Raw genomic sequence first — 72,089 nt, 5'->3', positions numbered from 1 at the left:
CTTTGAGTAGCGTCAACATTTGCTACTCTATCTCTCCTTAAATGAAAATTGATATCTGGAGGCATTGCATTAACAAAGAAACCCTTATAGTTTTCTCCATTAGGTCTCTTGGTAGTAGGAATTTTATGAATTATTTTATTAAACTTTGCTACAATATCTCTCATGAGCTCATGTACTTTTTTTAATTGGGTTAATTGGAGCAGTAAGGTATGTTCATCATCAACATATTTAAATCTCTTTTCAAAAGCATTTCGCATATCACCCTAGTTAGTAATGGACCCTTGTGGGAGATGATGAAACCAATCAGCAACATCCTCAATTAAGGTTTACACAAATAGTCTCATAGCTATGTCCTCATGGGCAACAACAAGAACAACACATGCAGTGTTGAAAGCATTGAGATGTTCATTAGTGGATTTTTTCCCATCTCCATTAAATTTGTGTAATACTTCTTTGAAACCTTTAAGGAGAGGATTTAGGTTGGCTCCAATGGCTAAGAGACCCACTTGTGCACGCCATGGGTTAGTAGCCATTCATGGTGTGATGAAACTCAAAGGTTGAGCATTAAAATGAGAAGGTATTAATGTCCCTAGTAAGATAAGGGCATGGAGGCTTATGGTTACAAGAGTTGGTATTTTAGGAGATGTTGGTCTACTTTTTCTCTTAATAGACTTTTTGCATTTGTTAGAGAGATCAAGAGAAAAATTAAGAGTCTTCACAAATTCATAGGATTGATGAATGAACCCCTTGCTTTCTTCACTTTGAGTATACTTTTTACTAGTCAGTTTATGACAATAAACATTCAATACTCATAATGGTCTTGGAACTAGTCTTTCAACCATTGCTTCTTCATTAGCAATAGGTACTCCTCTAATGAGTTCTTCCCTTTCTTCTTCTCTCTCAAGTACCTGATTAACTTGTGTAAATTGTTCTAGACTTGTCTTGAGTTTCTAGGCTTGTGCACTTAGATCTGAAAAAAATTTCTCTTGAGTGTTATCGAATCCTAAGCTTGGTTGATGTATTGGGAAAATATTATGATGCGATAAAACCATTTCTAGTCTTCCCCAGTAGAGTCACCAAAAACTTTTAGTAAACAGTTTTTCTCAAATTTTTTTATATTCAAAATGGAGAAAAATACATACCAAAAAAATGAATTCCTATAGAATGTTAAGGAATTCTCTGCTTAAAAGTTTCCTTCAATAAAACAGCTGCAACTACCTTTATTGAAAAGAATAATTATTCGATATTTTACTCCAAAGAAAAAGGATCCTTTCAAAACACAATTTGCTAAAAATACTGAATCAACTTATTCTATTTCATCAATACAAAGTAAATCTAAATGCCAAAGAACTACTTGATCTTAACTATCAATATTATCCACATAATTGTAAGTTAAGAAAACAAGCAGGAAGATTGAACAAAATTCACCTCTAACAGCTCCTCAAATTTTTGAGTAGGAAATCTCAAAATGAACAAAAACATAGCAAAAGATTTTTATATAAATAGTATTTTCAAAAATATAGATTCAAAGAAGTAGACAATAATATCTACCTCCAAAAGCTTTTAGCAAAATCAAACTGTAGAGTTCTATTTATGTTTGCTAATAATCTAAAATGCTATCTTTGAAAACTTAAAATTAAACCTAAAACAAAAATATTTTTTCTTATCAGTCTACTAGAGATTAATCCTATGCCATACTAATTATTACATTTATATAAGGCATGGGGTTGGACAATTTCCAAAATTACCCTAGTAGGAGTAAAATAGTCTTTTAGTTAACACAACTGTGTTAACTAAAATGCATGAAAGTAAAAACTAGAAAGAACAACTAAGCAACTATCTAAAACTATGCATTTCGATCAAGTAGCACCATCAACGCTAGGCACATTCCTCACCGCTTTCCATCCTTCATAGGTAGTTGAAAATGCAAAGACAATAGATTGATGAGGTAGGCCAATATAAGCAAGTCACTATTTCTAGATTTCTTTCTCTTTTTTCAAATTTTCTATCTTTTCCTCATGTATTTCCAAGTGTTTTAGGTTGATTATCAATATGGATTCAGTGTGGGCTACATCCAAAAAGTCCTACTTAGTTGATATCTTCTTATCTTGGAACTCCTAGAATTTCTTTTGGACTTCTTTAATCACTTCCTCTGCTTGAACAACGAAGTCACCCCCTTTATCTATGAAGTTTTTGCCAAACCATTTGAGGTCTCCCTGATTTCAATTCTTGTAGCATGTCTTTGATTTCAGCCATACCTTATACCAAAGCTTCATTCCTCCATTCAATACAATCTTTGATTACATACAAGGTTTTCTCATCTAAACTAGCTACATGACACTTGGCTTGAAATTTTTGAAGTCCAAATTCTTGGATATCTTCCAACCATATTACCACCTTTTCCCAATTGCTTCTTTCTTTCTTGTACCCTTCATTGCTCAACTCTACCTTTTTAGTGATTGCAAAGATTTCCTTTGAAGCCTTATCCAAGAGGTTTATTTGTTTCACAGTGTCATTTAAGACACACTGCACCCATTCCCCTGTTGTCTTTGCAACCACTTTTCACTTCTATATATTATCAAGGGATTTTTGGTTGGTTGCAAAGGTCACATCTACAATTGCTGATATTTCACTAATGAGCTTTGCTTTTAGGTGTAGGATGCAATTGATATACTGTGCCATGTTCTTTATTGTCTCTTTCATCTCTTGTTTATCCTTTCTATCCTTCCAGACCCTGTGTGCAATTTTCTTATTAGAAGCTTCAAAAAAGTCCATATCCACTACATGGTTTCCTTTTACCAAGTCAACCTTTTTTATTTGATAATATTGAGGGGTTAGAGATTCTTGTGAGCTTCTGTCTAGTGGCATGGCTATTTTAGCTGACTAGTGCCTTGAGTTTTTATGAAACTCAATTCTTGATTTTATCTAGCTTTCTTTATCTTAGATGTTTTCCCCAAACATTTACTAACCAAATCATCAATTGGCATTGAAGGAGGCACCGTACTCCACATCCTTTCAAGAGAAGTCTCTAACCACTTGAGTGTAACTAGTTTCTTATTAGCTGTAGGGGAGAACCTAGCCAAGGTGAGGTTACCCTATTGACTATTAGTGTTTACTGGTGACTTCTAGGGATCTAGTACATTTTCTAGCATTGGTGATTCTTTTATAGGCTCAAAATCAACTATCACCATATCTTTGCCTTTGTTTGATGATGTTTTCTTTGTACTTGAACGAGTCACCCTTTTAGCCTTAGGAGTTTCTACTTGAACTTGAAGTTGAAGTGATTGTGGGATTGCTTAAGCTTCAACTTTAACTAAACCTACAACGGGACCAAGAACACCTTGATTAGTGGTATCTTTTTGCTTTTGGGAGGCTTTTTTACTTTTGGCTTTTGAAGATTTTTCTGATTGAATTGTGGTAACAACATTTTTTGATTTTATCCAATTTTTAGTCCTAGTCAGCACATCTTTAGTGTGAGAAAATAAATCATCTTGCTCTCTTCTTCCCCAATTAATCTCAGGAATAGGCATGCATTGAATTTGGTCAATATAAAATGGATCAATCACTTCTTTTGAATCTTCTTCTTTTAACCCATATGTGTCAAGATCGACATTAAACATATTAATTTGCTTAACTATTAACCTCGACCATAACCTTTTTCCTACTTCAAACTCATTAGGACAATTTGCCCAATAGTCCTCTAAATGTGGAATGTGAACAAAAGAAATTGCATTTTAAAAATTGTTCTTGACAAATCCTATGTAATCAAAAAAATTTCGAGGAAAAAAAGGCTTCAAATATAGATCAGTCAATGCTTCTCTTGTCAACATGGCTTGCTTTAGATTAGGACATCTGTATTGGTCGATTTCAATGGGAAACAAAATAGAAGAAGACCTCTTGGTAATTTCAAAAGACTCCACGACTAAGACAAATTGTCTACACATTTGAGATAAAATAATAGAGTTTAAGAAATAACAAGGCAACTTTAATGGTTCACCTAAATAACCACCCATTTTGAGGTATGTGAACCTAGGGAATTGAATATAAAAACAACCATAGAATTTTATAGCCTGTATTGCTTCTTTAGATAGTCTGTTATTTTAATGACCCTGAAGCTCAAAAACTAGCCTTCCCAGAAAGACATCATTTACTCTTATGAACCCTTTACACAAAGTAGTTTTTTGGAGATCACTATAGTATTGGTAAATAAGAATGTCATTTGTCCATGGAGAATGTGGAAGGATTTCACATTCTTTAGATGCTGCCAAGACATAGACTAAAAAGGAGGATAGGAAGAATGAACCAAAATTGTTAACAATCACTAAACCCTTGTTTATATTTTTAGCAATTAGGTTAGCCCATTCGATAATCTTATCCCCTTTCACAATCTTTTGGATGAAGAAATACATGCATGTTTCCCAATGAAATGCATGCTTGTTTCCTTTGACCCTATTCAACAAAAGCATAATGTTTGCAATTTCTTTGATGAAATATTCAATGGTTAAAGGTTTGGGTAACCTTGAACCACCTTCTACTAGTTTTAAGAGCCAAGACTGGGCTACTTTATTGTCATAATTGTTTTTCCTCTTAACATACATGCATTCCTCCTCCTCAAATGTCCATGGTTCATAGGGCTCTCCATGAGGGATCCTAAGGGATGAGAAAATACTAGTCCTATATATTTTGACAACCATTTCCTCTAAAATTTTCTTGACACATCTCATGCTAGGATCATAGTGGTTTGCACATTCAATGACTAACTCTAGGCATGTAATAGTTTTATGGAATGTGGTGGCTTCAAGAAACCTACTATTGACTAGTTTTTGATATATAGGACCTAACTGGGCATTTTTAGCTCTTTCAATTACATCGGTCAAGATTTTTTTAAACCAAAAATGTGTTACAAATCTTAGGTGAAGAGATAAGGAGACATGGTTTTTCCAATTTGGGCATTTTGGGGCAAAATAATGTCATGGATTGCTATGGGGTGACAAGGTCTAGAAGATGCAAATTAAAAAATTTCAAAACAAAAGCAAGCACAAGTAAAATTATAGAGGGAAATGGTAGTGCACTTAAAATTTGACAAAGCTTATTCTACAACATGTTCTCCCTACTAGATGATGCTGATATTTTCTTTTTGTAAATGATAGAATAAGTAGTGAAATGGCTAAGTAATGCATTTAAGAGATAGCTTATGAAGAAAATCTCCGTATAGATATGGAAAGTAAATATAATAATTACTATTTGTGTGTCATGCATCAGAAAAGACCCTCTGAGTGATTTTTTATTAATGCTAATCAAATCCATATGCCTATTAATGCTCCATGTCATCATGAAATGAAAAATTTATCTTTTCCCAAATCTTGTCATATCAAGATAGATGCCTCTTGAACATCCTTATTTATTATTTTGTGTGCCTTGGAAAATGTCATCATTGGGACCATTTTTTCCTTTTTTACTTCAAGGATTGAATGCTTGCATGAAAACATAATGTTAGTACGCAAAAATGAAATCAAAGTTGAAGTTGAAGTTTGAGATGTTTCAACTTCAACTTTAATAGGACTGACTTCGGGCAGTGAATGTGAACTTTGATAAACAAAGGACAATGGGAGGATGTGAACTTGAACTTGAAGTTAATTGAAGCTTCAAGTTCAACTTCATGATCAAGAAATGACTCATGCATGAGACACCTTATGACACAAGAAAAATATGAGTGTGGTAACACACCTAATCAAATCATTAGAGACAAGTTGGATTGTACAATGACAAGGAACAAATTGAAAGGCACATGTTTGCTTACTAAATTTGAACCTAGATAAGTTAAAGATGCTCCAGATAATGAAAATTTGGATTGAACCAATGATTGAAGAGATTGAATAGATAGAAATTAACAAGACCTTGACTCTTATTCCCAGACCCAAGGATAAAAATGTAATTGGTAAAAAGTGAGTTTTCAAAACTAAGCTAAATGAAGATGTAGAAGTTTCTAGAAACAAAGCAACGTTAGTATACAAAGGCTATTCTCAAGAAGAAGGTATTAATTATGGTGAAAATTTTAGCTCTGTTGCAATAGTAAAAGGTGTTAGGACCTTTATTTCTTATGTTTCACATACAGGATTTAAAGCTTATCAAATAGATGTGAAATCTACATTCTTGAATGTAATTCTTGAAGAGGAAGTCTACATTGAACAACCAAAAGGTTTTGTAGATCTATGAAAGAGTATATGGTTTGTAAACTACATAGAGTGTTATATGGTCTCAAGCAAGATCCTAGAGATTGATATGGAAGACTTCATAACTATTTAATGAAGATTGTTTTTCAAAGGACAAATGATAAAAATAACCTATACATCAAAGAAGGACCAGACGAAGATTGTGTTGGTAGAAATATTTGTGGATGACACATTGCTTACTATAAATAATGATTTGTGTAAAGCTTTTTCAAAGGAAATGGGTAAGGAATTTGAGATGTCCATGTTTGGAGAGATAAAATTCTTTGCCAGATTACAGATTCAATAGAAGAAAGATGGTATCTACATTACTCAATTCAAATATATCAAAGAGATACAAAAGAAGTTTGGAATGGTTTAGTCGATACTAGTCAGAACACCTATGTCTACTAGATATAAGATTTCCAAAAATGATGATTCCAAGAAAGTAAATCAGACCACATATAGATCAATGATTGAAAAATTGTAATATGTAGTTCATATAAGGCCTGATATTGCTCTTGCAGTCCATATCAGGGAAAGATTCTTAGCTAACCCTAAAGAAAATCATATGATCGAAATCAAAAGAATCATGAGGTATATAAAGGGTACTAAAGACTATGGATTATGGTATAAGAAGGAGAAAATTTGGATTTGAAAGCCTTCACTAATGTTGATTGGCCAGGAAGTGTTGATGACAAGTAATAAGTAGAATTACATTTCTTAGTCTATAGTAAAAGTAGAATATGTTGTAGTAACTATTAATTTCTCAAATATTGTTTGGTTCAAGAATGGTTGATAGGTATGAAGGTACAAATCAAGGATCCAATGATTATCTTCTATGATAACACTAGTGTAACTAATATATCAAATAATCCTATGACACAATACCAAGACCAATAGAAAATTGCAATAAAATATAATTTTTTGAGAGAATTGGTACAAGATAAAGAGGTGGGATTGGAATATATAAATAGTAAAGAATTTTTTTTAGACATATTCACCAAGCCATTACCTAAGGATGCATTCCTATATCTAAGAGGTAAGATAGGGGTTATTCCCCTATTTGAAGCTCACTAAATGAAGTTAGTGATGCATCAAATAGTACATGTTGAAGATCAATCAAATTTAGTTAGTAATAAAATAGCAGATTGCATATGAATCTATATATGAGGTACATTGTTATTCACTGAACATTGTCTTTGGAATAATATGTCAAAGAGGGAGAGAGTTTAGTCATATCATAGAAATTTTTCTTGAAAATATCAAAAAGGGAGAGTTTGTTGTCATATATCAAAAATATTCTCTTATATTAGTCAAATATGTCAAAAAATGAAGAAATTGGTCTGATAATCAAAAGGACATAATTTGTTGATACGAGGAAACTAGAGTTAGAGGGAATTCACACTACTAAAGAGAATTCTCATGGTTGAGAATTAGAATAAAACTAATGATATTATCCTTACTATTATTTTTCTACAAAATTTCATTGTATTATGACATGTTGTGTTGCCATCAATGCCAAAGAGGGAGATTGGTTAAAACAATTACTTAATTGTGTTTTGTCTTTGATGTTACACAAAATGTTATATCTTTACCAATTAGCATATGTCAATCTCACTTGGGTAATGAAGATAGTTCAGAAGATAGTGTCCACTGAGTTCACTTGGGTTTCAAATAGAAGATCACAAAACTTGAGTGTTAATTGAGTTGACTTAATTTGTGAAGAAAAGTTGGATAGAACCAATATTAATCAAGCTCACTCACTTACCAAAGGAAGTTTGTGAAGATGCAATATCAAATGAGTTCACTTGGTTAACATACGATAATTATTTTTAGTGTTAGTATATATTGCATAGGGTTGGCTAACTAAGGATTTTCTTGTTTTAGCACATTGAGCTTAATGAATTTGATTGTTGGTTATAGTTGACTATGGAGATGAATATTGATTATTCTAAGTTACATTCAAGTTGACTTGAAAATGCATAAGGTATAAATATTAGGTCAAGTTAAGGATTAAAAGTGTGCAAGTGTATGGAAGAATAGAAGATGCTAAGAGGAAGCAAGTTAGAAGGATAAGTAGAATATCCTTGAGGAGATGCAATGATATATTTGATTAGGAAGGATCAAGTATTTGAGCTAGAATTGAGATCTAAAGTTAGGAATATAGTTGCATTAGAAATTAGGTCATATCATTGTTACTCTCTAACCATTGTAGTAGTGAACTAAATCTCTTAATAGAGTTGGCTTAACATCTATTTGTAAATCCTCTAACAAGGTGGCATTTCTAGATTGAAGCATCTAAAGACCTCTAACAAGGCCACTCCTAATAGTGTGATTAAACCCTCTAATAGGATCACACCCTACACTATGTTTTGTAACCTTTAACAAGGTTGGATCTTAATAGGGCTCACTTCATAAGAGTGGAAATTAGTAAATAGTTGCAATTGGTAGTTTTTCTCAAATTGGGTTTCAAAATAAAATCTTTGTGTCTCTTGTGTTCATTAAGGACAATAGATTTCCAAAATCTATGATAATTAGATTCCTACTTTTGGGTAAGATTGTGTGAGAATTTTTGCATCAAAATTTTGGATCATACTCAATGATCCATCATCAAGATGTGCTAAGAATGTGTTCATGCTATTTCTTTTATGTTTATGCAACTAAGTTAAGTAAAGTTAATCACATATAATATCTTAAGATTTGAATGTTTAGTATTTTTCAAGTAAAAGTTGATATTACAATGCTTATTGAGTTACAAAATATTGTTAATGTTAATCGAGTGTCTATGTGTTAACCAAGTAACAATTGTTTTATTAGAGTTTATGTTTTGTACTAACATCTAAGGGATTTGGGATTTATTTTTGTGGTAACTAATTCACCTCTCCACTCTTAGTTACTCCTCCTATATTTCCAACAAAAATATAAAAAAAGAAGAATATGAAAAAGATGGATATGTGAGAAAAGGAAAAAGGCAGAGTAGGAAAGTGTGGTAAATAAGCTACAAAGAAATATTTGATCAAGAAGGATCTATAGGTTAAGCTAGAATAGAGATCTGAATTAGCAAATGAAAACTAGGTTAAATTATTTTTACTTTCTTACCATTGTAGTAGTATATAAATCGCTAAATGGAGTTGACTTAATAGTCATTTTGTAGATCCTCTAACAAGGTAACATTTCAACATTCAAGTGTTTGAAGATTTGGGTAAAAGTATAAAGCTATGTCACCTTTTAGGTTGACTTATCATAATGATTGAATTTGAGTATTTCTATCTAAAATTCATTTTTTTTTAAACATATGATCTAGATAAATTCATTCTAGCTAAGATATATATCATCTCACACTTTTCCAATTGTAAATGTCTATTAAATAAATGTTTTATACTAGTTTGTATGCAATTACTAAAGAAATAAAATTATTTTAGAAAAGTGGCATTTCAATACTCTTACTATTTTTTATAATATTTTTTTAATAATATATAAATACCATTTTAAAGAGCTCAGGGTCAAGAATATTACTTAGATATAGTATATTAAAATTAAAAAATTCCACAACCACGTATTTTAACACTCAAAAAGATGTTAGTTTTGAGAAAGAAAAAATATTAAATCATATAAAAAATATATAAAAATTATATGTTGTTCTAGAGGAGAGAGTCCTCTTCTAGAAAGTATAATTTTTCTCCTAGTTGGAATAGATTTGTTTTTAAAAATATGTTGGGAAATGGAAACAATTGATTTTGGGTTAGTTGAAATTTCAATCCTTATAAAAGAGAAAATATAGTTCTAAAGCTGATTTTTATTTTTTGATTGTTCTAGATATATATGTTATCTATAACATAGTCTGAGATCAAAGGGAAGCAAGTTTATTTGCATAAAGTTTTGTGGTGGGAACTAGACCCTTAATTTTTAGCATTATTCAACACCTAAAAAATTATCTATAAACATTAGGAAAATATATCAATTCTTATTCCAAATAATTATTAAAAATTATACTACTAAAATTTATCCATTTCTACACATTTCTTTAGTTTACTTCATTTCCAAATTCAAAATAATAATACCAATTTTATGTCATTGAAGGTGAACATTTATAATTTTGTTAACCTTTTCCTTTACAAAAGGGTGGCACAGGTTTGTGCTTTTACCCACCTCTAAACAATCCACTCCTAATAGGGTAATCTAAATCCTCTAATAGGTTCATACTTAACAGTAGGTTTTGTAACCTTTAATAGGGTTTACTCCTAATAGGACTCATTTCAGAAGAGTGAAAATTATTGTTACTAGTTTCAAGGTAGGATTTCCCAAATTGGAATTTTGCATTACATCTTGGTGTCATATGTGTTCATGTTATTTTCTTATGCTTTAAGTTTCTGCAACTAGGTTGTACTAAAGGATATAATAGATTAATAAATCTTAAGATTGCTTTGCTAATCGAGTAATAGTAAAATTTTGATGTTAATTGAGCTTTTCAATATTGTTTGATAAGTGGAAGTTTTCTATGGACATCTAAGGGAAAAGGATTTATTTTTGTCGTAACTTGATTTACCCCTCCCCTCTCAGTTATTCTTCTGACATTTCCAACAGAATTATTTGTCTTGAAGATAATTTTTTTAGATTGCATTACATAGATATACACCCAATAGTCTTAAAGGCAGAAATTCAAAATTTTGACTTGTATATAAGTTTTGGCACCACCTTTATCATTGATGGCAAAGCGAGAGTATAGTAAGAAAACTTCTCTACAAATAAAAGGGAGTTTTAAATAAGAGTATATTCAAAGGGGGAATATCCCTATGTAAGATGATATAAATAAGAAAGTGATCCACATTTTTTGTATATTTTAAATAGCCATGTAACATATATTACAAGTTTTGAAAATTTGAAATTTTGGGGTTTTTGGGACCTATCCAATTTCCCAATATGTTTCCATCAATGCAAAAGGTGGAGATTATTGGAAATTTAGCTAGGTTACTAAGTATTAGGTTTTCATTTATGGTAATATATACTCTGTATGAAGTGAGAAAAGTATAGAGATACAATTTAAGTAATTAGACTCAAAAATTTGTCTAAGTATCACAAAGGTTATCTAGTAGTACAGTTAGAGATATGTTTGGGGTAGTTCACAGAGGCAACATTGTCATGTGAACACATAGGTATAGTAAGGACATCATATAAGAATGCTATGACAAAGACCTCAAGGAAGTGCAGATAATATAGTATGGATAGAGATATCATAGTTTTTCCAATAGCAATAATAAGTCAATTGAATGTGATAGAGATAAGGGATCAACTATCTTATGTTAAGGAATTTATTTTTTTAACAAAATAATTACTTGACTAATTAGGGATAACATTCTAAATGTTAACCCTAAGTGGGCAAGGTATAATTTTGTATTTTGGCAAGCATAGAAATGTATGAAGGCTAAAAGTACATGATATTATGAAAAGTTATGGTATAAAAGAAAGATGTTTAAGTGTGAAGTAGTGTGAATGAATGTGTGGCAATTTATGATAAGTATGTAATTATTTAAATGTGATGTGAGTTTTATTTTAAAGTTGTATGTAGACAAAGTATGTTGAGTTACATAGTGGGCTACAAAGTTCATGTCACATATTGAAGATATTAGTAGTTGTAAAGAATTTTTTGTATGTACTCTTTTGTGTACTAAATATTATTGCATATTGCATGTTTGGGAAGTGGGTTCAGTTTGTATAAATTTTTGTAACTATATTAACAACTCCCAATAGGGTTCAAGCTCCTAACAAGGCCTAGCCCTCTGACAAGGACCAAGACACTATTCAGATCTGCTAGACCCCTAACTTGGTCAAAAAGTATTCACAATATACTTTTGATTAGTGGATCATTTTGTGGGTACCATTCTCACTAGGTTTTTCCCTTGGTCAAGGTTTCCCTAGTTAACAAAATATGATGTTAAGTCTTGTATTATGTTATGATTGTGCTTAATATTTGGCTTAATCAGTTTACTTGTCTACGCAAGTTATAAGATCGTTAACGATATCAAGTATGTGCACTAAGATGTGGGACCAAGAAGGGGGTATAAGTTGCCACTCTAGTTTTTAAATCAGATAAATCTCAACTTTAGCAAGAAATTGAAGATAGTTGGACTCAATTAAGGACCTCAAAAAAGGGGGAGCACATGAAGTGGTCTTATTTTTCTAATAAATTTATAACATAGTGTCAAGTGTGCTCCTCCTAAAATCTTTTTTTTATTTTAGAGTTTTGTTAATTGCTTGGGTGACGAGTTAGCTAACTCTATATTTATTTATTATGAATTTTTAAAGTGGAGTCATCTCAAAAACATGAAACTTTGTTGTGGACCCCTAGAAATCATTGAAGACTAATCAAAAATAAAAACTTCATTTTTCTAAAGTGTATAGAATGGGGTCTAGTTTCTATAAAATCAACTTGTTGCAAGAAACGATGAAAGAGAAAAAATCTATCCCCATAATACTACAAGTTTTTTTTTCACAAAAAATGGACGTACATTGAAAATAAATCAATGATGAAACACTTAACATAATCCAAATTCAAAAAAAAATTATGGTTATATATCTAACAAGGAGATGTTTAATCTTATGTAACTCAATTATATTATTATATAACCATGAGTAAACTTGATGGATGCCACACAACCAAAACTATATTTTTTTGTGTACACTTGTTGGGAATCACATCTTAGAGTTTTGTCAAATGTCCAACCCTTTGAGTTGAATATCCAAGGAAAATTCGACAATTAAAATTGGTAATATTCAAAGAATACAATAGCATGTATGTGTTATAGTGGTACTTCTATGCTATTTTCAAATAGTGTATATGCACTATAGTGAGTATACACTATGAAAAAAATATTGTGTATGTGCTATAGTTTGTACACACTATGAAAAAATATAGTGTGTATCCTCTTTAGTGCATACACATGATATTTTCCTATGTCTAAGCCTATGACTCAGGAAATACAAAGCACACTGCATACACACTATAGTGCATACACGCTATAATGTGTATGCACTATGTCTTGGATGGGGGAAAATGGAAAAATGGCAACTTTTTGGTCCCCCGTCTTTGTGCAAATACCTAATCCATAACTGAGAATTTTTTTGTAAAATACTGATTAACCCCCCTTCTTAGTATCTCCTATTTCGAACAACCTCTCTCTCTCTCTCTCTCTCTCTCTCTCTCTCTCTCTCTCTCTCTCTCTCTCTCTCTCTCTCTCTCTCTCTCTCTCTCCCTCCCTCCCTCCCTCTCTCTCTCTCTCTCCTCTCTCTCTCTCTCTCTCTCTCTCTCTCTCTCTCTCTCTATCTATTTTTATTACTATTGAGTAGAACATTTGGTTGGTATTTTTTGACACATTAAGTTTATCCATGTTATTAATTTTCAAAAAATCATCTTGAAAGGTGCTGAATTGATAGGGCTCTATCTTACTCTAACGTAGATTTTGATTATTATTTAGGTGAAGAACAACCATGTACTCCATTATATCTTTTGTTGGGTCATAACTTAGAATATTTATGGTAGATACAGGTTGCTCCCCATTAGTCATAGTAAATGCACCCCTCTTAATTAACTTCATATTTTCTTTATTCATTTTTTTCTTGCTTCACTAAAATTGTCAGTAAAAGAATTATATTAGAAATTTGGGGTTGTTGACACAATTGAATAAATGAAAGGTTATCTACCACTTGAACCAATGTATAGTCCTCCATTTATATTGATGGTTGTAACCAACAAATATATAGGATTAATAGATATTTATTTTGGGATCCTTTCTTGGGTTTGTTGGGCTTGTTCTAAAGCTAGATATAATAGATCTTAAGTGGTAATTAATCCTTCTAGAGTTGAGAAGACCATTGTAGTCATAACCTTTTTCTTCCTTATAAGGTCTTGATCACTTCTACTCTATATAGTCTATATTACCATTAGCCTATTATGAGTGAATTTTTTATGTATCCCTTATTCAAGACAACGTATTGGTCTTAACTAATACTAAGAGTGGGTGAATTAGTACATTCAAATTTACCAATCAAAACAACAATCTTACTAACTATCCTTTCTATCAAATATTTAACAATAAAAAACACTATCAAAGAAGTACATTAAAATGATAAAAGATCACATATAGAAGTATACATCAATAAAGATATTACATGGAAACCCACAATACGAAGGTGAAAACCAGGGTGGGAAAATAAAAGTACAAAGTTATGCCACCTTTCACATTGACTTATCAGAATGAATTAGTATATATTTTTACCTTAAATTCAATTTTTTTCAAGAATGTTATCTAGATAAATTCATTCTAGCTAAGTTATATAAGTTCTCATGCTTTTCCAATTTGAAATTTATATTAAATGCATGTGTTATACTAATTTGTGTCCAATTACTAAAGAAAAAAAATTGTTTCAGGAAAGTGACATTTTAATAACTCTTACCTTTTGTAATTGTTTTTCTTAATAACATATAAGCACTATTTTGTAGAGCTCAAATTCTATAATATTCTCCTATAGAGTTTATAATATTTTAATTAGATATAGTATATTGTAATTAGAAATTACTACATCTATGTATTTTAACAATCTAGAAGATGTTGATTTTGAGAAAGAATAAAATATTAAATCATGTAAAAAAATTCAAATATGATGTTGTAGAGGAGAGAGTCCTCTTAATGAATGTATAATTTTTCTATTGGTTAGAATATATTTGTTTCTAAAATTGTGATGGAGGATGAAAACCATAGATTTTAGGTTACTCTTAATTTGAATTATTATAAAAGAGAAATATAGGTCAAATAAGATTTTTTATTTTTATTTATCTAGTTATATAAGTCATCAATAACATAATTAGAGAGCAAGGGGAAGAAGGTTTGATTTTATATAGTTTTGTTGTGGGAACTAGACCCCTAATTTTTAGTAACTAAAAACTTATTCTTAAAAAATAGAAAAATATATTGATTCTTATCCCAAATAATTTTTGAAATTAATAATTCCAAACTTTATCCATTTCTATACATTTCATTAGTTTACATCATTTCCAAATTCTAAATAGAAACATAGCTTTTATGTTATTGAAGTTGAACAATTATACTTTTGTTAGCTTTTTCATTTATAAAAGGGTGACAAAGGTTTGTACTTTAACCCCCAAGTAATATACCCACTAGCCTTCCTCACAAGTAAAAGGGTAACTTGTTAAATATTTATATGTGTTCCTTCTAAGAACTCATCCTTTTAGGAATGCATATAATCTATTAGGATTACAAGAGGATTTTGATGCCTTTCTTAGACATACTTTGATATGCTTTGGCTGAATTAGTTACATATTTCATATGCGTTAAAATATAATCGAAAACACTAAAATATTGTGTGGATGCACTACAACATAATTTAAATGCACTAAAAAAAAGTGTAAAAGCACTAGAGTGATTAAAAAAAATTGGATTCTCTATTCAACAACACATAAGCTTCAAAAATCTTCAAATAGGAACAAGAAGTTGTAGAATTGTGGCTTTGATACCATGTAGAATTTGATAAGAAGATAACTTTGTAGATCTTGGAAATGACCTACAAGCAAATACCTATTACAAAGAAGATGAAACAAAGAAGGTAATATTTCTCTCAAAACAAGAATAATATATTCATGTAAAAATAAAAAGTGTTCTGATGAATTAGAAATGAGTTCTCAAGATCTGAAATACAAGCAAGATGATCTCTATATAAAGAAGATCATGCAATCTCAGAGGAGGATAAGATGATAAGGGAATCCTTTTCATTTACTCCTAAAGAGATAAGGGGGCCATGCAATCCTATCATGGATTCCATAATGACATAACCAAAGAGCTACTGAATGTCTTAACTATGCTATTACATATTTCATATGTGTTAAAATATAATCGAAAGCACTAAAACATTGTGTGGATGCACTACAAGATAACTTAAATGCACTAAAACAAAGTGTAAAAGTACTAGAATGATAAAATTTTCTAGATTCTCTATTCAACAACACATAAGCTTAAAAAATCTTCAAATAGGAACAAGAAGTTGTAGATTTGTGGCTTCGATACCATGTAGAATTTGGTAAGAAGATAACTTTGTAGATCCTAGAAATAACCTACAAGAAAATACCTATAACAAAGAAGATGAAACAAACAAGGGAATATTGCTCTCAAAACAAGAATAATATATTCATGTAAAAATGAGAAGTGTTCTCATGAATTAGAAATGAGTTCTCAAGATATGAAATACAAGAGAGATGATATCTATATAAAGGAGATCATGCAATCTTAGAGGAGGATAAGATGATAAGGGAATCCTTGTCATCCACTCCTAAAGAGATAAGGGGGGCATGCAATCCTATCATGGATTCCATAAAGACATAAATTCATTTAATAAATGAAAACATTTATTAAATGCCAACAATGCATGAAGGTGAAATATTAAGAGAGAATAAATATTTTGTAGCACATTCACATTGTAAAATAGCACATTTTCATTTTAATTTAGTAGTCAAACTTTGTAAGGCCATAACTAGGTCATCTGGAGTCCAAATCACATGCAATTATTTTTTATTTGGGGTAGGAACTCCCAATATTTCCAATGGTGAATTTGATCTTTGAAGACTACTTCAAAACAAATAATTAAATCCTTAAAAAAAGAAATCTTCTAAGTCTAGTGCACCTTCCTCCGAGACTAAGAAGTTTGCAAGTGATCCTTGTAGTTTTTTGTGGCAAGGAATTATATCTAGTTTCCAGGTTTTGGAAATGGTTAGAGGCTTTAGAGGAAGCCATGCAACAACATCATATCTCCCCACCATAGTGTCCTTCCACATAGAAAGGTCATGCTCTTCGTGCATGATCCTTTCCTTCAGGGTCTTCTTGGATCATTAATTATGGTGCTTCACACTATATGAAATATTCACAAGATTAGGTAACCTCCCTTGCCCATAGTGATACTTCACATATTGCAATTGGTGACTTAGCACAACACCCACTTCTTGGTTCAAGTTTAGTTTCATTAAATGGTGGTTCTCTTCAGGATATACTTTTTGTTCCTAACCTTTTGACAAACCTAGTTTTAGTTTATTAGGTTTAACATTCTAGCTTTAGTAAGATAGTTGAGCTCTTAGCACATGATGTGGTTATTTGAGAACTTCATGACCCTAATTCAGTTATTGCTAGTGGAAGTGTTGATGCTCAGTCTAACTTATATTGGTTTGATGGCTTTGAGAGTTCAAATAGTTTGAGTTCTTCTCTTATTGCTCATTAAAACATAGTGAACAAGCTTTGCAATAAGCATTTGGGCCATGTCAACTACAAATATTTAAGGAGGATGAGTACACATGCACTTGTTACTAGTGTACCGCATATCTTCTATACTAATGGTGTTTGTCATGGATATATTGTTGGTAAGAATCATCGAGATTCCTTTCCTATGAGAATAACCACACATGCTAAGGAACCCTTGAATTTGGTCCATAGTGATCTTATATTATTTTATACTCCTCCTTTTTCAAGGGCTTTCTATGTACTTACCTTCATTGATGACTTCTCTAGACATACATGAGTGTACTTTCTTAAATAAAAATATGATGTCTTTGATTTCTTGCAAACCTTTAAGAAATTTTTGGAGAGGCAATCTGGTTTCTCTCTCAAATGAACACACAACTAATGGGGTGAGTATGTGAATTAGGTATTTAGAGACTTTTGCATCGTGCATGGTTTACTACATCAATTTTAAGTTTCTCATACCTCTTAGAAAAATGGTGTTGTGGAGAGAAATAACATAACACTACGAGAGATGGAAAATTGTATTTAGTTCACAAGATATGCAATCTTCTCTTTGGGCTAAAGAAGTCAATTGTGCTGACAAGACTTAGAATTTTGACAAGGAATTATGCTACATGACTCATGAAGAGGTTTGGTCTCATGCCAATCCTGATGTTTCTACTTTTGGAGGTTTTGGTAGCGAGGTATGACATTTTATTCCTAATACTTATAGAAAATATATGAACAAGAAAAGTTGACCACTCATATTTTTTGGCTACTGGGAGGATATGAAAGCATATATTTTGTTTGATCTTAATTCTAAAGAGATCTTGTTTCAATGAGATATCTAGTTTAATGAGCACTTTCCTCTTCCAAATTCTCCCTCACTGTATTCCTCCTCATTACCTCCTCCTCCCTCTTCATCTCTTATAGATTTACCATATTCTAAGAATCATGTAGATGATGATCCACCCCCAACATAATTTTATCTACTTTTTCCCAAGTGAGTACATGTCATAGTTAAGGTAGCTAGTTTTTTAGTAGGTGTTCCTTTTGATACATGTCATACTCGAGCTCATAAATCTAGTTCTATTATTCTAAATCATGTTATTTTTGTAGATCCTCATAAATTTTCAAAGGTGGTGGGACACCAAGAGTGGGATTTTCATATGAATGATGATTATTCTTCCTTGATGAAGAATAATAGTTCAGATCTTTGTTCTCTTCTGAAAGGAGAAAATTAGTTCAATGCAAGTGGGTGTACCATAGCAGGTATATTTCATATGGATCTATTGATATGTATAAAACAACTCTTGTTGTAAAAGGATTCTTGTAGGTAGAGGGTATTGATTACTCCATGATCTTTGCCCCTGTTGCTAAGATGAATTCCATTCACTTTTTAATTTCATTAGCAACTTCATAGGGATGGCCAGTCTATCAGATGGATGTGAAGATTGCATTCTTACATGGGGATCTTTGTGAGGAGATCTATATGGAGAAACCTCAAGGTTTTTTGCAAGACCTTTCTTTAGTTTGCAAGATTTGACATTTATTATATGGTTCAAACAAGCCCATAGGGCTTGGTATGAGAATATGGATTTATTCTTGCTTACTTCACTCCTCACACAATGTCATTCTGATCACACAGTATACATTAAGCATCGGGGGATTGATATTGTGATACTTAAACTGTGCGTTGATAATATCATCATTATGAGTAGCTTTTCCTTCATAACTTAGAGTGTTAATAGAGAATTGATGGAGCAGTTTGAGATGACATATCTCAATCTTCTAAACTATTTCTTGGGCCTACATGTCACTCAGACTTTTGATGGTATTTCTAGCAATCAAAGAAGTATGTTCTTGATATGCTCCAAAAATTCAACATGTTTGATTCCAAGCCTTCCCATACACCATTTTAATTAGGAATTTTCTTGTCTACTACTTGTACTACAACTTTCTCACTTTATACTGACATTTGATTGGCAATTTGTTGTACTTTACACACACCTATCCCGATCTTTCCTTTGTAGTTGATCTTTTTTCTCGATTTTCCCATGATCCTGATGAGAACTATTTGTAGGAAGCCAAACATATTTTAAGGTACATTCAGGTCACCAAATAGTTTGGCATTCACTATACTATAGGATCTCCACACATTTTTGGATTCATTGACTTAGATTGAGCTGGTGATGTTAATGATAGGAAGTCTACTTCTAGTGTCATTTTATATCCTAGATCTAGTCCTATTACATGGGCTTACAAAAAGCAATCTGCTATTGTACTATCATCTACAGAGGTTGAGTATCGAGTAGTGTCAACCAAAACTAAGCATATTGAGATCCATATGCACTTCATTTGATAGTTAATCCATGGTGGTGTTCTCATCTTAGAGTGCATTCCTATAGAAGAGAAGGTTTTCAAAATCTTCACCAAATCTTTTGCATCACTATGCTATCTTGAGTTACACACCATGCTTGGGATGAGGGAAGTTGTCCTTCAGAGGTCTTAATGATGCCTTCCTTCTATTTTCATGTTTTCCAACATGTTTCTTCATCTCGTTTTAGGGTATATTTTTTCTCATATGGTTTCCTCTATTTATCCAACTCATAGAGATTTTTTTGTGATTGGGTATCTCATCAAGCCATGTTGTCAGGACCCAAGTTTCCTTCTAAATTGTCACTTGTCTCAAGGGGGGGTGTTAGAGTAAAAGAGTTGACTTTTATTGTTTTATTAAAGTTGTATTTCATCCTTTCATAAGATTTCATCTTTATGCATAGTTGGCATTTAATAAATGTTGTCAATTATTAAATGGCTTTATCTCTTTAGGTAATCCATGATAGGGTTGCATGGTCCCCTTATCTCTTTAGGAGTGGATGACAAGGATTCCCTTATGGCCTTATCCTCCTTAGAGATTGCATGATCTCCTTTATATAGAGATCATCTCTCTTGTATTTCATATCTTGAAAGCTCATTTCACATTCATGAGAACACTTCTCATTTTCATAGGGATATATTATTTATATTTTGAGAGCAACCTTCTCTTCTTTTCTTCATCATCCTTATAATAGGTATTTTCATGCAGGTTATTGGCAGGATGTGTCATCATCATCTTATCAAATTCTACATAAAGCATAGTACAAATGGTAGAATAGAGAAATATAAGTCAAGGTTTGTGGAAAAGGGGTTATCCCAAAAGGAAAGAATAGATTATGAGGAAATATTATCTCCAATTTCCAAGTATACTTCTATATGATCTATGATCTCATTTGTTGCATAGAGGGAATGGAAAATCTATCAAAATGGACGTCAAGACAACATTCCTTAATGGTGAGTTGAAGGAGGAGCTATACATAGAGAAACTAAAAGGCTTTGTACCACACAACCAAGAAAATCATGTGTGTAGATTAGAGAGAGCCTTGTACAAACTCAAGTAGGCTCCCAAAGCATGGCATAAGTGCATTGATACATACTTTCAACAAATGGGCTTTGTGAAGAGTGAAACAAGTGCTAACCTTTACTACTTGGTGGTTGGGAGTGAGGTTCTGATTCTTGTTCTTTATGTTGATGACCTATTTCTTACAACTTGAATAATCCTTATAGAGGATTACAAGAGTGATCTTGTAGAAGAGTTCAAGATGAAGAATTTGGGACTTATACACTACTTTTTATGCATGGAGGTGTCATATAAAAATGGAGAGATTTTCCCTAATCAAGAAAATTATTGCATTTAAATTTTGTAGAGATTTGGTATAGAGGATTGTAAATCCATGTCTACACCCATGATCATAAACTAGAGAAAGGTAGATACATTTGGGAAAAAATGTAGATCCCACATTATATAGGTAGTTGATTGGTTCACTTATGTATTCGGTCAACACAAGGCTAGATATAGCATTTGAAGTAAATTCTCTTAGTCAATTCATGGTTGAAACAAAGAGAATGTCTTGGGTAGTGGTAAGCATGTATTGTGTTACTTATGTGGTATAGTTAAGTATGGGATCAAATATGTTCAAGTTGAAGGTATTAGACTGATAGGCTATATAGATGCAAACTAGTTAAGTAGTACAATAGACAAAATGAGCACTTCGGGGTGTTATTTTAGTTTGGGATTAGGAGTTGTCTCTTGGTTTAGCAAGAAGTAGAAGTATGTGGCTCTAAGCTCAGGAAAAGAAAAATACATATCAACTAGGATGAGAACATGTAAAGCTATATGGCTTCAAAAGTTGTTAGTGGTGTTGTTTAGATAGAAGGTTGAGACTATTGTGATATATTACGATAATCAGAGTTACATCAAGTTCTGTGAGAATCTAGTATTTCATGATAGCTCTAAACATATAGGTATTAGATATCACTTCATTAGAGATTATGTATAATGGGGTGTTTTTCAGCTACAATATATACCTACAAAGGAGCAACTTTTAGTCATTCTAACTAAGGAATCAAGGAAGGAATATTTTATCTTCCTGTAATGCCCTGACTATCAAGGGTAGTTTGGGAGAAGTAATACCTAAAAAATAATAGTTAGAATCACAACAATAAGAAAAATAACTATACTATGTTACTATCTAATTCAACCCAAATCTTAAGGATGTTTTGAGATTGGGCTTCCTAGCTCACACCCACCATGTCATCTTCCCAAGAGTGCACCCCTTAAGCTTCTTCTTGGACGGGACATCCTCTATCCAAGGTCAATCACAAATACATATATTTTGTTGCAAATTTTTTACAATAACTGAGAGGGGAGGAGGCGGGGGTGGATCTAAATGCCCTAATAATACGTTTTCATTGATTATAGTGAGCCCATTAAACTATTCATCCATCCAAGCTTAAAACAACCATCTTAGCAAGTTATAGCAAATCAACATGCATGAATAAAACATGCAAAATCAACACATGACACAATGATTTACGTGGAAACCCAATTTGGGAAAAACCACTAGTAATATGCTACTTAGTTTTCACTCTTCTGAAGTGATGCCCTCTTAAAGGCCTACCCTATTAAAGGCTTACAACACACTGTTAAATGTGACCTTGTTAGAGGATCTCACCACATTGTTAGAAGTGGGCCTGGTTAAAGGACTTTGGAACATTCACTTGGAATGTCACCCTATTAAAAGATTTACAACATGGCTATTAAACCAACCTAAGTCCATAGGATTTATACTAACTGATACAATTGCTAGAGAGTAACAATAAGGGCTTTTGATCTGATACAACTCACAACATATCTTGTAGATTTTAGATCATACTTCAGTTCAATCCTTTGCTTGGCTTCAATCACTGTGGCTCTAACAGCTTGTCTTCCTCTCAAGCTTCATCTCCTTGAGTCTTCTTGCTCATCATACCAATGCAATCATCTCTATGGTCACCTATCGAAATAGAGTTTATGTGCTCTCTTCCTCCTTAGCACCTTCTTCAACACTTCATGCTTTCATACTTGAACAACCCTTTTGCTTCATGACCTTATAACTCCTTAAATAGAAATCTGGAATAATTTTCCTACTCAATTCTTGCTCTCCAACTTTAGTGTTTGAATAGATTAGGTAGGATACAATGTATCTATCCCATGTCTCATTTTTATCTAGAAACTTTGTCTAGAATCTAGTTGTATTTTCCCAAAAACATTTTACATAGAGTTCTATGCGACCAACTCATCATTCTTATCTTCTATCAGGTTCACGAAATTCTAGATAACAACCATGTCAGCTCAGATCTAGAAAATCTTTGACTTTTCAAATAATGCAATAGCTCGACACTTATTAGCTTTCTGATGCTTAGCATAAGAACATAACTTAGTACTTGATCTTTACTCAGCACTTGATCTTCACTCGACTCCTATTGAAAATTTGCTCAAATTGAACTAGCTTGCTCAGCTCCCTCTGATGAATTTAATAAAGCTTTGTAAATAGTCATATTATGACTTCTTCTTCTACAGTTTCTAAGTGTAGTCAACCTCTTCATCTTCAAGTATATTGTCAACACATCACTTTATCATTGTCTTAACTAATCTTTGCACTTCATTACAAAACCATAACTCAACCTTTCCCTTAGGTGCTTTTGTTGCATCTTATTGATTTTTCATCAATCAACTAAGTGATAGTGTTTGGATCTTATAAGCAATTTCCATACCAACAAATAGCAAGTTTGACATCAGTGACAAAATAATGATTGAACACATTCTATAGCAACAATATCTTTCATACAATGATTCTTTTCAATCAGATTACAACAATCTCCCTCTTTGACATTGATGGCAAACCAAACTGATCAACCAAACCAAAACTGACTGATCAACTAAGTTAACAAAATTCTAACTAGGCTAAAACAATAAGTCAAATGCCATAAAAACTTGTTGATTTTTATATCTCCCTTTGATCTCTGAGCTGCTTGTTTTGAGATCTGTCATCTTGATTTCTTTCTCTACTTCTGCTCCTCCTTTTCATATCTCCTATGCTTTTTGCTTCATGATCTGATTAGTTTCTATTATTTCTCTATTTCAGGGATTTGGCCAATTGTATCTATTTCTCCCTCTTTTCTAGATTTGATCATTTTATGCTATTTCTCCCTCTTTGACAACAATGCCAAAGACACATTATTTTAGCATATTATCAAGCAAGTATAGCATTTACAAGAACTTCCAATATCTCCCTCTGTCACCTTGCTTGTGACTTGTATAGAATGTTAGTACTTTGATTACTTTAGGCTAAACCTAAAGTAGGTACCATCTACATCAACTTATATCATCTAAACAATCAACTCATTTGATGCAGGGCAGTCTTGTTATTACTTAAGTAGCTTTGGTTAGGGGTATCACCCCTAACTTACCTCTAAGATATTCAAATGCATCTTTAGGTAATGGTTTTTTGAAGATGTTAGTATTTTGTTCTTTTGTATTGATATATTCCATCTTCACTTGTTTTTCTTCCACCAATTCTCTTACATAGTGATACTTGATTGCAATATGCTTTGTTTTGGCATGCATCACAGGGTTCTTTGATATGTTAATAGCACTTGTGTTATCACAATAAAGTATCACAGGTTCAATTACTTCTTCCTTCATTCCTTTCAATAGATTTGTGATCCACACAATATTCGTACAATTTATAATAGCAAAAACATACTCAGCTTCTGCTATGGACTATGATGTATAACTTTGCTTTTTACTAGTCCAAGTGACTAATCTTTTTCCTAAGAAAAGTGCTCCTCCACTAGTGTTTTTTCTATCATCTATGTTACCTCTCCAATCTGCATCAGTGTAGGCCTTCAAATCAAATTTTTTAGTTCTTTTGTAGTACAAATCAAAATCATCTGTACCTTTTAGATACCTCATTATTCTCTTGATAGCCATAAGATGATTTTCTCTTGGCTTTGCAAAAACTCTTGCCACTATTCCAATAGATAAAGTAATATCTGGTCTATTGTGTACAACATACTTTAGCTTTCCAATCATGGATCTATACACTATCTGGTTTACTTCAGCTGAATCATCATACTCATATAACTTATGTCCCGTCGCCATTGGTGTACTCACTGGTTTTGATTCATCTAAACCAAATGTTTTGAGTATTTCCTTGATATATTTTTATTGGGTTACAAATATACCATGTTTTATTTGATATACTTGCAATCCAACAAAAAATTTGATCTCTCCAAACATTGACATCTCAAATTCATGTTTCATCTTATCAGCAAAATTTTTGCATAGAGCATATTTTCCTCCAAATATTATATCATCAACAAACATCTCAGATATCAAAACATCTTTACCTTTCTCTTCCTTGATATAGAGATTGCTATTGTCAACTATTTTCTCAAATCCTATCTTGAGAAGATATTTTTGAAGTCTCTCATACCATTCTCTGGGTGCTTGTTTCAAACCATAGAGTGATTTATGTAGTTTACAAACCATATCCCTAGTGTTCTCATCAACAAATCCATCTGGTTGTTCAATATAGACGACCTCTTCCAATATACCATTCAGAAAAGTAGACTTTACATCCATCTAATAGACTTTAAAACCTTTATATGCAGCATATGCAAGTAAAGTTTGTACTCCTTCCATTCTAGCAGCAAGGGAAAATGTTTCCCCATAATCTAATCCTTCTTCTTGAGCATAACCCTTAAAAACGAGTCTAGCTTTGTTTCTAGTGACCTCACCATTCTCATCTAGCTTGTTTCTGAATACCCACTTGGTGCCAATCACATTCTTGTCAGCTAGTCTGGGAACTAAACTCCAAGTTTTGTTCATCTTTATTTGATCAATCTCTTCTTCCATAGCTTTATACTAGTCCCCATCTTGTAATGCATCATACACTGTCTTATGTTCAAATTTTCTTCACGGACATGATTCATTTCTTAGTCTATTTCTTGTCATTGGTCTTGCATCTTTGTCACCAATTATCTGTTCAACAGGGTGATGTCTCTTCACATATTTGGATAATCTTGGTTTTGTTGGAAATATTCAGGATATGACAAGTTACTGAGAGGGGAGGGGTGAATCAGTAACTTCTAAAATTTCAAACAATAAAACTGCATACTAATATATTCACCATTCATCCAAGTAACCTACTGTAAGCATGAAACAAAATCATTTGCAACACTTGAACACACAGATTTGGTGACCCAGAAACCTTCCAAATAGAAAGTAAAACTGGGGTGGGGATGAAACCCACAAAGCTTCGTTACTGCAGTATGAAGTTGGCCAGTTAAGGCTTACAATGACCACTTCTGGTGGTCTGCCCTGTTAGGAGCACAAAGGATTGCTAGATCCACCTTGTTAGAGGATTTACAAACATACAATAAAGTATGCACTCTGTTAGGAGATTTACAAAAGACTGTTAAGTCTACCTTGTTAAAGGATTTACAAAAACTAATTCACCTGTTAGAATGAAATAGTGGATCTGATTGCAATTGATTGTTGATAAGATCTGCTATGCTCTGATTCACCTTGATGTGATAGATAAAACTTTTCTGCTCCAAAACTTGACCTTGCTGAATACCTTCACAACTCAGCACACATACTTTCGCACGCATGTATTTCTTTCACACTTTCGCATTTTCATTCATTACCATTACTATTTTCATTATATTTGAATGATACAATACATTGCATATATATACCATCCAAATAAACAATACATGCAAGGTCAACCAAAACAACAAGTGCAAATCTCTATACAAAGTCAGCCCAAGGTAAAAACTCGGGTTCACTGAACTGACTCCGTGTCCTTCTGATACTCAGCATCCACTGCGTTACTCGGCATCGTCATGCACTCGGTAGAAGTGAAGGCACGGTCCATACTAAACACTTCGAGTAGTTCTGAACTCGGTAACCACTGGAGACTCGATAGAAGAGATGTCACTCGGTGAACACTTCTATCTGAACTGTAGCTCGGTGATCAAAGGAAACACTTGATAGAACCTTGTGACTCGGTGATAGTTAGTTTCCTTGATAACCGTCTGAGCTTGGTAAAATTAATTTCCTTGATAACCTCAGGAGCTCAGTTATCATGAAGTTCTCGATCAATACTAAGTACATCTTCACTCGGTCAAAACTGATTCCTTTCTTTACCTCGAACACTCGGTAAACACTGACTGCTCTGTTCACCTCGATCACTCAGTAAACACTGACTTCTTTGTTCACCTCGATCACTCGGTAAACACTGAGAACTAGGTAAAGCTTGGCTTACAAAGGAATGTCCAGTGAGAGCTCGGTAAGCATTCAGAATCCAATAAGTGTTGTAACTAATGACAAAAATGTATCATAATGCCAACAATCTCCCCCTTTGGCATTAGTGACAAAAACACTTATGAGACAAAATTTATCTGACATGCTGATGACTGATTCAGAATATACATAGCTTCATTATATACAACTCCCCCATAGAATGTACATATAGTATTTACATGAGCTGTATATCTCTTCCTTTGTACAATTTTTCCAAAAACACTTATTCACCCATAGTATACATATCCAACAATAATCTCCCCCTTTTTGACAATAATGCCAAAGAATAAAAGAATATATATACTTATATAGAAACACCAAAATGAGAGATGAACTCTGAATGTACCTGAAGAATAAGTTGGAGAGTCTTATCCCAATTCTCTTGCAAAATTTTGCAGGTGGAAAGAGCTGCTTGAACTTCAGCCGAAAGTTCAATCACATGGTCTGCAATGGAGAAGTTATTATCATGGATTAATGTCTTTGAATGTGCAATGTGCTTCTGTATTGAATCCATGATGGGAAGGATCATGTTTTGGATATCTATCAATGTAGATCAGATCCTTGCCTCTTCTCTCAACAGTTCTGCCTGCTTCTATGACAAAAATTTGATCCTAAGGTGATGAGATGAGCTTGAACTGGGGTCAAGCTTCAAGTTATGTGCGCTCACCTTCAGATCCTCATCAATTTTATTTAGTTTCTCTCTTATTCCCTTAGTGTACTCGGTAACATCACAAAGCTTAGCAAAAAGAGATGTTACATTATTAAAAGAATTTTCCATATCTGCCAAAACTGAGGTTAATCCTAATTTATTGCAATGTTCTGGGCAATGTGCCCCAACACCTTATTATCAAATTTTTTTGCTGCACGCTCAATCAGCTTTTCTTGTCTGGAGGCATCTTAATTGAATTTATTAACTGCCTCTTCCAATTGAATCAAAATGTGTTGAGAAGTATCAACATCAACACCTATAGCCTCAGTAATTATGTTCCAGGCGTCCTCAATTATCCTGTATTCCTTATCCCTTTCCGATCTTAACTACATCTGAGTAGCCTTTTTCTCAATAAGTTGACTAGCATACCTCATTTCTTCAATGGTAGCATTATCAAAGTCAATTTTTGGAATTACTATCTCTATTTCCAAGTCAATGTCTTCAGGAATTTCCTTTCCAGTGATCATAAGTCTTAATGGTTGCTTTTGTTTGACTTTTGAGATGACTGGTTTGACCTTTGGAATAGACACAATAGTAGAGACAGAAGGACTAGCAGTAAAAACTAGGATGCTTGAGGGTTGAGTGCCAATAGGAGTATGTACAGGGTCAAAAATTTGAGTACTGGCCAAAAATGGTGATACACTCGGTAATATAGTATCTAAGCTCACTGTGCCTGAAGTAGATGGCGACAAAATTGTAGAACAAATTGGAGTAGTCAAAATTGGAGAACTCACAGCAATACCAATTGATGATGATGGAGTTGAGGAGGCCAACTCGGTAGATGAAGAGGGGTGCAGCTCGGTAGACGAAGTGGTAGTCACTTCCACTGATGATACCTGGAGCTGAGATATGGCAGGTGTAGATGGTAAATCTGGTGTAGATGAACCTGTTGAAGCTGACTCCAACCTTGATGATGTCACAAGTTTAGCTGGGGAGTGAGGAAGGGATTCAATAACTGCTACTGCATTTTTTACCGGATCATCCTCCTTATCTTCCTCTTCAGCTTCTTCCTCTTTGTCTTCTTCCTCTTTCTCTTCCATCATTGCATGCAACTCTCCTGGTGTAACTGTGATGGATGGAGCGCTATCTGATTCATCACTGCTGCTGCTGCTTTCATCATCCTTTATTTTTGCTGGGTCTACACTGGGCTTATGTAGATGATAGATGTTTTTCCACATGTTTGTAGCATCATTTACAACATGCTCTATATCTTTGATCAAAATCAAACAAGTGTGGAATCTGATCATCATTTTACCTTCATAGGTTTTCAATTCAGATTTTACCTCTGCTCCAGTGAGACTAGGCCGAAGATTCTTCAGGGATTGCTCATATATATCTTTTACCATCTTGGTGGCTAAATCCCATCTTGACTGTACTCTCTCCAGTAGTTCTTTAGAGATATGAGGAGCAATCTGGTCTGGGGAGTATTTCCATTTTCCCGTTTTGTTAAGTACCAGCTCCTCAATCTGCATTTTCTCTGCATCAGTCCTTGTCTCAAATTTCAATGCCTTGAAATTTGTGATGCCAGCTCCTTCTTCCAATGATTTGAGCCTTTGCTCAAATGAAGGTGCAGGCTTGACCAATACAGGTTCCTGAATACCTTTTCTTGTCCTTCGATTAAATACTGCAGTAGGCTGCTTCTTGGGCTTGGTAATGATTACCTTGCCTTTCTTCTTTTCTGGTTGCTCTTCTTCTGATTCTTCTTCTCCTTCTTCTTCTTCTTCACTTTCTTTATCTTCACCTTTTCCCTCAGTGAGCATAAGAGGACCTATTGCAGTTTTCAGTTTGGCCACTTTCCTCTTACCTTTGCTGATGGCCTGTGGAATTTTGATTTCCAATTCAATTCTGGCCTTTGCTTCATCATAAGTACCAAAAATCCATTGCCTTGGGTCTACTGGCTCATTTACCAGTGCTTCAATGATATCCCTTGTTTCATCAATATTTACCTCATATGGAAGAGGTTTCACCCATGCAACTCGGGGTCTAACTGCCTGTATGTACACCTTGTCACAGTCAACCATAAAACATACGTCATCTTTATATTCTTCAACAAGCCTAAGAGGAATTCTGAATCGGTTATTCATCCTCTCCTTAAAGTCTTCAAAATAGTTATCCATGATACTATCAAAATTTTCTTCCATCTCTGCTATAAACTTATTAAACTGATACAAAATTGGAACATCTTTTCTCCATTCTACGGTTCCCTTTGATGGAAAGAATTTTTGTACATAAAATAGTAAACATATTAACAGAGATCCAAATTTACAGGGGTTATTCTTTGATGTCCTTATACTGTCCATGTTCTTGTTTAACTACTTCAACATTACTTCTGACAGATTAAACTCAAGATTCTTCTTTACAATTTTCAGGGCCAAATCCACAGCTTCACACAGTACACTATTTAACCTGCTGGAACTATATAACTTATATGCAATAATATGTATGCCAAATCTTAGTTCCGGATCTGTTACAGTGTTAACCTTCAAACCTCTACCATCCCACTCGGCTGGGGTTTGCCTCTATAACTCATCCCGTCCTAGGGTTTTGGTGGTTTTGGCTTTGCTGAGCATCGGGAGACCCGTGATTTTGTGAATCATCTTCTTGGTTATCAAAATGGGTTGTTCCAACCACAACTGACCATTATGCACTCGACTCAAGATATACCTAATCCATTTGGTTTGGAAGTTTCTAGGCATATGCGCGATGTGAGTCAAACCTTTAGTTTCCAAATGCTTGTGCTCGATTTTGAGAGAACCATTTACACATAACTCCGCTAGGGCATTATCCATGTCCAATGTCTCTATTTCTTGAATAGCACACTTAAAATGAGTGCGAGTGTCGTTCACGAGGAGTACCTTGGGTGGAATCTGTGATTGAGCTCCATTGGGATCGAGCGATTCAGTGATGGCAGGAATGAGCTTGAATGTAGGTGCCTTCCATTCTGTTCCCTTCACAAGCATTTTGGAACCCTTCTTCGCCTTGCTGCTACTGGTGCTTGCGGATGCCATTGCTGCTCGGTGAGTGAAAAGGTTTCGTAAGAATACTTCGCTGGAAAATCTCTTCAAATTGCTTGAACTCGCTTGAAAGCCTTTTTTTTTTGTGTAAATCTCGAATTCACGGTGAAAAATGAGGTTGAAATCTGCCCTTCATTAATGTTCAGTACGGAGGTAGCTGCGATCGACAGACTGTCATCCACTAGCTCGGCTTAAACTTCGCAACTTGGTGACCAAAAGAAAATAGGTTAAACCGACCTTAACTTGGTAAGAGAAGAACCAACCATGCTCGGTAAGTGCAACTTGGTGAAAGAAGCCTTATTGCACCCGACTCAGCTCGATAAGGTCATGTACCGACCATGATCCTGATGTATCTAAAATACTGATTTGATCATATTTTCATTCTAGGACTGCTTAGGATATTGCTTTGTAGATACAGTCTTGGTCTTATCCTGATGAGTCTTAATTGGAAATGGTAGAGTCACTCACTTCTTGAGTGACCATTCCATCACTTGAATTATCTGGCTTGGTAGACTTAGGAATCCATTGCTGCTTCATTTGCTTCCGAATATTGTCTACTTTGATTTTCTTCTCATCCTCGACTTTTCTTTATGTTCATGCAGTTTTTAGATATATGACCAAGTTCTGTACATGTATAACATCTTACAGTGGTATCCCTTTTTCTTAGGTGATGCCTTGCACAGTTTATGCCAGTATGACCATATTCTCCACAATAATGACATCTGCACCAAGTGTTGTAGTCCCAACCAAATATTTCTTTGACAAGTTGTTCAGCTGGATTAAATGATTTGGATTTGCATTGTGATGCCTTATGACCTTGCTTTTGGCATTTGTGACATTTACCTTCAAATTTTGGTTTCTCTTTGCATTCATTGGCTTTGTGCCCATGCTGATTGCAATTGTAGCACTTTCCATTAAATTTGCCTTTTCCATTGCTCCAACATCTGTTAGATGTATGACCTAACTTACCACAGTGGCTGCAAGTAGGTCTTTGATTCTTTTGAGTACCTTGTTTGGAGGATTCACCTTCTTCCTTGTATCCAAGGCCTGCTTTACCATTTTGTTTATGAAAGCTTTCTTCATTTTGCAGATTCAATTAATCCATGTCCTTTTGAGATTTTACCATTCTCTCATTGACTTGTTTTTCAGAGATTAGATCACTTTGTAAGCTTGCATTGATTTGCCTTTCAGTAATTAAGTCATTTCTCAAATTCTCATTCTCAGATCTTAGATTCATAATTTCTTCATTTTCATTAGATAATTGAGTTACAAGATTTTCAAGCTGAGAGGATTGATTATTCCTTACCTCTAAGTCTTCAGCTGCCTTGTTCCTTTGCTCCAAGATTTCACATAGCCTGATAGACATGATTTCTTGTTCCCTTTTGAGCTTTCTTAATTCTTCCTGCAGAGATCCATTCTTTTCTAAAAGTTCTTTGATTGCTTTGTCAGCTTCATCTGAACTACTTGATGGTGAGAGATCTTCAATCTTTTCTTCAACATACTGATGGTCATTCATTTTCCTTGCAAGTTCTTTTCTTCTTTTCAAGGATTGTGAAAGATGCTCTTTTGTTTCATTGAGTTGAGCCATGGCCATTTTCAGATCTAGCTTTTCATTCTCAATAGTTTTGTCAAGTCTAAATATCTCCATTGTCCTTGATCTTTGCTCAAGCTATGAAACTTTTGTCTTGAGAACCTTATTGCTCTGATACCAATTGTTGGAAATATTCAAGATATGACAAGTTACTGAGAGGGGAGGGGTGAATCAGTAACTTCTAAAATTTCAAACAATAAAACTGCATACTGATATATTCACCATTCATCCAAGTAACCTACTGTAAGCATGAAACAAAATCATTTGCAACACTTGAACACACAGATTTGGTGACCCAGAAACCTTCCAAATAGAAATTAAAACTGGGGTGGGGATGAAACCTACAAAGCTTCGTTACTGCAGTATAAAGTTGGCCGGTTAAGGCTTACAATGACCACTTCTGGTGATCTGCCCTGTTAGGAGCACAAAGGATTGCTAGATCCACCTTGTTAGAGGATTTACAAACATACAATAAAGTATGCACTTTGTTAGGAGATTTACAAAAGACTGTTAAGTCTACCTTGTTAAAGGATTTACAAAAACTAATTCACTTGTTAGAATGAAACAGTGGATCCGATTGCAACTGATTGCTGATAAGATCCACTATGCTCTGATTCACTTTGATGTGATAGATAAAACTTTTCTACTCCAAAACTTGACCTTGCTGAATACCTTCACAACTCAGCACACATACTTTCGCACACATGTATTTCTTTCACACTTTCGCATTTTCATTCATTACCATTACTATTTTTATTATATTTGAATGATACAATACATTGCATATATATACCATCCAAATAAACAATACATGCAAGGTCGGCCAAAACAACAAGTGCAAATCTCTATACAAAGTCGGTGAAAGGTAAAAACTCGGGTTCACTGAACTGACTCGGTGTCCTTCTAATACTCGACGTCCACTACGTTACTCAGCATCGTCATGCACTCGATAGAAGTGAAGGCACGGTCCATACTAAACACTTCGAGTAGTTCTGAACTCGGTAACCACTGGAGACTCGGAAGAAGAGATGTCACTCGGTGAACACTTCTATCTGAACTGTAGCTCGGTGATCAAAGGAAACACTTGATAGAACCTTGTGACTCTATGATAGTTAGTTTCCTTGATAACCGTCTGAGCTTGGTAAAATTAATTTCCTTGATAACCTCAGGAGCTCGGTTATCACGAAGTTCTCGGTCAATACTAAGTACATCTTCACTCGGTCAAAATTGATTCCTTTCTTTACCTCGAACACTCGGTAAACACTGACTGCTTTGTTCACCTCGATCACTCGGTAAACACTGACTTCTTTGTTCACCTCAATGAATCGGTAAACACTGAGAACTAGGTAAAGCTTGGCTTACAAAGGAATGTCCAGTGAGAGCTCGGTAAGAATTCAGAATCCAATAAGTGTTGTAACTAATGACAAAAATGTATCATAATGCCAACAGGTTTTGTCATTGTTTCCATGTTTGATCTTTTAGATTCAGGGTCACTATGCACATCGCTGTTAGGTAGTTCTACGTCTCTTTCATGTGTAGTAATTTCAGAGTTAGAATGTGCATTTTTTTCATTCTACAACTCAACTTCTGAATGCAGCTCAACATTCACTGGTTGTGACTTGGCTGAAATTGAAATTTGATGTTGAATCCCAATTTGATTGATAACATCCTCTTCAACAGGCATTCCTTCATAAGAATACACAAAGGTTTTGTATTCATCTAATCTCTTTGGTTCTTCAACTCGGACTTCTGTATGCTCATCAATGTTTACATTTGCACTTTCAACAATTTTGTTAGTGTTAGTATTTAAACACTTATATGCTTTCCTTCTAGTGGAATAACCAAGGGATATACCTTCATCACTTTTTGCATCAAATTTTTCATTTCTAGTATCTTTAAGGATAAAGCATTTGCAACCAAATACTTTGAAATGCTTTACATTGGGTGAGTGACCATACCATAATTCAAAAGGTGTTCCATTTGTACCTTTCTTGACTTGTACTCAGTTCAGTGTGTGAATAGCTACACTTACAACTTCTCTCCAATATTTCAGAGCAACAGTCTTCTCCATCATCAATGTTCTAGCATAGTTAATCATAGATCTATTTCTTCTCTCAACAATTCCATTCTATTCGGGAGTTCTAGGAGCTGATGTTTGTCTCTTGATTCCTTTGTCATTGAAAAATATCTCAAATTCATTTGATGTGAATTCTCCACCTCTATTTGATCTTCAGCATTTCAAACTCTTTCTTTTTTCCTTTTCAACTCTAGCCACATACCACTTAAACATTTGAAAAGCATCAAATTTTTTCTTTAAGAACATAACAGTCATCATCCTAGAATAGTCATCAACAAACAGCATTATATATTTATCTCCTTTGTAGCTTTGCACTTCTATTGGACCACATAAATCAGTATGGACTAACTCAAGTACTTCTTTAGATGTATAGTTTTTACTCTTGAAACCTGACTTAGTCATCTTTCCTAGCTGACATTGTTTGCACATGATGTTGTTAGGCTTTTTCTGTTTAGGTAAACCTTTGAATTTTTTCATTTTTTTGATATTGACAAAATTATCAAAGTTGACATGACATAGCCTTCTATGCCATAACCACACGTCATCAAATTTTGCAGCAAAACAAGAAGCATTTTCCATATCAAGATAAAACAAATTACTTCTTGTTTGATCTCCTTTTCCTATCAATTTACCATCAGTATCATAGATTTTTGCAGTTTTGTTTCCAAATTCTACTTTGCACCCTACATTGCCTAACTATGAGATACTTAGCAAATTGTAGTTTAGTCCTTCAACATAGTATGCATTATCACATGAAATTTTCTCTGTAAGTTTAATGGAGCCTTTTCCTTTGATTTGACATGGAGCATCATTTCCAAATCTAACACTATTTCCATCATACTGATTAAAGTTAACAAACTTACTTTTGTCTCCTATCATGTGATGTGAGTACCCACTATCTATGATCCATCTATCATTCTTGTTCATACATGTTACTAGTGTTGTAGGCTCTTCTTCATCAGACTTGTCCTTCATGGCCACATAAACAACTTCATCATCATTACCATCAGAATCCTCTTCAACAATACAACACTTCTTGCCTTTGTTTTTGTCTTATCATCTTCTCTTCTATTTTTGTACTTGCTACCTTCCATGTAATCCTTTTTCTATGTACACCTTGCAACAATATGTCCTACTTCATTGCAATTGAAAAAAATGATAGGCATCTTACCCTTGAATTTTCCTTTGCCTCTATGAAATCTTCTAGCCAATAATGCTTCCAATTGTTCCACATCTTCCTCATCAGTGCCAGTATCACTGGATACATATTTCATCTTTCTTCCCTTCTTTGATTTCACTTGTTCAGTATCTTTCAGTGATAGCTTGGCCTTGAAAGCAGATTCAACATTCTTAGGTCTATAGTTGTCAAAGTTAGATAACTCAAATGCAATGAGTCTACCCACTATACCTTCAAAACTTAGATTGTTTCCAAGTACACATCTTAGCTCTTGTATAGCTGATACTTTAATAGCATAGATAGGGAGCAAGGTTCTTAAGAACTTACTATTAATAGTATCATCATCTAATTGACCATTCAAACATCTTATTGCACTTACCACTTCCTTTATTCTAGAAGCATACTGAGTAGCATTCTCACTTTCCTCCATTTTCATGTCATCAAAATTTCCTCTAAGGCTTTTTCTTTTTGCTCTTTGGATATCATCAAATTTAGCGTAGTTGAGTGCAGAAGTAATCTCCAACATTGTCTGATTGTGTTCTTGTTTGTTCTTCAAATCTTCTACAGTAAGAGTACCAATTGGATCAACATGTTCAGTAACAATCGAATTTTGGGCATAATCACCTTTGGATCCAAGATACAGCTTAATCAAAAATTTTCATGCAACAAAGTTGTCTTTGTTGAGCTTGGAAACTTCTCTCGTAGGCATTTTGATATTTTCTACTTCTAGTTCCTTTAAACTAAATCAGTAGCAAGGCTCTGATACCAATTGTTGGAAATGTTTTAAAATAATTGAGAGGGGGGGAGGGGGGGGGGGGGGGGGGGGGGGGGTGAATTAGTTATCCAAGGTCTAAATGCCCTAATAAGACTTTTTCAATAATTATAGTGAGCCCATTAAACTATTCATCCATCCAAGCTTAAAACAACCATCTTAGCAAGTTATAGCAAGTCAACATGTAGGAATAAAACATGCAAGATCAACACATGACAAAATGATTTGCTTGGAAACCCAATTTGGGAAAAACCACCAGTAACATGCTACTCAGTTTTCACTCTTTTGAAGTGATACCCTATTAAAGGCCTGCCCTGTTAAAGGCTTACAACACATTGTTAAATGTGACCTTGTTAGAGGATTTCACCACACTGTTAGGAGTGGGCCTGGTCAAAGGACTTTGGAACATTCACTTGGAATGTCACCCTGTTAAAGGATATACAACATGGCTATTAAACCAACCTAATTCCATAGGATTTATACTAACTATTACAATTGCTAGAGAGTAACAATAAGGGCTTTTGAACTGATACAACTCACAACATATCTTGCAAATTTTTTATCATACTTTAGTTCAATCCTTTGCTTGGCTTCAATCATTGCGGCTCTGATAGCTTTTCTTCCTCTCAAGCTTCATCTCCTTGAGTCTTCTTGCTCATCATACTAATGCAATCATCTCTATGGTCACCTATCGAAACAAAGTTTTTATGCTCTCTTCCTCCTTAGCACCTTCTTTAACACTTCATGCTTTCATACTAAAACTTTTTCTTCATGACCATATGATTCCTTAAATAGAAATTTAGAATAATTTTCCTACTCGATTCTCCCTCTCAAACCTTTGGGTTTCAATAGATTAGGTAAGATATAATGTATCTATTCCATATCTCATTTTTATCTAGAAACTTTGTCTAGAATCTAGTTATATTCACCCAAAAACATTTTACATAGCATTCTTATATTCTATTAGGTTCACAAACTTCAAATAGCAACCATGTCGGCTTAGATCTAGCGAATCTTTGACTTTTCAAATAATGCAGTAGCTTGGCACATGAACATAACTCAGCACTTGATCTTTACTCGGCACTTGATCTTCACTCAGCACTTGATCTTCACTCAGCTCCTATTGAAAATTTTCTCAACTTGAACTAGCTTGCTCAGCTCCCTCTAATGAATTTAATCAAGCTTTGCAGACAGTCATATTTAAACTTCTTCTTCTACAATTTCTAAGTGTAGTCAACCTCTTCATCTTCATGTATATTGTCAATACATCACTTTATCATTGTCTTAATTAATCTTTGCACTTCATTACAAAACCATAACTTAACCTTTCCCTTAGGTGCTTTTGTTACATCTTATTAATTCTTCATCAATCAACTAAGTTATAGTGGTTGGATCTTATAAGCAATTGCCATTCCAGCAAATAGCATGTTTGACATCAATGACAAAATAATGATTGAACACATTCTGTAGCAACAATATCTTTCATACAATGATCTTTTTCAATTAGATTACAACAATATTTATATCATCAGAATATTCTAGCACATGGAGATTATTCATTAATTTTCAACCATGGTGGTTAGATGGAGGTATTGACATCTTGCATACCCCATGCTTCGAGTCTCATTAATCTTGATGGTGTTAACCCCCATGAGTTGATACAATATTATCCACAAGTATGATTCATTAATATAAATAAATTAATAAACATAATTAAACAAATATAACCCATAAACATACCTTTCTTACATTCTACATTTCTTGGTCTATGTGGTTCTATCCTTAGTCAACCATTTAATGAATTATTCCTTCTAGATTATCTCAACTCTATATTTACTTTCTAAAATTCTTCTTTTTCTAATTAAAAGGAAAGAATAAAGTATACTTTTTTTGTCTCTTATTTTTCAAGAGTCAAAACCTTTCATACTACAAATCCTTTGAAAAGTCACAACACTTCATAGTTATAATCTGTTTGAAAAATCACAAAACTTCATAACTAAAATCCTTTGGATAAGTCCCAATATTTTATAATCACAATATTTTTGAAAAGTTACAACTATTCATGATTATGACCATTTAAAAGGTTCACATCCTTTCAACATCATTAATACTTTTTCAGAAAGTTACTTCCTTAATTTCTTCATATTACTTTCCTCTTCCATTTTTACTTTTTGAGCTCCTATCTCCTCTTCTTTTTCTCTCTCTAAAATAAACTATCCTCCCTTTTATATCTTAATTTTAAGGAGCCATGTCTATTTGTTAAGAATCTATTGATTTTTTATTATATTTAGTTGATTTATATTATTCTATGTTATATTATTGATTTACTTATTTATTTTTGTTTATTATTATTGGTTATTAAGTTTCATTTACAAAGTTAACATACTTTCTACAAAATTGTCTCTTGTATTTAATTTTATTTCTTTATTTACTCATTGAAATTTTATTATTTTTTAATTATTTAATATATCATACCAAATATTATTTCATTGGTAATATAGATTAAATAACTATTATTTCTTATTTGATATTTTAGTAATAGATTTAATGTACAGTTATTATCATTATTTATTTAATAAAAGTGTATTATATAATTATAATTAGTAAAATTGTATCTTAAAATGGGGATATGACTCTTCTTCGAATATAAGTTAGGTGTCATGCAACACATCTTCCTTGCTAAGAGGGATTGTTAGTTTAGTTATCTTGGACAATTACTCACCCACATGTATTATTTAGTAAATAATTTTTTTACTAACTAATTAGTTAGAGTAGGGACAATTATTTGTTAAATAATTGACCACTTTTAGAATCAACTACAAACCAACTTTGCTATCGGCTATTGGGTTGTTTTTAATCTTAATCATTGATTGTGAATAAATCTTGGTTGTTGATTTTTCAGCAAGAGAAGTATATAAGGGTGTTAGGGGGGACATCTGAGAACACAAGTTGGAGAAGCATTTGCAATGTTAACAAATGAATTTATAGTGATAGAAAATAATATTGTAGTGTTAGAAAGGGAGCAATAATAGCTTTGGAGATAGCAATGGGGAATATTAGCAAGAGAAATTGGGAGGTTGATGGAGTTCTACCAATAAGAGGCAAGGAATTTTGTATCTCTGGATTTGTTGAAGTTAATATAATTCATCATATGTAGAATTGGTTTCCCTTATGGGTTTCTTCTATGGTTTTTTCTAGGGATAATTTATTTTCATATTTTATTGGTGAAGTTGCAGTTGTGTTATTTTTTTATATTAGTTGTGAATTAATTTTTGACAATTAAATAATAATTTATGATAGGAGATCAATAATCAATGACCAAAATAGTAATTTTCACATGAGAATCATGGTACTCTTCCATGCTTTCTTCCTAAAATGGTTTACTTTCAAATATATCTTCAATGGTTGATGTAGATCAAGTTTGGACTTTTCTCTCTAATTGTAACATGAATGGGAGACAAATTTAAAGGTTATTTAAGTTATCTTCATGCATATTAAGAATTAGATGTCTAACCTATAATATATAAATTAAAAAACAAGAATGACATCAAAAAGAGATCATATGCAAGTATCTTATTGACATATATCATACATCTCATTAGTGCCTATATGCATTTCACCTTTTTTCATCCTTCTCTTTTATACTTCCTTATAACTCTCTTTATTATTCTCTAATATCCATTTATGAAATATAATAGGCTTAATCAAACTCAAATATTATCTTATTCCTCTATAACATGAAGATTGATTTAAATTAATCTTTTTAATATTATAGATAATTTTATAAAATACATTTAATTTTAAAAGTGTAAATGTTTATTAAATAAAAATTCATATAATTTGCCATATTCAAACATTTACATATTTCCTTGTTAAATTATTTTTTTAACAGTAGACATGATTAAGAATGAAAACATTATAAAATATTTACATACAAATCTCCTTTCTAAAATTTGTCAGATTTTAATAATCTATTATAAAACTAATTTACAAGAAGACATAAATTTTTCACTTAAAATATTATATTATGAAAACATAAAAAATAATACCATCCTATCAACAAATATCGCCTAAATGTATTTTAAATTGACATACATTGATAATCTTGTTAATGTTTGGTAGCTTCTGTCAGATAATTTTATGGTTATTCATATAATTATATGTCAAACATAAGCTTATATATATATATATATATATATATATATATATATATATATATATATAAAATTAAGTTTTTATTATTAATTATTTTTTTATTTAATAGACATGTCTATTCATCTACCCATGCTCAATATAAATGAGAGGATGTTGTATAAGGAAAACATATACCTTATTTATACGTAATGATTAGTACATTTGCAGCAATGATCCGAGAAACTTAACATGGTATTAGAGAAAATTTTAATCCTTGTGAAATTTAGTAAAACATAAAAGAACTTATGTTGGACTATCATTCAACACTAAAATTTATATCTACTATATTGTGAGAAACAATGACCTTAGTAGGAAAGAAAGGCACCGTCTGAGATGCTCACCTAGAGGAACCTGTGAGGAGGATTATTAGTTTTTAAAAGAACACCATGAGCATACATGAGAAGTACAAACCATTTAGTGAGCATAGAATGTGACTTGGCAAAAGAAGAAATAAATAAACACACACATGAAATATGAAGGATCGATTGACACATGTATGGAGGGTTGTGAAAATCATATTTACCACTCACATTGCATCCATGTAGCAGCAAATACAGCGAGGGTTGACACAATTAAAAGTCACCACAAGAGTCAAAGGATTAGATGCTTCCTATGGATGGTGTAGACCAATATTTACATTAATAATTGTCTACCATTATCAAGGAGTATGGAACAATTATCGGGCGCATCATAAACCATCAAATTATATGAGAGTGCACTTCACCCATCAACTGACAAAGCACATTAGAAGCCATTGAGAAAGGTGAATGTAAAGTAACCACCAAGAAAAGGGTAAAAGCCAAGGAAAGTGATTTCAGATGCCTACACACTTGAAATATATAATATATTGGATTACAAATGATTTATTGAGTAAATAAAGTAGCCCAAATCAAATTAATGTGTAATGACCAATAGTTTGGAAGAAGAACATCTACATGAAGAAAGGAACCATTGTACGGTGAGTTCATGTCCCACATCATCATCATCACCCAAGGTGTCTCCTTAATTTCTAGTGAAGAAACATTGTTTTTTAAATGGCCATGCAAAGGATGTGGAGATAATATTATAGTGGAAATCAATAATTGACATAAACAACTATTCTTAAACCGCAAGTAAAGAGGGTTCACTGAGCACCAAACTAATAAAGGTAAGTATAATGCATGTGAGTATATGTAGATATTTACATTTACTTAATATTATAAATTGATATTTTTATTATGGTGAGATAATATAATTCTATATATGTGATTTCTAGTAAGAACACATATGTCCTTCAATAGTATAATCACTTTGATATAGAAATATGTATAGATGGAAATGCAAAATATATAAGAGAATTAGACAAAATAATTTGTATTGGAATTTCTTGATAAGGGAATAAATGAAATTAATTATGTACTTATGATATTGGAGGTTGAAGCTAAAGTTGATCAAGTATTGTTTGAAGGGTATCATCCTTTGAATACATAAGAAATATTTTCTGATTATTATATGTTGCAAACTATCTTCGTTGCTCATGTAGTTAATCTCTCATTTGTATTTTTATATGTACTAGAAGAGCTATGTGCCTTTATTTTTTATTTGAGAATGTCAATGTAGGAAAATGAGGGAGTTTAAGATTCAAAGGGAGAAGACTAAGGATGCTATTTGGTTAACCTTCAGTGAACCCAATTTTATTAATTGTGAGGGAGTACACCATATTGATATGGATTCCCTAGTGATTTATAAATTGTGATAGTCATGAGGACTGTCATTCATAAATTGTGACCATGTTATTTTAATGGGCCTACCCCTATGTACATCATGAGGAAGTTGTGGGAGAATTTGTTGTAAGGTGATGATCTTACAATCAACTTTTATCATGAGATCTAATAAATTGAGTAAATGGTGAATGTTTTGTGTCTCAACATTCTATGAGGCCTTTAATCTTAGAGTACTTGGTGAATATTATTGATATTTTGGGAGGCCGATAATCTTGATATCAAATGTGATGTCTAAACATTTTGAGTAAGTGGTGAATATCATTGATATTCTCAGAGGCCAATACTCTTGATATCAAATGTGATATCTAAACATTTCAAGTAAGTGGTGAATATCATTAATATTCTAGGAGGCAAATACTCTTGATATCAAATGTGATATCAAACCTTGTTTTTGAGTACTTGATGAATATCAGATGTCGATATTCTAGGAGATCAAGAGTCTTGATATCTAATGTGATATCTTACCCTAAGTTTGAGTAATTGATGAAAATCATATGTTGATCAATACTCTTGATATCATATGCGATATTAAATTGTGGAAAACTTCTGAGATATCCTTATATTACCAATGGTGTAATATTTGTCTTGCGTTTATCCTCCCTTGCTAAGAGGGAGTGTTAAAGTTTGGTAGCTTATGTTGGATAACTTTATGGTTATTCATATAATTATACGTGAGGCATAAGCTTATTATTTGATATATATATATATATATATATATATATATATATATATATATATATATAATCTATTTATTGAATAGATATGTCTATTCATCTACCCATGCTCAATATAAATGATAGGATGTTGCATATGGAAAACATATACCTTATTTATAGGCAATGCTTAGTACATTTGCAATAATGATCTAAGAAACTTAACAAATCTCATCTAAGAAACTAAAAAATATGTAGTAACAATTAACATTCATTGATTATTGACTAAAATTTAAATAAGAAAAAACAAAACTAATCTCAAAGATCCTTTTCTTACCACGAATCTGAAAATACATTTGATAAGGAAAACATGACTTGAAAAATAATTAATCATAAAATATTTTAATATCAAAGCTTTGAAGTACATATTTAAATAAATAAATATCATCTCTAGAAAAATTAATAACTATTCATCCCAAAGGCCTTTCACGAGGTAATACTGATATTATCTTTCCTTTACAGGAATTTGATGCTACTTGTGATTGGTTAGAACAACATACCTTAATAGGGTATTTTGTGGGTAGGACTCCTCCTGAAACTATGCTTCGAGAATGGGTAAACAAGAGCTCAACTTCTCATGAGTCTGCCTTGACATTGTACATTTTTTTTTATTTTTTTTGCCAACCTATTGTAGGAAGATGTGATTTTAGCAATGGTCCTTGGTCTGTGCATTCTTCCATGATTGTTTTTTAAAGATGGCCAAGAGATTTCATTATCTCTGAAGATAAAAAGCTTAGGGTTCCTATGTGGGTCCAGTTCCTAGTTTTACCCTTGCCATGTTGGCCTTTTATTAAGTCCATTGCCAATACTCTTGGAAAAGTTAGTACAAAGGAACATAAAAAATTTTGCTCATCCTCAGAAATGCATTTGCATTGAGGTTGATCTCTCCAAGGATTTTAAGGAATCTGTGGAGATATAGATTGATTCCAAAACCTTCTCTCAGAAGGTACTTTATTTGAACCTTCCTAACACCTATTATAGGTGCTAGACAGTGGAACAAAATATTAGCGATTTCCCTTTGGTTTTGTGGCATGTCCCCTTTTCAAATATTTAAAAATAATAATCTTTGCTAACGCAGGCAGGCCCAAAAAATGTGGAGTTTTGGCAAAAGGGGCTAATCTTTGGAAACCAATGGACTAATAAATAAATATTATTATTAAAATATGTTTTATTAACCCCTCTTGGATGTGAATTAGGCTTATGCCCTCTTTTAAGGGATTTGGAGGCATTTTGGGCTCATTCCAGAACTTGATTTTTCGCTTATTGCTTTGTTGTTCTTCAGAGGATGCCAAACCTTTGGAGAAGGAGACCCAAGGGTGGGAGTTTGCAGGTTTCTAAGAAGGATAAGGATTGGATTTTGAAGCCATTCCATGTGCAAGCTCATGCAGAGTTTGCCCTTGTGCTGAACAGTGCAAATTTGTAGGTTTTTGGGTGTGTTTTTTGTAAGAGTTTGGTGTTTTCGGTTGAGTATTTCATATCAATTTGGGTTGCTGATGTATTTAAAACTTTAAGATGTTAAAATAGATCTGAATATATGTATTGGGATATGGTTAAACTTCTGAGATAGATTATTAGTGTTTTTGTGGTGTTTTCGAGCATTTTTGTGTTAATTTTGGGAGCCCGATGAGCATAGTTTTTGTCCTATGTTTGTGAGTTGTTGTGTAAATGCTAGATAGATCTAGAAATTTCATTTTTTAGGCTGTTATGCTGCTGAAATTTTTGTAAAAATATCCATTTTCAGATTTATTAATAATTTGTGAAGTTGTGAAGTTTTTGGCACTATTTCGGACATACCCGATTTGGGGTTTATTGAGAAATTGGTGGATCTTTGTAATATTGGTTGTTTGATTTTGAAAATCTAATTAGAGGCTTGAAATATCATATAAAATTAGAAAAAGGGACATTTCAATGGTATCAAAGCTATGATCTTGTCAGCCTGAGGGTTTGTAGAAGTTTGCATGCAACCAAGTGAAAGAGAAAAGAGATATTTGCAGCGAGAAAAGAATAAAGAAATTTTGATCAAACCTCCAGTTAAAAGTAAAAGTAAAAAATCCAAGGATGAAAAAAGCATGGCTGATCAAGATGAGATGGAAAAGAAAATTTTTCAAGACATCCAAAATACTCAGAAGCAAACAGTGGATAGTTTGGCAGAAACTAGAGAGGCTTTGCGGATATTGACAGAAAAATTGCAAGGAGTTAAGAAATCTGAAACCCACACCTTCTAAATCAACAAAAACTATTTTCCTACCTGCAGATGAGCCACCAGTACCAAATCTAGCCCTTGATCTTATGGAAGAGATTACAGGTAACTTGATTGCATTAAGAGCTACTTACAATGGCTTAGATGATGACTTTCGCATTTCGGTTCCTTTTAAAGAATATGTAGATATGATGAACACTTTTATGCCCAAGAAAGAGAACAAGAGGGAGCATGACATAAGTGGAAAAGAGCTCAAAAATAAAATAAGAAAGTTTACAGCACCTACTTTTGATGGAACAAATAAAATTTCAGCTAGAGCATGGCTACAAAAATTACAGACTTTCTTCACACTTAACCCCATGAAGGAGAGTGATGTTGTTCAATTTGCAAGTCTACACTTGGAAGATGTAGCCTATGATTGGCGGTATCATGGAATGACTACTCAAGGTCATGATCAGGTAACTACATTTGATGATTTCAGTCAAAGAGTGATAGATAGATTTGACCTCAAGGATGATGAAGAGTACTTTAAAGAATTGTCAAAGTTGAAGCAAACCAGATCAGTTAATGAGTATATAGAAGAGTTTCAAAAAGTGGTTGTTATGGTACCTGATATGAGTGAAAAGAGGATTGTTTATCTTTTTCTTGATGGTTTAGAAGATTTTGTTAAGGGTTTGGTTAAGGCTTTCTCACCCTCAACCTTACATGAAGCTATCAAAAGAAACTTGCAACTTGAAACTTGCATGCCTATGAAACCAATCACTAATCAGAAATCCCCAAATCTTTGGCAACATAAGGGGAATTTTCAAAAAAAGAATTTCCAAACACTACCACCAAAAGATGTGATAAATGTGGCAAAAAAGATGGTAGATGAAGAGACTAGGAGTGAATTATGAAGGAAAAAGCTTTGTTTTACTTGTAGAGAACCATGGGTTCCAGGACATAGATGTTTGGGAAAGGTCAAGTGCACTATATTGAAGTTACTTCAGAATCTGATTCAGATGAGCATGAGGAATTTCATGACACTAAGAAGGAGGTAGAAGAAGAGAAAGAAAAAGAAATAAGCAAGGATGGCACTTTAGCAGCATTATCAGGACTCCCACGATACCATCCCTTTTGAATTTGAGGGGTACTAGCAAGGCAAAGGTTGACAGTTCTTCTTGATAGTGGGGCAACTCACAATTTTATTGATGAGGGATTTTTCATGAAAAGAGGGCTTAAAGTAGAAGATTTTGAAGGATTCAATGTTATTGTAGCTGATGGATTCACTATGCCTTGCACATGAGTGGTGAAACAACTCAAGATAACCATAGGAGATTATGAGTTATGTGATGAATTCTATGTTGTTGGCATTGGGGAGACAGATCTTGTATTGGGTGTTCAATGGTTGCACTCTATTGGAGGCTATTACATGAACCATCAAACTATGGAGTTTAAATTTTATTCCAATGGGAAAGAGGTTTTATTGAGAGGCTTATCAAATGGAGCACCTAAGGTGGTCTCTGCAAAGAGGATGGAGAGGACTTTCTGAAGAGGACAAGTAGCATGGGCAACAAGAGTCATAATCCATCCAACAAGCTCTCCAAAGAATCAAGGTAATTTCCATTTTGAAATTCAAAATATTCTTAATAAGCATAGTATAGTTTTCAATGACTTGCCTCCAGGATTACCACTAGATAGAGGTTTTCAGCATGTTATAGAGTTAGAACAGTGTGCCAAACCAGTTATGACAACCCCATACTACCATCCAAGAGGTTATAAGGAAGAAATTGAAAAAACTATTAAGGAATTCCTAGACATGGGATTAATAAGGCCTAGCTCCAGTCCATTTGCATCATCTGTGGTACTTATCAAGAAAAAGGATGGTACAATGAGAATGTGTATAGACTATAGGGCTCTAAACAAGAAGACCATAAAAAATAGGTATCCCATACCATGCATAGATGAACTCATTGATGAGTTACATGGTGTTGTATACTTCTCAAAAATTGACTTAAGATCAGGGTACCATCAAATCCCAATGAGGGGTGAAGATGTGGAAAAGACTGCTTTCAAATGTCACTATGGGCACTTTGAATTTCTTGTTATGCTATTTGGCCTCACTAATACACCTGCAACATTCCAATCTTGTATGAATAAGGTATTCAGCCAGCATCTTTGAAATTTTGTTTTGGTATTTTTTGATGATATCTTGATTTACAGTAAAACATGGGAAGAGCATCTAAAGCACATAGACACTGTTTTGGGAATCTTGGAGCAGCAATCTTTCTATGCTAAGCTATCCAAATGTGAGTTTGGTTTGACAGAGATCCTATATTTGGGACATATTATAAGTTCTAAAGGAGTACAGGTTGATCAACAAAAAATTCAAGCAATTTTGGATTGGCCTCCACCCACTAATCTTACACAGTTGAGAGGTTTCTTTGGGTTGTGTAGCTATCTTTGGGTTGTGTAGCTACGATAGGAGATTTGCCAAGGGATTTTCTTAGCTTGCTGCCCCCTTGAATGATCTGACAAAGAAAGGAGCTTTTGTTTGGATAGAAGAGGCACAAAAAACATTTGATAAGCTTAAGAAGGTAATGAGTTCATGCTCTGTGCTTGCAATTCCAAATTTCTCTTTACCTTTTGTTGTTGAATGTGATGCTTCTGGAGAAGGTATAGGGGCTGTCCTAACTCAAAGGGGACATCCAATAGAATTTGAGAGTAGAAAAATAAATTAATCAGAGAAAGGTTACTCCATCTATGATAAGAAAATGTTGGCAATATGCATGCACTTCATAAGTTTAGACAATATTTGGTATGTGGGAGATTCATTGTAAAGACAAACCATAATACCCTCAGGTTCTTCTTGAACCAAAGGGATTTGAATGATCGTCAACAAAAATGGGTAAGAAAATTGCAATCTTATGATTTTGACATTGAATACATGAAAGGAAAGAATAATGTGGTTGCTGATGCTCTCTCAAGAAAGCCCACTCTATATTCCTTAACATCTATCTCTGATGATTGGAAAGTCTCCATAATTTTAGAGTATGCTAAAGATTCCTTTGCCACCAAGATTTTGGATAAGTTAGTGGATGATAATAGGTACAACATTGTTGATGAATTGATTTATTACAAGAACATGATCTTCTTAGTGCCAGGATCAAAAACTAAAGAGAGGATATTGAGGGCCTTTCATGACACACCTTTGGCTGGTCACCAGGGATACTTCAAGACATATAGGAAAATTCGAGAGTGGTTTTCATGGAAGGGTATGAAGGAGGATGTTCTTAAACACATTAAGGAATGTATGGTATGCCAACAAAGCAATAGTGAGCAAAATTTTCCTACAAGGTTGTTGCAGCCACTTCCTATTCCTGAACAAAAATGGGAAAGTATTTCCCTGGACTTCATCACCGGGTTGCCCAAGGTTCAAGGTAAGGATTGCATATATGTGGTGGTAGATAGACTAACTAAGTATGCACATTTCTTTCCTATCACATGTGATTTCAAGGAATCATAAGTGGCTGAATTGTACTTCAAGGAGATTTTTAGATTACATGGCTTGCCTAGAAACATTGTCAGTGACCAAGACAGTAGATTCCTCAGCTCTTTTTGGAAGGAACTCTTTCATTTGGCAGGAACTGAACTCACTCCCAGTACTAGCTATCACCTTCAAACAGATGGACAAACAGAGATAGTTAATAAATGGATAGAAGGATATTTGAGGAACTATGTTTTAAATCAACAACATGCTTGGGTGAAATGGTTGCACCTAGGGGAGTATTGTTACAATACATCTCATCACATGTCTATTGGTATGGCTCCTTTTCATTCTCTTTAAGGTTATGATGCCCTTTCCTTTGTTGATTTAGTACTTTTAGATAGCAGAGTACCTGCAGTAAGTGATTTCAACAAGCAAAGCCAAGACATAATAAGGTCCCTCAAGGATAATCTACAACATGCACAAAACCAACAAAAGTCATATGCTGATAGGAAAAGGACTGAAAGATCTTTTGAGGTGGGAGATTTGGTATTTTTTAGGTTGCAGCCATATAAGCAAAGCACCTTGAAGAGGAGTGGAGCAGAGAACCTCAAGCCAAGGTTCTATGGGCCTTATAAGATCACCAAGAAGGTAGGAGAGGTAGCTTATGAATTGGAGCTCCCACCAAACAGCAAAATACATAATGTTTTTCATGTATCTTGCTTGAAGAAGGTTCTAGGCTAGAAAACCATAGTATCTACAGAATTACCACATCTTGATGATGAAGGAAAATTAGTTTTGATACTAGAAGAGATTTTGGATACAAGAGAGAAAAGATTGTGAAACAAGAGCATCATAGTGCATTTGGTCAAATGAAAAGGATTACCACTGGAGGATGCAACTTGGGAAGGAGCACATATTCTTGAACATTCCAATCTTCATTGCTCAAGGAAAAGAAATATTTGGGAGGGGAGGATTTGTCATGTCCCCTTTTCAAATATTTAAAAATAATAATCTTTGCTAACGCAGGCAGGCCCAAAAAATGTGAAGTTTCGGCAAAAGGGGCTAATCTTTGGAAACCAATGGACTAATAAATAAAAATTATTATTAAAATATGTTTTATTAACCCCTCTTGGATGTGAGTTAGGGTTATGCCCTCTTTTGAGGGATTTGGAGGCATTTTGGGCTCATTCCAGAACTTGATTTTTCGCTTATTGCTTTGTTGTTCTTCAGAGGTTGCCAAACCTGTGGAGAAGGAGACCCAAGGATAGGAGTTTGTAGGTTTCCAAGAAGGCTAAGGATGGGAGTTTGAAGCCATTCCATGTGCAAGCTCATGCAGAGTTTTCCCTTGTGCTAAACAATACAAATTTGTGGGTTTTTGGGTGTGTTTTTTGTAAGAGTTTGGTGTTTTTGGTTGAGTATTTCATAGCAGTTTGGATTTCTGCTATATTTTAGACTTTAAGATGTTAAAATAGAGCTGAATATATGTATTGGTCTGTTCTTAAACTTCTGAGATAGATTATTAGTGTTTTTGTGGTGTATTCGGGCATTTTTGTGTTAATTTTGGGAGCCCGATGAGCATAGTTTTTGTCCTACGTTTGTGAGCTATTGTGTAAATGCTATACAGATCTAGAAATTTCATTTTGTAAGCCGTTATGCTGCTGAAATTTTTGTAAAAATCTCCATTTTCAGATTTATTAATAATTTGTGAAGTTGTGAAGTTTTTGGCACTATTTTGGACATACCCGATTTGGGGTTTATTGAGAAATTGGTGGATCTTTGTAATATTGGTTGTTTGATTTTGAAAATCTGATTAGAGGCTTGAAATATCATATAAAATCAGAAAAAGGGACATTTCATTGTTCCTAGTGTTAAACCCCCACCTAAAGAGGCCCTTGTCAAACTAGTAGAAGGGAAGCAAAAAAAAGAATGGACTATTGTTGGGCACAAGGACAAGGCTCCCATGGCTCCTAAATAGTCATATGTGGTTGTCATTTCAATTCCTCCTATTTCAGTAAAAACATAAACCCCAAAAAATGTTTGGAACCAAACCTTGGTGTTTCAAAAGTTTCAAACCATGTCTCATAAGGGATCAAGGTGGACGCTAGGGTTAACACCTCGGTTGTGATTCACACCCCTCTTGTTGCTTCCTCCATTGCAACATAGAATGTGTGGTGTTCTCATAGTCCTCCCAGATGTGCTAAGAAGCCAAAGGAAAAATGTTGGGCCATCATTCCAAAGGATTTTCCTTCTAACTTCAACCAAGTTTCAACTTTCTTAATCCTCTCTCAAGGATGCGAAAGATATGGAAGAATTTTTGTGAATTGTTTTATCATGGAATGTGCAAGATTTAACAAACCTCTCCAAAAAGTACTATGTTAGGGATACCCATCATAAACTTCATAATTTTGATTTTCCCTATATGCAAGAAGTTAAGATCTCTAGTTTCATGCTTCCTTTACATGTGGTATCATTTGGCAGGATGGCATTATGTTTCCCTCTTAGCATAATTCTAGCAAAGGTGGTGTAGTTACTCTTATGTCACCTTATCTTCATTTTGTTATTATTTCACATGGTTTTGATTGCATGCATAGAATCATTTGGCTTTTTCTTTCAATTAACAATTATTCTTTTGGAGTTGTTAACATTAATTCTTCCAATGATGTTGTGGAAAGATCTCAACTATGGGGTTGGATGGCAGACAACTTGCCTCCAATTACTTGGGTTATGTGTGCTGATTTCAATATGGTTGAGCTAGCCTCCAAAAAAGATGACATTTTTCCTTTTCATTGGATAGCTAGAAAAAGGGAAGCCTAGTACTACATGTGTAATAAATTAGGCCTTTTTTATCCCAATACTAACTACCACCAACATAGTGTGGTTTGGCACACTTGGTCCAACTTTCGAGTTGGCTCTAACCACATTTTAAAATGTCTTGATTGTACCATGATTATTGCACAATATTTTTTCTCCTTTTATGAGGATCAAGATTTACATATCATTCCCTTTCCATATGTGACATTATTAGACCACTATCACATTTATTTTGTTATTTCATGCCATATAGTTGTCTAGTGAGTTGTCAGGAATCAATTTTTCCTCAATATGTTAGTGTTGATGCATGCTTACACTACTGCTCATATCCTACATGTCTAGAATTTGGAGCCACATCTGCATTCTTAGATAGGATGGATTATGCGGTGGAATGATGCCATTACCAGAATTTCTCAATTTTTGTGCATCTATGGGTGATAGTTGGCAATTTTTAGAATGTAGTCTTATGAATCCACTACCACTGCTCTCAAGAAAGCTTCTGAGGCTCTCACCCTTAACCCTTTTGATGTTGATTTGCAAAATCAAATTTCCAAACTACACCATGAAAAATAGGCTATGGATAATTATGCTACTAGAGGGGCCCAAATCAATGCTCACCTCCATTGGTCGAAGGTTGGTGATAAAACTTTGAACGAGTTTTTAAGGCTCTTTGAGCATTTCATGCCAATTTCGAGATTAAAAAAATTGAACAAGGAATTTACGTTCTCTCCAATCTCCCTAACATCCTACAAGCTTTTGTTCACCTATACAAAAATGTGTTTGCTTCACAAGGAAATTTTGTTGCTCAGGAGGAAGCCCTTGGAAAGTTTATTTTTGTTACTCCAAATCACCTAGTAGTTGAACAACATGCTTTCTATGAGTAGCTTCTCACCATTTGAGACCTTAAAGAGGCAGTTTTCTCCATGGATGATGACAAGTCCACTAGGTGTGATGGGTTTCCTTATGGATTTTACAAACACCTCTAGGAGTATATTGGTCCTGACCTACAAAAATTTTATCTTGAAGCCTACCATTCTAAAAGCCTAGGAGTTATTATCAACAAAGGAAACATTAAATGCATACCTAAAGCTAGCAATCTTGAGGATATTTTTAATTGGCAACCCACTACCCTTCTTAATGTGTCCTATAAGATTATTGCTAAGGCAATTTCTCTTAAAATTTTCCATCTCCTTGCTTTAATTGTGTGGCCAGAGAAAACTAGCTTTATCAAATCTAACTATATTCTTGACAACATCATTATTGTCTGGGAAGGTATGGAGTGGGCTCAAAAGTGCAGTCAACCGTCTATTTTTTTGAAAATTGATTTTGCTAAAGCCTATGATAAGAATGAATAGCCCTTCATTTTGGCTATGCTCTAGGCTCTTGGTTTCGGTCCCAATTTTTTGTAGTCTATGGAGATGCTAATTCTTGCATTAATATCAATAACTTGCAGACTGATGCCTTTGGGCTTTCTTGTTCCATCAAGTAGGGTTTCCCTCTAGCTCTGGCATGATATGTTCTTGCTATTAAAGGGTTTGGTTACTTGTTAGCCCACTCTATCTCTTCTAGCTTGGTTTGTGGCATTTCCTTGCTAGATTCCTCTTCCTAGTTGGTCGATGGTCATTTTCTCGATGATTCTTTTCTCACTCTTTTGGAGGATGAAGAAAACATCAATAATGCTTTGAATTTTCTTGACACTTTTTGTCAAGCCTCCAACTCTACTATTCAATGGCATACAATGTTTTGTTATCACTTGTCCTTTTTGCTAGCTCTAACTTGGCTTAACCAATTTGAATGAAAATGGGTCACATACGGGGAGATTTTCCACTTTCTGGGCATTTCTTTTTCCTTTTGAGCTTTTCTTGTGGATCTATGAAATGACATGCTTGCTAAAGTTACGAAGAAGCTAGACTATTGGCATACAAAACTGCTTTCTCTTGTGGGCAAATTGTAGATTTTCTCTAAAGTTCCTACAGCTATGCATGTCTATTATTCTTTCTGTTTAGCTCCTCCAAAAGCCTCCTATCATAAATTAGATCGACTACTCTGTGATTTTTTTTGGGCCTCTAGTTCTGATCATCATGGCTTTGATAGAGTTGCTTGGGATTTTTACCATCTTCTCAAAGAGTCTGGAGGCCTTGGCCCTCTATCCACATAGAAGCAAGGCCTTGCTCTTTGTACAAAATGGATTATTCATGCCATTATTGGTGATGAAGCTTGGAAGATTTTGGTTTGGCATTGCATCTCCTCTAAATTTCCTATTAACAGACCTACATGGGAGGGGATTGGCTTTCAAACCCTTCTCGTCATGCAAGAAACCATGCACATACAAGGCTCTTTTGTTATCAAGAGCATATGGAAAGCTTGGGAAGATTTTAAGCCATGGCTTTGCTAGTCTAGTGATGAGTTCCATGATGGCCTCTCTTTGAACCAACAAAATATTTGGCGGTCTTCTTTGTTTGTCATCTAGGGTATTTTACTAGCTAAGAGTCAAGCTACTAGTGCTCTATGTTTTTTCAAACATGGCATCAGGAATCCTAAAGATCTTTTCTCTAAGGTCTCCATGAGTCTTAGATCTTGGGAAGATACGCAAGTCCAGTCCCATCTTGCCCATTCAGATCAGTAGACTTTTGAGTTATTGCTTTCTACAATTCTAGGTCACTTAATTCATAAAGTGGGTGGGTAAAGTTACAAAGCTATGTCACTTTTTAGGCTGAGTTATCAAAATGATTAAATTTGAGTATTTCTATCTAAAAATTACTTTTTTTCAAACATATGATCTAGATAAATTCATTGTAGCTAAATTATATATGGTCTCACACTTTTCCAATTGGAAATGCCAATTAAATGCATGTTTTATACTAGTTTGTATATGAATACTAAAGAAATCAAATTATTTTAGATAAGTAGCATTTCACTAACTCTTAGTATTTCTTATGATATTATTTTAATAACGTATAAACAACATTTTACAAAGCTCAAAGTCAAGAATATTCTCATATAGGGTTTATAGTGTTTTAATTAGATATAGTATATTTTAATTAATAAATTCTATGCGCACATATTTTAACACTCGAAAAGATGACAATTTTGAGAAAGAATGTAATGCCCCACCAAGGGATCCAAAGAATTTCACTAAGTTTGCCAAACAATTTTTTTTTAAAACATGAAAGATAAACCATACATAATATTAACATGATAGCAGAAGCAATAGTACCATCCAACTGAAAATAACATAACATAAGATAGCAGATTACATTCTTTAAAGATCCCTTAACGTTGAATTACTTCTAATCATAACTAATCATCTAACATCACATCTTATGAAATAACAATGATACATCCAATGTTCTTAAACAATATACAAGTGTACATTTTAAATTGCTCAATCATCCACTATATATGTTACAAGGTATGAAAAGCTTAAAAGAATGAACATCCATACAAATAAAGTACATCAACATCCAATATTAATCCATGATGCAATAACATAAATGAAACCACATGTCATACATGATACATCATCACAAAAGACATAAGCATCCATCATAAAAGATAACCATACATTACAAATATAACTAACTAAGTGCACAGTTCCTCCCAACCGTTAATAGCATCATTAGACCATCATGGATCCTAGCCATCCCTCCATGCGCAACATTCCAAAGCACTGAAGAGATCATCGGCTATAAACATAGTAGGAATGTCACTCCTAAAACATCCTACTAACATGCAAAGTAAAGCATAGGATAACATCATCTAACATATGCAAATCATCAATATAAGTAACATACCAGTAAATACATCCATCATAAAGTATATCATCTATCATAATGATCTGAGAACATAATGAAGATAAATACCAACCAATAATACTCCAGCCACGGTGTCTCAATGGATCTCAAATGATAAGAGCGATAAAACACGACCACCCGACCGCGTGGTACCTAAGTGGTCCACTCCCACCGTGCTGAGGAGATAATCTCAAGTCCCAAATAGGATATCATAACCACAAAGCATAAATCTCTTAAGTCTAGGAATCCTAAAAAGCATACTACTCAAAGGTTCCAAGCACAAAATTGACATCTAATTCCCAGAGGCACACAATGACATGTAGGAAACCTACTCTGCAAGCGGGAAAGTGTCATCGCATTTATCTCATAAAAGTTACCCTGGCAGTTAGCTAAACTCCACGGGTCCATACAGATCTCATGCAGCCACTAGTATCCTCTCATACTAACGAGGCATACTATGGAATGCAATGGTCGCAACCATGCATCTCACTACTCCCATCCTAGCCTGTACAAGCGCTCAAGGCATGCGCGAGAACCAAAACAATTATCTTTTTAGGTTCATTTAATCCCCATTTAGTGTATAAATGTTATCACTTATTAACTAAACTTACAATGAGTTATCCTGGCAGCCTCTTAGGGCCCCAGCCCCCATTGCAAGCCACTTCCTGACACTACAAGTAGATTACCTACCCTAATGCTCATGGAATCATAATCATAAAGAAAGTCCACAAAATCATCAAATATCCATAATAAGAATCAACAAATATCCATGATTAAATCATCAAATATGCATAAAAGCATCAAATCTCCATGAGCAATTTCCATAGAAAATCATGACCACATCAGTTCTCTATTGGCAACTAAAGGCATCACTGATAATCATAAGTATCCATTGGTTCTCAATAACCAAAATAAATCATCACATCCATTGGTTCTCAACAAGCAACCAATAATATCTCAAAATCATACTGATCGAAGACTCCAAAATGGTTGAGTCAAACATGTCACAACATGACATCATCAAGAATAAATCCACATCATAGTCCCATCATGGCGACTATAAAGTAATCCAAGGATAACTGATCGATGACTCAAAAATGATTAGCTCAGGTGTCTCAAATACATATACATCTCAGCTTCACACATGAAGACTGATGAACAATACCAAACATTTCATAGAGCATACAATCACATAACCATGGTTGGGCTTATAAAGATCGAGACCAAATAAAATCAACATGCCAACACATCTCATAACCCTCGAGCCTCTGGTAACAACCTAGGACTGGTCAACACTGGTCAACCCAAAAACCCAAAACAAGAAGCATATAGAATACACGATGCAAACACATGTTTTGGTTTTGCTAAAATCTCATAGTTGAATAATGTGTAGAGTTTCATTTTCCATTTTCAAGTGTAGGGGTTTCAGTTCCATTTTCAAGTGTACTCAAGTGTCTAAGTTTCATCATTGACCTACAAGTCAACCCATTTGTTCCCCGATAGCATTATCCTTCCATTATTAAGAATTACATTCTAAAAATAACTTAAGGATAAATATTCACTATATTGATCATCATTGACAATCATATAATATCTAAAGTTATAATTCAAGTCATAAGACTTGTCAACCTCAATATAGATAATTTACAATCTCGTCAAAAGATTTATATTAATTAAATTTCCATTACATAACTTACGTATTAAATCCAATTAACTCTAATTAATTGATTTAATTAATAATTTCACAACCAAACCATCAACTCAATGAGTATTAGTTGACTAACAATAGTTTGTACATCAAAGTCAACTTCAATCCAATACACAAATATTAATATTTTAATAATAATAATATTAACAAATTATTTTGGAAATCTTATCCATAATGACTACATTCATCTTTCTTAACGATTTCGTATTAATGATACTCATTTCCTAGTTAAAACTCTATCGCATTTAATTATATTGACAACTCATTAATTGATTAAAAACAATTATAATCCAAATCCAAAAATTATTGTCTTTTACAAAACTTCAATCGTTAAATAATCTCCATATTCTACATTGTAAGTAATAATAACATCTTAATGAAAACCTAAATATAGTTTGGGTCATTTAAGCTGATAATCCCGCCTTGACCTAAATCAATTCTCTAGAGGCAAGCTTCTTATTAACCCAAGTATGTACTTCCCATCAAATTACAAAACTCACAATTTCCACCCAATTCCATATTCGGCTTCAATTAAACTTGTCTAAAGGGTCAAATAGAATACACAATTATTCCTCTACAAATAACTTAATTTATTAATTATTTTACAATTAACTATATGACAACTCAAAGAATGTCTCTCAATATCATTATTTAATATTTGCTTTAACCTATCATCTCATATCCTCTGAGATTGTCTAAATCAATTGTTATAACTTATTGCTATACTTCAATTATTACAAATCTCAATTTGAGTTGAATTACTTAATACTTGTATTAGCTTTACTTATCATTCATTAATAATTTTCTAACCTTAACAATTATTAATAAATAATAATCCCATTAATAATCTCAATACTTAAATCAGATTCATCGTTTATTCAATGGATATCAAATAAACGTTAATATCTCTAGAATAATAATATATAGTTTTCTCAAATTTCCATTCAATTCTCCTATCTTTCTCATTTAAATTCTATTAAACTATTAAATTTATATCATGAGACTTAAAATATTATAAGATGATTAATTCGTTAATATTAAAATTTCATTTAAAATAAATATAATACATATATAATAATTGTTGAATATCAATATATATATATATATTACATAACACATAAATTAAGGAATGTTTAAATTTAAAAACATCCATATTAAATTTGATTGTTTCAAACCCCTTTTAAACAAAGCGATGGCAATATTAATAAACTGTCAGCACATTCTCGTGCGAGACCTGCGGGTCGCAGGTACTCTGTGGATCGCAGGTACACTACGATCGTGCAGGTACTCTGCGATCTTCGCAGTCCTGCCACGTACTGCAGTCGGGGTTAATGGGGATGGGGAGTGCAGTCGGGGTAAAGCCCGGCCACCCCAATAAATATATATTTTTTAAAAACGTTTCCAAACAATGTTTGCATTATATGCGAAATTCGAATTTTGTAAATAAAGTTTACTCATTTTGACTTACACGAATATATATACATATATATATATATATATGTGTATATATATATATATATGTATATATATATGTATATACATACATGTATGTATATATATATATATATATACACACACACACAATTTGCTATCAATTATTACTGCATATATACATATAATTATTTATATGCAGATTTATAAAGGAAAAATTTATACTCAAATCTAGAGGCTTAAACAAGAATTCTTCCCTTTAAATAATTGTTTTCTAAATATATCCATTAATTCATCCAATGGGTTTAACTATAGATTTGATATCATCTTTCTCAATTTGAATTCTAGTTCGAACCCAAACCCGATTTAGATCTAGTGTCTCCTTAATTGGATCTAGGGTTTTCTAATTTTTTCTAATTCAACCAACATAATATCTAGATACCAAATCAATTGTAGATTCTAACACAAGAGTATTCAGACACATAAAATAGACATGATGAAGACAAGAAGGAAAATAGTGCAAAGAGAATATGTGATTATCACGAGTGCACCTGGACACTGATGCTAATTTGTCATGCCTCTGAAGTCCATAGAAAATCCTTTCCTTCTCCATCATTCGCAATAGAGCATATGAATCTTCTCCAATGCATGTAAACTTTGAAGCTTGTAGTCTCCATTAAGCTTCCATAAGGCTTCCCTTAAGCTTCTCCTTCAGCTTCTAGCTTGTGGCTTGTCCAAATACACTAGGAGAGCCTCTATTTAAAGGCCTCTAAGATGCATCTAGAGTGTCTCTAGAGACAACTAGAAGATAAGCATGACAACCAAGCATGAGCCTTCTCCAACCTTCTAGATAAGTCTTAAGGTTGTAGACACCATGTGCTCAAATAAAATGCTAACTCCCAAGTGTAGACAACTAGTGCATTCTTAGAGTGCAAACTCCAGTGTTATCTACATGAAAACTCTCGAGAATTCACAAACTCCTATGTGAGCAAATATAAAAAATAATACACATTAATTAATATAATATTTAATTCACTCTTTCCAATTTAATTAATTTATTTATTAAATCTCATGCACAAACTTTAATAATTCCACTTTTCAATCTTAATATATTTATATTTTAATCACATGAAATCTAGAATCTTTTATTAATTTAAAATATATTTTCCACTTTTAAATTTCATTTTTCAAAACTTAATTGCTAAAATATTTATTAGCTTTAATAATAATATTATTTAGTCATTTATTTAAAAATGAACTCCAAATATATTATTATTAAAATAAATATTGTCACATTCCAAATTTAATATTATAACTTTTTATTTTCACATTTAATTATTTTATTTAATTAATTTCCCAATTAATTAAATAAAATAAATATTAAAATACTATATTAATTTTCCATTTAATTAAACCATTAATTAAATCTTTTAATTAGGCTTAATTAATAGAAAATACATCAAAGACTCACAAGGTAAAAATACAAAAATCCATCATAGCAAAAATACATACAAAATCAAACCAAGTGTTTAAATCATGAATTATGTCATCCGACATATTCGGAGGGTACTCAACTCAGATACTTGTCCTAATTTTCTAATTAGAACAAATGGCTTAAAGGGTTGGGATTTGGACCTGAGAATTTATCTCCCCTCTCTTATCATTGAGATAATGTGATAGGGTACGCTCATCCTGGCAATTCAGGGAAGTCGATACCTGGTACCTGCAACTTGCATAAAAACCATGCATGTACAAGCACAATATAGACTAAGCTAAACAGACAATGGCAGTAAGTGGTGCATCGTGTAGATCCCGACTAGCAGGTGACTACGACTCCCTTCCTTAACCACATCAGACACGCCATACAAAAGCAAACAAGCACACCATACACATGCAAGTATGGGGTAAGTATCCATAAGAAAACACATATGATAATAAATCATCTTATTAATCATCATTAATAACTGAAAGCAATGAAATAATCATCATCAATAATTGTGAACACTAAAAATAATCATCATGCATGCATGAAATATAAAGTCTAAGTGATCTCATCACATAATAAACTAAATCCATAGCACAATATCTATTAATCTCAAAAGAATGTTGCTAACCAACAACATGAAACTAGCTCTAAAAGAGTTCAACAATGATAACAAAATGCGAACTAGGGGCAGGCACTACAAAGAAAAAATATTAAATCATATTAAAAAAATTCAAAAATTATATGGCATTCTAAAGGAAAGAATCCTCTTATAGAATGTATAATTTTTCTTTCAGTTAGAATATATTTGTTTTGAAAAATGCGGTGGGAGATGAAAACTATCAATTTCAGGCAAGTTAAAATTTGAGTCATTATAAAAGAGAAAATATGGTCTAAAAACAATTTTTATTTTTGATCATTCTAGTTATATATGTTATCTATAACATAGTCTGAAATCAAAGGGAAATAAATTTATTCCATATAGTTTTGTGGTGAGAACTATACCCTTAATTTTTTTGCATTTTTCAAGACCTAAAAATTTATCTATAAAAATTAAGAAAATATATCAATTCTTACTCCAAATAATTATTAAAAATTATAATCATAAAATTCATCCATTTTTACACATTTAATTAATTTACTTTATTTTCAAGTTCAATATAATAATGCTAGTTCTATGCCATTGAAGGTGAATTGTCATACTTTTGTTAGCCTTTTCCTTTACAAAAGGGTGACACATGTTTTTGCTTTTACCTACTTATCCAATCTATTTGACATTGGTAGACTACTTGGAAGTCGTATCTTGCCATTCCCTTCACCACCTACGAGCCAAGTTTGGGATATCAATGGCTCTCTCCCCATTTGCCAATGGTGGATACCCTCAATCAGTGTTGGCATTTGCAATCTTCCCTTTCTTAGTAGAGAAAGTGCTTTGACACTATTTGGAGTGCTATAACAGAACCCAAGATTGCTCATTTTTCTTAGTGCCTAGCTTTTTAAGATCTTCCCCTTGCTCCTCAACTTAAGCATATTGGGGTTTCAAATCCTTGAAGCCCATTTGGTGGCCAACCAGAGTCTTTCCTGCATATTTTTTGGTTCTGTGTAAGTGCTCAAAATTATTGGCACCCGATTCATTATTTCTTTAAGCTAGTTTGACCTAAACCCTTTTCTTGGCATATGGGTATTTTGGGTGATTCCCCTAGCATCCCTAGAAAATTTACCCATATCTGGCATACTTTTAGGATGGAGATTTTGTTCACTTCATGGAAAGATAGAAATGTTGTTCTTTTCACTCATAGTTTTCTTTATATAAATATTGCTATGTACACTAAAGCGTGCATTTGTAATAATGTAATGATGTAGATACAGGTGCAAGCCAACAAGGTGGCTCTTGAGGTGGCCCATCTTCAAGAGCATCTTAATCATTGGGGCAATGCCCCTTGTACTATTTCTAGAGTACCTCTAGATGCCTTGATCGATACCACACTGCCTAGAGGCCACCACCAAGGGCGCAGTTCTTCAGGCTATCACTTGCATACACCATGTTCATAGGCTTCCTACCACTACTCTCCCAATGGTGGTGATCATGGTTATTGTTACCACTCAATTTCCCTACCCCATAGTGGCATAGGCCAGTCCCTAGGCTTGATGGATCCTCCTCTTAAGCCTCAACATGTGGTTTCTGGAAAGTGGCCCTTTCACCTAGAATTGGCCATCTCTCCTCCACTGCTTGATCCTAAGGATTTTGACCAGGTCCCTGATGATGCTACTAACAGGTGGATTGTTCTCAACCTACCTGCCAATCCTAAGGATGATTAGAGATTTCATGATTAGGATGAACCACCCCCTCAATTAGCACTACTCCAGCTGCCTAATGGTTTCTTCTTGTATGGCTTTTTTTAATGAATAGTTGTTCATTCTGACTTCAGTTGTGTGAACTCTTGTGAGGTGATCTAGTATCCCCTAACCCTTTTTTATGAATTTTAATCTTAGTATATTATTTATTAATAGAAAAGGACTATTCATCAAAAAAGTAAGAGAGTATTATGGTAGTGGTAGTGGAGATGTGGAGAATTTATGGTTTATCTCACCATTCCATAGTAAGGTTGCCCCAGGGTAGTATAAAAGTGGACTTAAGAAACACACAAAAGGTTAAAATATCATTTGAGCTTTGTAGTGTAAGTCCTAGCTAATTTGAATGAAATTTTATTTATCTATGTAAAAAATTAAAAAAATAAAGAATCTTATAAGTTTTGTAGTGTAGTTCCCAACTAATTTGCATGAAATTTTATTTATCTATGTAATAAAGAATGTATGTCATATATAAAATTTTATTTATGTTTGTAATAAAGAATGGATTTCATAAATAAAATATTGATCTCTAATTGTTCAAAGTCTACAACAACTATCTCCATCTCTGATATTTTACAAATATCAAGGCTTTGGTATCTCCTTCTTTCCATTAGCAACTAATAAATTATGGGTGTGTGACAATAAAAAGAGCTTCAATTTGAGAATGTTGCAATTTCTGGAATTGATCACATACCTATGAAGAATATGTTATCTGATAAATGGCTAAAAGTACAAACTTGTGTCACCTTTCAAACTGACTAATCAGAACGACTAAATTTGAATATTTCTGTCCAAATGTTTATTTTTTCAAACATATGATGTGTTTAAATTTATTCTAGCTAAGTTATATATCATCTCACACTTTTCCAATTTGAAATGTCTATTAAATTCATGTTTTATAGTAATTAGTATCAAAAGACCAAAGAAATTAAATTATTTCAGAAAATTGACATTTCAATAACTCTTACCTTTTGTTATGATATTTTTTTAATAGCATATAAACACCATTTCATAGAGCTCATAGTCAAGACTATTCTCATATAGAGTTCATAGTGTTTTAATTAGATATAATATATTGTAATTAAAAAATTCTACAAGTATGCATTTTAACACTTGAGAAGATGTCAATTTTGAGAAAGAAAAAAATAGTAAATAAAATTTAATTTTTTTTAAAATTACATGATGTTCTAGAGGAGAGAGTCCTCTTCAAGAATCTATAATTTTTCTTTTGGTTGGAATATATTTATTTTCAAAAATGTGGTGGGAGATGAAAAATATCGATTTGAATAAGTTGAAATTTGAATCGTTATAAAAGAGAAAATATAGGTCTAAAGAAATTTTTTTTTTATTGTTCTAGCTACATATATTTTCTATAACATAATTTGAGATCGAAAGGAAATAAGTTTATTTCCTTGTAGTTTTGTGGCGGGAACTAGACCCCTAATTTTCAGCATTATTCTTAAGTTATCATTAAAAAATAGGATAATCTATCATTTCTTTTTGGAAATAATTATTAAAAATTATAATCCTAAACTTCATCTATTTCTACACATTTCATTAGATTACTTCATTTTCAAATTTTAAATGATAATACAAGATTTATGTCATTGAAGTTGAATAGTTATACTTTTGTTAGCCTTTTCCTTTGTAAAAGGATGACATGGGTTTGTACTTTTACCCAAATTCAAGATATTTATTAATAAATTTTCCACCTTTAAGGTAAAGACATAGAATTTTATTAATATAGATTATGCACTATAAAGCGTATTTTTTAACATAAAGATAAGAAGTTTAGATTGGTAAAATTGAAAATATATGAATGCTGAAATATTATATATAAATTTGTAAAAAAAAATTTAACAATACATAAATAAACAAGTGCTACGTAGTGGCTAGTACTTGTCTTGTTCGAGGTATAGCAATATTTTTTAATAATTTATTTCATTTTTTTAGATACTGTAATAAATAATTTTATAGTGGGATTTCTGATCTCTCAGATCAAGGCTCTTGCCTATTTTCATTAATAAAGTTGATTAAAATAGTAACATCATATATGACTAAGTTTAATTGTAATAAAAATTATAATTATAATGATTAAAAATGTTTATTTCTATTACAAACCTAACTTAATTGAAATATTATATATATACTATATAATAATATTAATTATAATTATAAGTATTATAGAATAAATATTTTTTCATGATAATATATCTTACCATGTTTTAATTTGTGTATTACATGTATCATATATTTTCAAGTAAAAATATACAAGTAATATTAATATTAAACTATAAAGATTATTTTGAATATAAACATGAATGTCACTTTATATTTCTAAATGAAGTAAAATGTATAATAAATATCATCAAGTATAGAATACAGGGCACATGCATCTATTACCCTATTTTATAGGAATCATCCACGAAAAGTGTTTATAAGACATCAAATGTATTATCCAATGAGTAGTTAGAAAAATAATATTAAGATTTTAAAAATTAAATATTGTTTATGCATACTTTATTAAAAGAAGATGTAGTTTAAAAAAAATGAAAAATACTTCTTTATAATTGGTTGAACTAGATTATTTTCTTTTATTTGATGAATAGTCTTTTTCTATTAATAAATAATATACTAATTACAATTCACAAAAAATGGTCGAGAGATACAAGATCACCTTGCAAGAATTCACATGACCAAAGCTTGAATCAACAACTATTCATCCAAAAAAAAACTTTAAACAACTCTTCAGGCTGCCAAAGTACTGCTAGCTAAGAGAGGCGGTTCATCACGATCATGGAAACCCCAATCATCCTTGAGATTGGCAGGCAAGATGGGAATAGTCCAGCCATCAGCAACATCTTTAGGGCCCTAGTCTTCATCTTTAGTATCTCCTCACGAGGGTGAAATATCCAACTCTAGGAAAAAAGTCCAATTTCTAGAAACAACATGAGTAGCACTGGGAGGGGGAGCTACAGGACTTGGGGACCAACCTGAGCAATGAAGAGGTAGGGAAGATAAATGGAATCACCAACCACCATAACTACAACTAGGAGAGCAATGAAAGGAAGCCTATGAGTGTGGCATGTGAGAGGAGTAGCCAGAAGAGTTGCACCCTCAGCTATAGTCCTTGGGTAGAGTATGATCAGTTGAGGCCTTAGGAGGCACTTTGACAACCATACATGGTGCATTACCCCAACAATTGAGTAGCTCCTAAAGGTGGGCCACCTCTAGAGTCATCTTATTAGGTTGGACTTGAATCTACATCATTACATTGTTACAAATGCATGCTTTAGTGTACATAGCAACATTTATGTCAAGAAAAATGAGTGAAAATAATAGCATTCCTATCTTTCCACAAAGTAAACAAAATGTCCATCCTGAAGGTATGTCAGATCTGGGTAAACTTTTTAGGAGACCTAGGGGAGTAACCCAATAGAACCATATGCTAGGAAAAGGGTTCTGGCAGAAAAGGCTTAAGGAAATCATGAATCCAATGCTAATAATTTTGAGCACGTCTAAAGAACCAAAAAATATGCAAAAAGGACTCTAGATGTCCACAAAAAGGACTCTAAGGATCTAGAACCCCTATATGCTTGAGTCTGGGCCCAAGGGGAAGACCTTGAAACACCATGCACCAAGAAAAATGGACAATCTTAGGCTCAATAATGGCACTTCAAATAGTATTGAAATGCATTCTCGATTGAGAAAGCTAAGACCACAGATGCTAGCATTGGTTGAGGGTATCCACCATTAGTAGATGGGGAGAAAGCCATTGAATCCCCTTGGTTTCTAGCTAGTGAATGGAGTGGTAGGATACCACTTCTATTCTATCCACCAAGGTCGAACAGACTGGACACCCACCTTATGAGTTAAGTGATCTAGAATTGTAAAAATGTAACAAATCAAAAATCTGTCAATTTGAATGACCAAGATGAAATTTGACTTGCATGTCTTCCCAAGATTAGAGACTCATAGAGACCCTATAAAAGAGGTCCTTATGTGTCTTGATGCCACGTTTGAAAAATTGTAGAGCACTAGCACCTTGAGTCTTCCCAAGATTTAGAGTGATCCCGTCACAAAACCCATTAGTAGACAAGTGAAACCAAGGTTTGACAACTTTTGAAGCTTTCCATATGCTTTTGATAACTAAAGAGCCTTGAATGTGCATAGGTTCCTACATGATAAGAAGGGTTTGAAAGTCAATCCCCTTCCATGCAGGCTTATTAATAGGAAATCCAAAGCCAATGCAATGTTGTACCAAAACTTTTCAAGCTTCATAACTAGTGATGGCATGAATAGTCCACCTGGCACAAAGTGTGAGGCCTTTCTTCTAAGTGGAAAGAAGGCCAAGATTGTTAGACTATTTGGGGAGACAACAAAAATCTTAGGCCACTTTGTGAAAGCCATGATGGTCTGAACTAGAAGCCCAAAGAAAGTCACAGAGAAACCATTATAATTTTAGATAAGAAGCTTTGGAAGGAGCCCAATAGGAAGAATAATAAACATGAATAGCCACCAAGACCTTCAAACAAATCTAGAATTTTCTTGCAAGAGAAAGGGGTTTAGTAAGCCAATAGTCAAGCTTCTTTTTAATTTTTAGAAGCACAACATTCCACAAATCCATGGGTGAAGCTTGAAAAGAAAACTGAATGCCCAAAAAGTGGAAAATCTCACCATGTGTGACCCATTTCCATTCAAACTACTCAATCCATGGTAGAGCTAGAAGAAAAGATTTCTTATAGTAGAGCATTTTGTGCCACGGGATAGTAGAACCAAAGGCTTGACAAAAGGTGTCCAAACATTGCAAGGCATTAGTGATGTTCTCCTCATCCTCCAAAAGACTGAGAAAAGAATCATCAACAAAATATCCATTGACCAATTGAGATGAGGAATCTATAAAGTAAATGTCATGAACCAAACTAGAGGAAATAGAGTGGGCTAGAAAGTAACCAAACCCTTCAGTAGTAAGAACATCTAAAGCTAGAGCCAGAGGGCAACCCTATCAAATAGAGTGAAAGAGGCCAAAGTCTTCATATTGGGAGCTATTGATAGTAGTACAAGCATTAGCATCTCCAAAAAGCATCTCTATAGATTGAAGAAAATTGGGACTTAAACCTAGAGCTTGAAGCATAGCCAAAATGAAGGGTCATTCAATTCGATCATAGGCTTTAGCAAAACTAATTAAAAAAAACATGGCTTGCTGATTCGATTTGCAAGCTCATTCCATGTCTTCCCAAAGAGAAATGATGTTGTCAAAAATATACCTGGACTTAATAAAGCTAGTTTCCTCTAGCCACATAATTAAAGGCAAGATGTCAGGGAGACTGGAGAGAATAGAATTTCCTTGTTTAATCATTTTAATCCAAAAATTGTTATGACAAGCTCTAAGAGCCTAGAAGAACTCTTCAAAAGTCTTATTGCCAACCTCTAACTAATGGAGGTGATTTTTTATTTAGGCCCCTTGAGCAGCATAATTATCCATAATCTACTTGTCATGATGAATCTTAGCAAGCTAGATTTGTAAATCAACATCAAAAAGGTTAAGGGTGAGAGATTCAAAAGCCTTCTTAAGGGCCTTGGTAGTGGAGTCATAAGACTGTTATTTGAAAATTGCCAACTACCACCCATAGATGCACAAAAATATAGTAGTTTTGTAACAACATCATTCCACCATTGAATCCAACTAGTCTAAGAATAAGGATGTGGCTCCAAATTCTAGACATGCAAGATATGAGAATAGTGGAAGCATGCAACAACAGTGATGTATTACAAAAAAATTATGTCCTAACAACATGCTAGATAGTTGGATGCCAAGAAATGGTTAAATAGATGGGATGGTGGTCTAATAATGTCACATCTAGAAGAGGAATGATAGGTAGTTCTTGATCCTCAAAATGGGAGAAAAAAATTATGCAGTGATCATTACATGATCGAGACATTTAAAAGTGTAGTCAAAGCCAGCTTGAAAATTAGACCAAGTGTGCTAGAGCCCACTATGCTGGCAATAGTTAGTATTGGGATCATAAAGGCCCAATTTATTATGCATGTAGTACCAGGATTCCCTTTCCCCAGCTATCCAATGAAAAGGAAAAATGTCATCTTTGTTAGGGGCTAGCTCTACCATAATTAAATCACCACACATAACCCAAGTAGTTGGAGGCAAGTTGTACCACAATTGAAATCTTTCTATAGCATCATTGGAAGCATAAACATTAACTACTCCAAAAGAATTATTGTCGATAGGAAGAAAAATTCAAATTATTCTATGCATGGGATCAAAACCATGCAAAATAATAGCATAATGAAGACAAGGTGATGAAAGAATAACTACACTAGCTCTACTAGTTTTGTGCTAAGAGAAAAACATAATGTCATTCGGCCAAATGATGTGACATGTAGAAGAAAGCATAAAACCATTAATTTTAACCTCTTGCATGCAAAGGAAATCTAAATTACTAAGTCTATGATGGGTGTCCCTAACATAGTACTTTTTGGAGAGGTATGTAAGACCTTGTATATTCCATGACAAAAAAAATTCATGAAAACTCTTCCATATCTTCTTTGTCCTGAAGAGAAGAGTAGCTATTCTGCAAGAGACTAGAAACTTGGTTGAAGTCAGAAGGAAACTCCTCTAGACTAATCACCCATTCTTTCTCCTTTGGTTTCTCATCATGTTCGAGAGGACTGTGAGAATACTGTACATTCTGAGTCATAATGGATGATATAGAAAATAGAGTGTGAACCACAATAGGAGTGGTAGCCCTTGTGGCCACCTTGATCCCCTATGCACTACCAAGGTTTGAAACTTGATTCTAGAAAAACTATTGTCAACCCTACAGTGGCTGAGGTTTACGCTCCTATTGAAATAGGAGGAAAAAAATAGAAACAACAGATGACTATTTAGGAGCCGAGAAAGCCTTGCTCTTGTGCCCAATAGTAATTCATTCCTCCTCTTGTTTTCCTTCTGCTACTTTTGTAGGGGTCTCCTTGGGTAGGGATTTAACCCTGGGAACTACCAAAGGGAAATCCCTAATCTTGTGTTTGACTGACTGGCACCTATAATAGGTGTTGGGTAGGTTCAAATAGAGCACCTTCTAAGAGAAGGCTTGGGAACCAATCTAGATCTCGAAAGAATCCTTGAGATCCTTGGAGTGATCAATCTTAACACAAATGTGTTTCTAATGATGAGCATTAAAAAAAAATTGTGCTCCTTAGTAACAACTTTGGAAAGAATATTGGCAATGGACTCAATAAAAGGCCAACACAACAAGGGTAAACCTAGGAACTCAATCCACATAGGGACCCTAAGCTTATTATCATTCGAGACAGTGAAGTCTTGTAGCCATCTTTAAAACACTACCAGGGAAGAGTATACTAACCAAAGGCCATTGTCAAAAATTGCATCCATCTAAGACGAGTTGGAAAAACAAAATTAAAAAAACCTTTGGTAAGTTTTTGTACAACATCAAAGTGGACACCGTGAGAATCTCTTGCTAATGTGTTCTTGAAGGATGGCTTTAGGAGGAGTCCTACCCACAAAATACCTTATCAAGGCATGTTGTTCTAACATATCACAAACAGCATCAAATACTTGTAGAGGAAGGATAATATCAGGATTATATCATGAAAGGCCTTTGAGATGAATTTGCAAGGATGTTTTTTCAATGGAGGTGTCATAGCTTTTTGAAGTAGTAGCATGAACACCAGTATCAACAACTAGGTCACCATTAGCTGAGGCCATTATACAATAGCCCTAAAATCCCTTGCACTAATGTAGTTTGACAAGTGGTGAACATAGAAGGAAAGCTCAAGGAGAGAGCCATACACAAGGAAACTCAAAAAATGCATGAAACCCTAGCAAATTGAAAACTAGGCTACCCTCATTATTTAAAACTATATTTAACTAATACCTAGTTAAACAATATTGTTTGCAATAGTATTTTCCCACTAGCAAGTACTAATAAATAAATGACAAGAGCCTAAAACACAACTTTTTCATTGGTTAAAATTTAGAGACTTGAAAACTAGAGAATACATTTGACCTAAAAAAATTTGTAGTTGACTTCATCTTTAAAATTACCTTTGTCTTGTGTACAATAATAAACAACTTAGAACATTCCTAAGTTAGGGGGACAATTTCTACACTACCTCATTTTCTAGCCCTTAAATATGAAATTCTTTTTTTTGTTTCAAAAGAGTCCAAACATTAACAATTTATTTTGTTCTTGACAAAACTTCTTCTTATTAGAAACCCAAAACCCTCACGAGAGACCTCATCCTAAATATCATATAGTCAAAAAAAATTCAAAAAATCTTCAACAATTCCATCCCTACTATTACATTTGTGTACTTCAAAATTTGTCTAATGTAATGTTCATCAATTCCAACCCTACTATGACATTTGTGTTCTTCAAAATTTGTCTAATATACTTAAATTTCATAATCTCAAAAGTTCAGACAATGTTTTCATAGTAATGGTGTGCAACATTCAAATGTGTTATTAGTTCCTACCTATGGCAGGTTACTTATAGATTCCTTTAGTCCATGATTTTTAATTAGAGTAGTCAACCAACCAATTATATGAAAGTATTAAAATTTCATACAACAAATTCTTAAAAGTTCATTAATATTTTTAATTTTAAAGAATTTAAAAATATGATTTCTTTGATTTTTCATTGGATAGGGCAATGAAAAAAAATAGTTTTCCCATAAAAAATTACAAAAATGGAGGCAATGACTAAATGGGGAGTGGAGGTGGTGATAGTGACAAGCAATCCCAATAGGAGCAAAGACAAATGGATGCAAACTGATAGGAATTCCAATTTTTCATTCGATATGGAACTCCTCATTTAGACTTCAAATTTTCTTTTTAGTATTAATTAAAATTACCAATTTATTTTTTTGCACTTGATACCAAGAATTCTTAAACATGTGTGGTCACATGTTTCTATGCAATAATTATAGAAAGCAGTAAAGATCATCAGGTGAGAATGCACATAGAATGAAACCCATCTATCTTGGAAATGTACTACATCAATATTACATAGTAAATATTTTTTTTAAATAGAGTTATGTAGTGAGTTTAGTATTTAATTATTATCACTTATTGCATTAAAATTCAATATAATCATTGTGTGCATGGTAATATATGTTTCATTATTAGCTTTACATAAAATGGACATTATTTTTCATAAGCCTTATTTTATATAAAATTCTATCAAAATGTTGTGTTTATTCTATTAAGATCCTAAATTATTATAAAATTGTAGATTGTCATCTCATGCTAGAGACATAGTGTTGAGATTATTGTAAACTATAAAAAGGATTTAGTCCTATCAATTAATATGAAACTACAGAATCTACTTCTAGTTGCAATAACTTGGGTTAAAAATAATAAATCTATACTAGTACTACAAAAAGTATTAATATGCCTACTTGACAACTACTCTACTATGTAAACCATATTTTCTAATTTAGAGAAATTGAGTCTATTAAGCTTACATGGTAGATTTTAGTGAGCACAAGTTTTTATTGTAGATTATGGTAGGCTTCCATTATACTATATTGATATTATATTCCTTTCTTCATCTAAATGAGAGAATTATGTCTC

This window comes from Cupressus sempervirens, chromosome 7 (assembly GCF_028749045.1).
Source record: "Cupressus sempervirens isolate cs-2001-9-10 chromosome 7, ASM2874904v1, whole genome shotgun sequence".
NCBI lineage: Eukaryota > Viridiplantae > Streptophyta > Pinopsida > Cupressales > Cupressaceae > Cupressus > Cupressus sempervirens.
Note: the sequence above shows the minus strand (reverse complement) of the source record.